At 37.5% G+C, this 72089-nt stretch overlaps 1 pseudogene; it reads left to right on the plus strand.

Annotated features, from left to right (window-relative positions):
- Positions 1-2765: 2765 nt before the first annotated feature.
- On the plus strand, positions 2766-35639 carry LOC128657171 (alpha-1,4-N-acetylglucosaminyltransferase-like; annotated as a pseudogene).
- The last annotated feature ends 36450 nt before the right edge of the window (positions 35640-72089 follow it).

Below are 72089 nucleotides of genomic sequence, written 5' to 3' on the forward strand. Positions count from 1 at the left end.
ATTTAATATAAATTTAGTTAGGGGTGTTAGGGTTAGATAGAGTTAATATAGTTAATATAAATACTATAGTAACTATATTAACTATATTAACCCTAATATAATTAGGGTTAATATAGTTAATATATATAATGTAATACCTATATTAACTATAATATACTTAGGGTTAATATAGATAATATAGCTGGCGGTGGGGTAGGTAGATTAAATTAGGGGTTAATCATTTTAATAGAGATGGCGGCGGTGTAAGGGGCTTACATAAGGGGTTAATAATTTTAATATAGATGGCGGCGGTGTTAGGGGCTCACTTTAGGGGGTTATAGATATAATATAGCTGGCGGCGGGGTATGGGAGTGACGGTTTAGGGGTTAATAACTTTATTAGGTTTAGGGGTTTATAGCTTTTTTATTGTTAGGATAGTGAGGGGGGGATAGCGGATAGAGGGTTAGACGTGTCGGGCTATGTTAGGGAGGCGTGTTAGACGTGTCGGGCTATGTTTAGGAGGCGTGTTAGACAGTGCGGGTGATTTAGACTTTAGTCAGGGTGTTATAGGCGCCGGCAGTTTCTAACGTGGCGCAAGTCACTGGCGACTCCAAAAATCTGTACTTACGCAGATTTCTGGACATCGCTGGTTTGTGAGACTTGCGCCACTTTAGCAAGTGACGGCGCCGCATATTGGATGGCTCGAGTTGCGAGCTGAAACTGCGGGCGACGTGGGTTCCCTCGCTTGCGCCGCAAAATGCGATCTATATCGGATCGCGCCCATGAAGTTTAGACTAAGTTCTATCGCAGTCTTTTTATCATGTATGTGTTGTTTATGCAAATTTACTGTATTTACTAGTCCTTTAATATTTGACTATCAAATAATTTACATTTATTTATTGATTGTTGGAATGTAGTTACAGAATGTAACATTTTAATTTTCAAATGCAACAGTCAAATATTGCATTCAGAAGCTGATTCCAATAAAGTTAAAGGGATAGGAAAGTGAAAATTAAACTTGCATGATTTCATATATAGCATGTCATTTTAAGACACTTTTAAATTCACTTCTTTTTTTAAATGTGCTTTGTTCTCTTGGTGTCCCTTGTTGAAAAAGAATACGCACATATCTTACACTAGCGAGAGCTAGCTGCTGATTGATGCCTGCACACATTTGTCTTTTGTGATTGGCTAAATAGATATGTTCATCTTGCTGCCAGTCGGGCAATGCTGTTCCTTCAGCAAAGGATAACAAGAGAATTAAGCAAATTTGATAACGGAAGTAAATTGGAAAGTTGTTTCAAATTGTATGTTCTATCCAAATCATGAAAGAATATGTTGGGTTTCCTGTCCCTTTAAGGTAATACATTTGCTTTATATGTAAAAGTTATTGTCTTGATGCTCTAAATATAAACATTAGAATGTTAATTAAGTGCTTGCGTGCTGTTTAGAACCAGCAACAAAGCGTCAGTAAAGATATGGATTGTTAAGTATATTTTGTTGTTTTGTCCACCTCTTGCATATAACCAACAACTATTGAACATTAACTATTTTGCTGTACAACATGTATGTTGAATTGATTTTGGGTGATTTTTAATTATGTGTTCATCAAATAATTGAGATCCCAGTGGAAAATTCTATGTAGTCTAAGTATAAAATAACCGTTTACCATTTTCGAAATAATAATGTTCAGATGCACAAATTATATGGACTCACAGGGTTCAGCAGCCTTGAACCACCCATCTCCCTCAATCTTTTGGTCACACAAGTGATTGTACCTTTTTGGGGGATTAAATGGTACAGACATGGACCCTTTGACAGTTGGAAACTGATTTGTACCTTATTACTGCTAAATGCTACATATTAGTTCCTCAAGGGTTAATTATGACCCATTGAGAGTACAAGCACAGCAGTTGTACCCTAAGAGTTCACAAACAGAACTCAACCATACCCCTTTTTCTGACAGGTCCCTTCACCAATGATTATAATGCGATGGGTATATTTTTCAGTTGGGACAATTTGTACAGTAAGGATGGATTGACCTCAATGACAGGGATGTAGGTTTGTTTGGAAGAGGATAGTAGCACATTTAGAGAATTTTTAAAACCAGGAGTGGTGAGGGTCATTCCAAATGTAATAGATCTGAAAGATTAGTCTGTTAATATGAGACATATGGAATGTCTCAAAGCTTGGATCATGAAAGGGAACACTTAGGGAATAATGCTTTAAAAAACTTGGAGGAAAGAGCACCAAGTAGCATCAGGAAACAAAATAAAATTAAATGTATGACAATAAATACAAGAAGCATGACTGTTAAAATGGGGAGCTGAATGCGCCCTATGCTACAAAAAAGATTGAAGTGCGGGGGAGAAAACAGGGATTACAGAAAACCAGTGACAGATTGGTGAACCCCATTCATAAGGAACAGAGTTTATCATTCAAATCAACACTGAGATGCATTTGATGACAATCAGTTGTTCATACACATAAAAAGGGTTAATGGAATACTAAACATCACTCATGATTTTGTTGATAAATAGCACTCCTTTCAATGTGTCCGCCTCTAAGAACAAATGTCGGTATCTGAAAATAACATTTGAAAATCTATTTAAACTTTCAAAAGCTTGTTTTAACTAAATAATCAATTCTTACACGGTTATATTTTACCCAGTCTTTAATTAAATTACATTGACCCTACTGTATTTATATGTTCATATACACACCTTAATGAAGTTATTTTGTTTATATTCCTGCAGATTGATCAAGACATATGGCTACCATGATAAATGCCACACATTTTTTTTGGTTTCTTATTGCTTATGATAGCCTTAGGCTACATATATAAAGTGACTTTTCATGAGAAGAATACTTCATTTGTGTATTTTACTTCAACTGAATGCAAAAACCTAAATACAAAAAAGTTCAATGACCCTTCTCAATCAAGGAAATAGCATTATATTTCTAGAGGACCCTCTGATACATTGAAGCTTCTCACTTAGTCGTATGTGCTATTGAGTCAGCAGCTCGTATGTACAGTGATCGTCCAGTGGCTCTCTTCATGAAAAGCTTGACTGATATAACATCAGATGATGAACAAAAAAGAGTACGAGCAAGTTTTCCTTCCCTCTCATCACTTGAAAATGTCACTTTTTTTCCTTTGAAAATGGAGGAAATATTTAATGGTACAACCTTTGCTCTCCTGGTATTTGAAGGTAAGATAGATAGAACTTGTATGTTATTAAATAATGTAAGGTGTTTAAACTTTAAAAGCATGAATATTCCGTAGTTAAACTCCCCAACCAAAAATATTTATACATTTATATTATTAACTGTGGTGGTGACAGAGTTTAATGTCAGTCTTGCTATAATTTAAATTTTTTCATTGGGAACTTAAATGGACAGTAAGTCAAAATGAAACTTTCATGATTCAGATAGATGAATGCTATGTTAAACAAATTCCCAGTTTACTTTTATCAATGTGCTTGTTTAATAAACTCTTTATTTTAACTTACAGTCGGCTAGATTTAGAGTTTTGTCGGTAACGACCCGCGTAGCTAACGCTGGCTTTCTTCTGGCCGCACCTTTAAAATAACTCTGGTATTGAGAGTCCACAGAATGGCTGCGTTAGGCTCCAAAAAAGGAGGTAGAGCACTATTTAACGCCACTGCAACTCTCGATACCAGAGTAGCTTACGGAAGCGGCCAGCCTCAAAAACGTGCTCGTGCACGATTCCCCCATAGGAAACAATGGGGCTGTTTGAGCTGAAAAAAAACTAACACCTGCAAAAAAGCCGCGTTCAGCTCCTAACGCAGCCCCATTGTTTGCCTATGGGGAAACACCTTCCTACGTCTGCACCTAACACTCCAACATGTACCCCGAGTCTAAACACCCCTAACCTTACACTTATTAACCCCTATTCTGCCGCCCCCGCTATCGCTGACCCCTGCATATTATTATTAATCCCTAATCTGCCGCCCACAACGTCGCCTCCACCTGCCTACACTTATAAACCCCTAATCTGCCGACCGGACCGCACCGCTATTATAATAAAGTTATTAACCCCCTAATCCCCCTCACTAACCCTATAATAAATAGTATTAACCCCTAATCTGCCCTCCCTAACATCGCCGACAACCTAACTTCAAACATTAACCCTAATCTGCCGACTGGGAGCCTCACCGCTATTCTAATAAATGTATTAACCCCTAAAGCTAAGTCTAACCCTAACACTAACACCCCCCCTAAGTTAAATATAATTTAAATCTAACGAAATTAATTAACTCTTATTAAATACATTATTCCTATTTAAAGCTAAATACTTACCTGTAAAATAAATATTAATCCTAATATAGCTACAATATAAATTATAATTTATATTGTAGCTATATAGGATTAATATTTATTTTACAGGTAACTTTGTATTTATTTTAACCAGGTACAATAGCTATTAAATAGTTAAGAACTATTTAATAGCTAAAAATAGTTTTAATAATTACAAATTACCTGTAAAATAAATCCTAACCTAAGTTACATTAAACCTAACACTACACTATCAATACATTAATTAAATACAATACCTACAAATAACTACAATGAAATAAACTAACTAAAGTACAAAAATAAAAAAGAACTAAGTTACAAAAAATAAAAAAATATTTACAAACATCAGAAAAATATTACAACAATTTTAAACTAATTACACCTACTCTAAGCCCCCTAATAAAATAACAAAGACCCCCCAAAATAAAAAAATGCCCTACCCTATTTCTAAATTACAAAAAGTTCAAAGCTCTTTTACTTTACCAGGCCCTGAACAGGGCCCTTTGCGGGGCATGCCCCAAAGAATTCAGCTCTTTTGCCTGTAAAAAAAAACATACACTACCCCCCCCAACATTACAACCCACCACCCACATACCCCTAATCTAACCCAAACCCCCCTTAAATAAACCTAACACTAAGCCCCTGAAGATCTTCCTACCTTATCTTCACCTCACCGGGTATCACCGATCGGTCCTGGCTCCACAATCTTCATCTATGCCCAAACGGGGGCTAGACATCCATCATCCGATGGCTGAAGAAGTCCCAGAAGAGGCTCCAAAGTCTTCATCCTATCCGGAAGAAGAGTAGATCCGGACCGGCAACCATCATCTTCCAAGCGGCATCTTCTATGTTCATCCGATGAGCAGGACCTGCTCCATCTTGAAGACCTCCACCACGGGACACATCTTCTTCGACGAAGACTTCCCGATGAATGCGGTTCCTTTAAGGGACGTCATCCAAGATAGCGTCCCTCGAATTCCGATTGGCTGATAGGATTCTATCAGCCAATCGGAATTAAGGTAGGAAAATTCTGATTGGCTGATGGAATCAGCCAATCAGAATCAAGTCAATCCGATTGGCTGATTCAATCAGCCAATCAGATTGAGCTTGCATTCTATTGGCTGTTCCGATCAGCCATAGAATGCCGAGCTCAATCTGATTGGCTGATTATATATAAATCCTAAAATAGCTATAATATAATTATAATTATATTTGTAGCTATATTAGGGTTTATTTTACAGGTAAGTATTTAGCTTTAAATAGAATAATTTATTTAATAAGAGTTAATTTATTTCGTTAGATTTAAATTATATTTAAGTTAGGGGGGTGTTTAGAGTTAGGATTAGACTTAGCTTTTAGGGGTTAATAATTTATTAGAATAGCGGTGAGCTCTGGTCAGCAGATTAGGGGTTAATTTTGAAGTTAGGTGTCGGCGGATGTTAAGGGAGGGCAGATTAGGGGTTAATACTATTTATTATAGGGTTAGTGAGGGGGATTAGGGGTTAATAACTTTATTATAATAGCGGTGCGGTCCGGTCGGCAGATTAGGGGTTAATAAGTGTAGGCAGGTGGGAGGCGACGTTGTGGGGGGCAGATTTAGGGGTTAATAAATATAATATAGGGGTCGGCGGTTGTTAGGGGCAGCAGATTAGGTGGTACATAGCTATAATGTAGCTGCGGGCGGCGTTGCGGACCGGCAGATTAGGGGTTAATAAGTGTAGGTAGCTGGCGGCGACGTTGTGGGGGGCAGATTAGGGGTTAATAAATATAATATAGGGGTCGGCGGTGTTAGGGGCAGCAGATTAGGGGACATAAGGATAACGTAGGTGGCGGTCGGCAGATTAGGGGTTAAAAAAATTTAATTGAGTGTCGGGGGGGGCCTCGGTTTAGGGTACCTAGGTAGTTTAATGGGTGTTAGTGTACTTTAGGGCACAGTAGTCAAGAGCTTATGAACCGGCCGTTTAGCCCAGAAAGCTCTTAACTACTGACTTTTTTCTGCGGGCTGGAGTTTGGTCGTTAGATTTCTAACGCTCACTTAGACACGACTCTAAATACCGGAGTTAGAAAGATCCATTGAAAAGATAGGATACGCAATTGACGTAAGGGATCTGCGGTATGGAAAACTCGCGGCTGAAAAGTGAGCGTTAGACCCTTTTTTGACTGACTCCAAATACCGGCGGTATTTAAACAGAAATAGAGCCTTGATATTTTTTTTATTTACCTATCAAACTAATATATATATATATTATTTAGTATTGATCTAAGCCCCATTTTGGTATATTTCATGTCATTGTTTTGCTGATAAATATGATCATATTACAAAATTATTAACATTTTCACAAACATTGGATTTCTCATTGAAATTATATATGTACCGCTTATGCAACCATGACACAATTAATGTAAAAGATTCTCTGGGATCCCCTTTGTCATAAACAGCAGATATGCATGGCATTGTCATGTTTTTTTTGCAATTAAAAGGCCACTAATTGCAGCTGCACAGCACATATCTGAAATTCTGGCAAAAAAAATACAACCTTGGAGTTCTTTCCTTACATTTGCTTCCTACCTCATTTAAAGTCATTTTTAGGGTACTCCGTCCCCAGATCTGGCAAATCTATTTGGGTGTACAAGCTCAGAACTGGCCTGTCTCTTTTGATTGCTCCTACTTCCCTTTCTAACTTGGACTCAATTACTTCCCTGAGTATCCCCTCTGAATACACTTCATTCCCACTGATAGAACCTATGAACAGGCTGTTTCAGTCATTTCCATTTCCATTTTAAGTGTTTGAATATCATGCAGTTTTGAAACTCTTTCCTCCTGTACTCTAATACAAGTTTCTAGAGAGACAATATAATCTCACTTGCCCACAATGTATGAAGTGGCTGCTGCAGTAATGAATATGACAAGCAATATACTGAATGAGATTTACACAAAATACACTGTACACAAATCACACACATACAGTCCCATCTGATACAACAATAACAAGTCACATATGTTAAAATTATAATTTTGATATTTCCCAATTAGCTGCTAAGGATCACTTGCTCTTGTGGGACATCACAAATAAGAAATAGATAGGTAGATTACGAGTTGTGCGTTAGTGTTTTTAATGCTGAAAAATGTGTCATTTCAGTGTGAAAACAGCAATGCAGCCATTACAAGTCTTGTCAGTATACTGTAGCTGTACCACAAGCCTTTTAGCCTGTAACGCAAAGTCCAGTCCCGCACTCGTAAAATTACGTTTTTTTCATGGAACTCCGGAGAGCAGCCATTACACGTTTTTCGGTGAGGCTAAAAAACTTGCATTACAGCCTATACCGAGAAGATCCGTAACGCCATCTGATAGCAGTAGTATGTGTTTTATGCAACAAAACTGTTACATAAAAACTCATAACTAAACTGTTACAAAGTACACTAACACCCATAAACTACCTATTAACCCCCTCAAACCGAGGCCCAACCTGCATCGCAAACACTATATTACATTTTTTAACCCCTAATCTGCCGCTCCCGACATTGCCTCCACTTATAAAAATGTATTAACCCCTATTCCACCCGCTCCCTGACATCGTCACAACTATAATAAAGTAATCACCTCTAACTGCTACCTCCCGCTCACAAACACTATTTAAATTATTATTAATCCCTAATCTGCCAACTGCCCACATTGCCCCCACTATACTAACGCTATTAACCCCTATTCGCTGCTTCCGACACCGCGCCACTATAATAAACCTATTAACCTCTAAACCGCAAGCTACCCACAACAAAATATACTAAATTAAAACTATTAATCCCTAAACCGAAAGCCCCCATCGCTATAACTAATTTAAGTTAGTAACCCCTAAACCTAATGTCCCCCTAACTTTAATTAAATTACAATTTCCCTATCTTAAATTAAATTAAAACCTTACCTCTCAAATTAAAAAAAATAGTTTTAACTAACAATTAAACTAATATAACTGTTTAACTAAAATTAAACTAGCTACCAATTAAAGAAAACTAAAATGCACATTAAAAAAATCCTAACACTACTATAAAAAATTACAAAGTATCTAATTACAAAAATAAAAAAATACAAAATTACAAAAAATAAACACTAAATTATGAAAAATAACAAATTAAATTTTCAAAAATAAAAAAGAATTACACCTAATCTAATAGCCCTATAAAAATAAAAAAGCCCACCCAAAATAAAAAAAAAAAAACCTAGCCTACAATAAACTACCAATAGCCCTTAAATGACTATTTGCCCCTAAGTTAAACAGTTCTTTTGGCTGATTTGAACTTTTCAAAATCAAATCAGCCAATAGGAATGCAAGGGACGCCATTTTGAAAAGGCTCCCTTGCTTTGAAGATTCAGTATACGGCTGTGACCGTAATGAAGAGGATGCTCCTTGCCGGATGTCTTCAGGATGGACCCGCTCCGCTCCACCAGGATGAAGATAGTAGATGCCACCGGAATAAAGATAGAAAATGCCGCTGAATGAAGATAGAAGATGCCTCTGGGATGAAGATGGAGCCGTCTGGATGAAGATGGAGCAGCTGGGATGAAGATACTTTAAGTGGGACTTCAGCAACTGTGAGTACTAATGAGGGGTTAGTATAAGGTTTTTTTTTAAGGTTTTTGGTGTTTTATTTTTTAGTTTAGGGTTTGGGCTTTCTTTTAAAAGAGCTAAATGCCCTTTTTCAGGGCAATGCAAAATAGCTAAATGCCCTTTTAAGGAAATGCCCATACAAATGCCGTTTTCAGGCAATGGGTAGATTATTATCTTTTAAATTGTTTTTTTATTTTGGAGTTTGGGGGGTGGGGGTTTGTTATGTTAGTGGGTCTTTGTATTTTTTTCAGGTAAAAGATCTGTTTAACTTAGGGCAATGCCCTGCAAAAGGCCCTTTTAAGGCTATTGGTAGTTTATTATAGATTAGGATTCTTTTATTTTGGGGTGTTTTTTTTTTTAAATGGGTATTAGAATAGGAATAATTGATATTATTTTGGATAATTTGGTTTGATCTTTGTGTAATGCGTTTTTTTTTCGTTTTTGGGTGGGTTTTTATTTTTAGAATAGTCATTTTTTAATGTTTAATTGGTAGCAAAAGAGCTGAATGCCCTTTTAAGGGCAATGCCCATACAAATGCCTTTTTCAGGGCAATGGGTAGATTAGGTTTTACTTTATTTTTATTTTGTGGGTTTGGAAGGTGGGGGTTTGTATACTGTTAGTGTGTTTTATTAGTTTTTATTTTGTAGAAAAAGAGCTGATATCTTTAGGGCAATGCCCTACAAAAGGCCCTTTTAAGGGCCCACAAAAGGCCATTTTAAGGGCCCTTGGTAGTTTATTATAGATTAGGGTTTTTTATTTTGGAAACAATTTCAATCTATAATATGACTGAATATAAAGGGTGCGCCAATATTATAAGTATAAAACGATATTTATACAAAGATGTGTTAAACACAAATATTTGTTCAAAGATGTGTTATATGATGAAATAGAAAATAGAAAATGATAAATAAAATATATATATATATATATATATATATATATAAAATAAAAAAATGAGTGAATGATTCATGACTCTAAATGAGAAAACAGGATAAAATAATTGTTTTAGTTAGTTTAAAGTCACCAATGTATTATCTATGTGGTACACATAAGAAATGCGAATCGAGGGTTTTTGCACATTCTTTGTCATACTTACGACTCAATATTTTTGTATGTTGATATGCCTAGTGAGATGACTTAGTCTTATGTATGAATTATTTATATATTTCCCATAGAATTGCGAGTATATCATCATTTATGTTTGTTGACACACGGTGGTGTGATTGGCTCACAGTGCTGGCCTTTGAGTCCTGTTTACCGAATTGGTACTATACGATTAAGCGTAGGCGCTTACGTATTTGGCAGTGATTGGATTGCGGTGCCGTTATAGTGACCCAGTAGGGTGTCAATGTTTGGTATGTGTATTATCATTTAGGCACCAGATAGGTTGCTGTATAGCTCATATGTTTGATATATGTTTGTGACATATGTATTCCTCAACACTCATGAATGATTATATACTTGCTGCCTCTGAATATAATATGTCTAGTGAGCATATTTCTGATATAGCTCAACGTATAAATCAAAAAAGTGTGTTACATAGTTTCTATAAGATTTTAAAGTTTATCACTAGTACTTCTGTGTACCGATACACTGTTGTGTGATTGGCTCACAGTGCTGGCCCTTAAATCCAATAGCACTTGCCACCTAGGCGGACGTCTGTCCCCCTGATTACCGGATTGGTAAAATACACTCTAATGTAGGCGCTGACATACTTGGCAGCGATTGAATCTCGGTGCCGGTATAGTGACCCAATAGGGTGTTAACTCTCATTATGGGCATTATTAGATTGTTGTATAGTTGTTTATATGTGTGTCCCATATATTTTTAATGGATTTGATAAATGTTGTGTAATTTTTCGATCAATATTATATGTACCATCACACACCCCTGTGTAATTGGATTACATTACTGGTATTTTTGTCCAATGATATCGTTTGGACTGGTGGGCATGTATCATTCTGATCTTCGGATTGGTAACATTTTCAAGTATATTTTCCAGCATGTTTGCTAACTACATAGGTAGTGATTGGATATTCGTACCAGTTAGTAACCCAATAGGGTTTGAAAATTGGTGGGTGTGTCAATACCCACACATATGATTGGTGACTTGTGGGTATAATTAGAGCAAGGTTTGGTATGAGCGAGAGTATTAGAATAGATATAATTTTTTTGTTTTGGATCATTTCACAGGTAAGTATGTATTTAGTTTTAAATAGGTATTATTTAGTTAATAATTGTAACTTTAATTTAGCTCTATTTCATTATGTTAAAGTTAGGGGGTGTTAGGGTTAGGATTACGGTTAGGGTTAGATTTAGGGGTTAATATAGTTTAATTTAGGTTGTTGCAATGTGGGGGGCTGCGGTTTAGGGGTTAATAAGTTTATTTAGTGGTAGTGATGTGGGAGGCCAGAGGTTTAGGGTTAATAACTTTAGCGGCAGCGATGTTGGGGAGCTGTGTAATAGGGGTTAATATATTTATTAATAAATTTATGTTGGGGTGCAGGGGAATAGCGGTTAATAACTTTAGTACAGTGGCGGCGATATTGGGAGCGGCAGATTAGGGGTTAAAAGATTTATTTTGGTGGCAGCGATATCGGGAGCGGCAGATTAGGGATTAATAACATTATCTAGGTGTCAGCGATGTCAGGGACAGTGAATTAGGGGTGTTTAGACGTGGGGTTTATGTAAGGATGTTAGGTTTAAACTTTTTTCCCCATAGACATCAATGGGGCTGCGTTACGGAGCTTTTCCGCAAATGCAGGTGTTTTTTTTCTAACCCGCTCTCCCCATTGATTTTTATGGGGAAAGCGTGCACGAGCACGTCAAAGCAACGCTTGTATTTTGTGCGATATGGAGCTCAACGCAACCATATCGCTCACACAAGATGGCTGTTTCAAACATGTAATGGCAGCGCTATGGAGAGTGAAATAACTTAATCTACCTGAGATATAATAGCAGTAGAAAAAAAACTAATTTTAATTTATGTGATGACTGACCACATCAAGCTGCAGAGGTTCAGTGTCCCTGCATCATGGAAGAGAAGTAAACATTGTAATCTAGAGTAATCAGCTGCATGTCTCTTACCCTCTCATCTCTGATTCCAACACTGTAGGGTAATGCTTCTCTGTAATTCTTCACCGGTAATAACTTAGTGCACAGAAAAGTTTCAAATCTTGCACCAGCCAAAGTCAATGCGGGATGATGTTTAATCAAAGCACGCTGGTGGAGACAGACATGTTTTAGTCATGTGACAAGAACACAGCGGATATTACAGTAGAAGTTTGGAAAATGAGCCCTGTATATCCCAAAACAATGATTCCCCGATGCTGTGAATTTCATGAACAATGCACACAGGTGAAGGGAATAGAGGAATAGGGTTTAAACAAAAGTTAAAATAAAATGTCCATCTTTATTGCACTAAGTTTAAAAACATCCAAAGGAAGAAAACAAACATAGGTACTACCACACTGAAGCTGCACTCTAGCACGTTTCCTGCTTTACAAACACTTCATCCCTGGGCAAGTAAGAAGCTCTCCTGACTGGCCTACATATAGGGAGAAGTACCCCAGGCTCACACCTAGGGTAGGTTGCTCCTCCCTTCAACCTGACCATCACTCCATCCAAAGTTTGATTTGACAGAGCATGACATTTTAAGCAACTTTCTAATTTACTCCTATTATCAATTTTTCTTCGTTTCTTGCTATCTTTATTTTAAAAGCAGGAATGTAAATCTTAGCAGCCAGCACATTTTATGTTCAGCACCATGGAAAGCGCTTACTTATTGGAGGCTTATATTTACCCATCAATAAGCAAGCATAACCCAGGTTCTCAACCAAAAATGGGCCAGCTTCTATGCATCACATTCCTGCTGTTTAAATAAAGGTAGCAAGAGAACAAAGAAAATTTGATAATAGGAGTAAATTAGAAAGTTGCTCAAAATTGCTTGCTCTATCTGAATCATGAAAGAAAAAAGGTGGGTTCAGTGTCCCTTTAAATGTGCAAGGCCAAGACCTCCTGCCACTAAAAGCACAAAGGTACTCCAACCCATTAAGAGGCCTCAACACTGTTGGATGCACAAACCAGCAACTAGCGTCAAGGGAAGGCCAAAACTTAAAATGCACAGACTTATGCAGGCTAGTTCGTCTTACCCTACCACAGCTGTGACTTCTGCAGAAATCCTAAGGAAGCTCTCTCACTCAACCTGCCAAAAACTAGAAGGGGAGGGTGGGCAATTGCAATAGTGAAAGAGGTCTGGAATCTTCCTGCAGCCCTTTTTAGCCTAGCAGGTTTAGCCTGACCCCTTCACTTCAACAATGTTGCCAGCAACCCCTCACACAGACATTTTCATTCCCATCCCTGCTGATCCTTAACCCTTAAAGGGACATGAAACCCAAAATATTTCTTTCATGATTCAGATAGAGAATACAATTTTAAACAACTTTCCAATTTACTTCTATTATTTGATGTGCTTCCTTCTCTTGTTATCCTTTGCTGAAAGGTTTATCTAAGCCAACCCAGGAGCAGCAGAGAACCTAGGTTCTAGCTGTTGATTGGTGCTGCATATATATTGATTGTGTTTGGCTCACCCTTGTTTCAGTTAGATACCAGTTGTGCATTGCCTTCAAAATTCAAAAAAATAAATTGCTTAATAGAAGTAAATTAGAAAGTTGTTTAAAATTGTATTCTCTATCTGAATCATGAAAGAAAAAAATGTTGGTTTCATGTCCCTTTAAGGTTGCTACAAGCCAATGAAGGGCTCTCCACTAACAAACTCTTCACTTAAGAGGCTTATTGAGGCCTACTTATCAAGCCGTCAACTATGCTGCATTCGCCGGCACCAATACGCTCGCTGACATTGCCTAACATCGCGGCCGCTGACCTGAATAGGCTCTCCATATTTATATAAAAAGCTGTCAAAAGCCGCGCACCAAGTAGGGGCGATAGCAGCAGACTGTTGTTAACTAGCAGTCATCGATCTCGCTACTATTCGGCTTTTTTACAGCTTTATTTACACCCTGTCACTAAACACCGCCACTATAATAAAATGTTTAACCCCTATCCCGCTACTCCCGGACCCCGCCAAACTAAATAAAGTTATTAACCCCTATCCCACTGCTCCCGGACCCCGCCGCAACAAAATAAAGTTATTAACCCCTGTCCCTCCGCTCCCAGAGCCCACCGCAACTAAATAAATGTATTAACCCCTATCCCGCTGCTCCTGACACCGCCGCAACTCTAATAAACTTATTAACCCCTATTCCACCGCTCCAGGCCCCACCGCAACTAACTAAATGTGTTAACCCCTAAACCTTTGGCCTACCACATCATAGCACTTACTAAACCTATTAACCCCTAAACCGCCAGCCCCCCACATCGCCATAAACTAAATGAACTATTCTATTAACCTAAACCTAACAACACGCTAACTTTAAATATTTACCTCATCCCTATCTTATAATAAATTAAAACTTACCTTTAGGTTTAAATTAAACTATATTAAACTACTAATTAACCTTCCCTAACTATTAGACTAAAATTACATTAAACTATATAAAACTATTAATTAATCTACCCTAACTATTATACTAAAAACACAATAAACTATATTAAACCAATAATTAATCTACCCTAACTGTTATACTAAAATTACATTAAACTACAAATTAAATTAACGATAGTATATATTTAAACACCTAACCCTACTCAAATAATTTAAATCTACATTTAAAATTTACAAAGTTACAAACAATAACAACTAAGTTACAAAAAATAACAAACACTAAGTTACAAAAAAATAAACACTAAGTTAAACAAAATAAAAAATAAATGATCAAATATTTAAACTAATTACACCTAATCTAAGAGCCCTATGAAAATAAAAAGCCCCCCCCCCAAAAAAACCCCTAGCCTACAATAAACTACCAATGGCCCTTAAAAGGGCCTTTTGCGGGGCATTGCCCCAAAGAAATCAGCTCTTTTACCTGTAAATAAAAAAATACAAACAACCCCCAAATAAAAACCTAATCTAAAAAACCTAAGCTCCCCATTGCCCTGAAAAGGGCATTCGTATGGGCATTGCCCTTAAAAGGGCATTTAGCTCTTTTTCCTTGCCCAAAGTCCCTAATCTAAAATTAAAACCCACCCAATAACCCCTTAAAAAAGCCTAACACTAACCCCCGAAGATCCACTTACAGTATAGAAGATGCCGTCTGGGTGAAGACTTCTGCCCAGTTGGATGAAGACGTCGGCCCGCTTGGATGTAGACTTCTGCCGCTTCGATGAGGACTTCTGCCACTTCATTGAGGATGGATGTCAGCTCTTCAGAAACTGTAAGTGGATCTTCGGGGGGTTAGTGTTAGGCTTTTTTAAGGGTTTATTGGGTGGGTTTTAATTTTAGATTAGGGTTTGGGCTTTTGAAAAAGAGCTATATGCCCTTTTAAGGGCAATGCCCATACAAATGCCCTTTTCAGGGCAATGGGGAGCTTAGGTTTTTTAGATTAGGTTTTTATTTGGGGGGTTTGGTTGTGTGGGTGGTGGGTTTTACTGTTGGGGGGGTATTTGTATTTTTTTATTTACAGGTAAAAGAACTGATTTATTTGGGGCAATGCCCCACAAAAGGCCGTTTTAAGGGCCATTGGTAGTTTTTTGTAGGCTAGGGTTTTTTTTTTATTTTGGGGGGGCTTTTTTATTTTCATAGGGCTCTTAGATTAGGTGTAATTATTTTAAATATTTGATAATTTATTTTTTATTTTATATAACTTAGTGTTTATTTTTTTGTAACTTAGTGTTTGTTATTTTTTGTAACTTAGTTGTTAGTTTTTTGTAACTTTGTAATTTTTAAATGTAGATTTAAATTATTTGAGTAGGGTTAGGTTTTTAAATATGTAATTTAGTTAATTTAATTTGTAGTTTAATGTAATTTCAGTATAATAGTTAGGGTAGATTAATTATTAGTTTAATATAGTTTAATCTATTTTTAGTATAACAGTTAGGGTAGATCAATTATTAGTTTAATATAGTTTATAGAATTTGTAGGATAATAGTTAGGGTAGGTTAATTAATAGTTTAATATAGTTTAATGTAATTGTAGGATAATAGTTAGGGTAGGTTAATTATTAGTTTAATATAGTTTAATTTAAATCTAAAGGTAAGTTTTAATTTATTATAAGATAGGGATGAGTTAATATTTAATATAAAGTTAGCGGGTTGTTAGATTTAGGAGTTAATAGGTTAATTTAGTTTATGGCGATGGGGGGGCTGGCGGTTTAGAGGTTAATAGGTTTACTAAGTGCTAGTGATGTGGGATGCCAGGGGTTTAGGGGTTAACACATTTATTTATTTTCGGTGAGCTCTGGGAGCAGCGGAATACGGGTTAATAACATAATGTAGGTGGCGGCGATGTCGGGGGCGGCAGATTAGGGGTTAATAAGTATAATGTAGGTGGCGGCGGTGTAGGGAGCGGCGGAATAGGGTTAATAACATTATGTATGTGGCGGCGGTGTCGGGGCGGCAGATTAGGGGTTAATAAGTATTATGTAGGTGGTGGTGGTATAGGGGGCGGCAGATTAGGGGTGTTAGACTCTGGGCTGATGTTAGAGTGTTAGGTGTAAACATAACTACTAGCAAAAGTAGTCAGATAGTGCCAAATTTGCATTTGGAACATCTGTAATGACGTAAGCATCGATCTGTGTCGCACTGAGACCGGCGGATCGTATGTTACGTCACAGATTTCAACTTTTGCTGGTCTGTAGGGTTTGATAACTAAGGGGAATCAGGCTCTCCACAATTACGCTGCAGAATTCCAGCGTATTTGCAGTTGACAGCTTGATAACTAGGCCTCAGAATGTTAGATTTATAAAGTTAAATGGGACACACACAGGTATAAATAATAACGCACACACAATGATGAAGGTAGGAGATAAAATGTATATTTCCCTTTATGCTCAAACTCTTCACTTACACAGAGAAACTCATTTGGAGCAGATAAACAGATTGCAGAAAGCATTCCTGAGCCAAACAGATTGTAGCAAGATTCCCTGAGCTTTAAGGCTTTATGCATGTTTGTGCATTCTGTAAATTGTCCCTGTAAGACTTTTGTGTGTACTTGTGTGTTTATGTTATTGTTTGCTTGGTCTTTTCAGAATGTGTGTGCTGTTTGTGATTGTGCTTGCTGTGGTCTTTCCCTTTTTTGGGTTGTTCTTTAGGGATGTATGCTTTGTGTGAGTGTGACTGTTACTTTAAGATTGTGTGCATGGTGTGAGATATTCCTTTAAAGCTGAGTGCTCTGTGTGCACATTAACCATTAAGACTGTGTACTTGTGGTGTAAGTTGTCACTTTTGGCTGTGTGCATTATTTTTGTGTCTAACCTTTTTTTAGAATGTTTAAGTGGGAGGTGAGCTGTCCCTTTAAGGCTTTAAGAGTGATATGTGACTTGTCCCTTTAATGTCTGTGTTTTTCTCTGCATGTGACGTGAGCTATCCTCAATGCTGTGTGCATTGTATACGTTTGTTTGAACTGTAAATCTATCGGTTTAAGCTTATGTTTGACTCGCTGTGCATGTGATATTATAAATCCTTTTATGTTGGTGATATCTGTGTGTCTGTCTCTATTAGACTATGGGGTCTATTTATCAAGCTCCGAACAGAGTTTGGTGCTCCGTGTTTCTGGCGAGCCTTCAGGCTCGCCAGAAACACAAGTTATGAAGCAGCAGTCTAAAAACCGCTGCTCCATGACCTGCCCACCTGCTCTGAGGCGGCGGACAGAAATCAACCCGATTGAATATGATCGGGTTGATTGACCCCCTGCTAGTGGATGATTGGCCGTGAATCTGCAGGGGACGGTATTTCACCAGCAGTTCACAAGAACTACTTGTGCAATGATAAATGCTGACAGCGTATGCTGTCGGCATTTATTGATGGGCGGCGGACATGGTTCGCTATAGCAGATCATGTCAATCCGCACAAGGATAAATGGACCCCTATGTATGGATAGTGTGAGCTGTCCATTTAAGTCTGTGTGCATTATGTGTATGTCTTTCTCTTCCAGACTGTGTGAATTTAGGGTGAACTTACCCTTTAAGACTTAATGCACGTTATTCATACTCTGCTTTATTACGAGTTTTGCGGTATGGCTATACCGCTGAAAAATTGACCACTGCGCGTGGAATGGCCAGTAACGCATGTTACAAGTTGCGGCAGTATAGCTATACCACAAGAATTTTAATCCACACACTTCCGGCGTCACTCACTTGCAGGAAGAGGAGGAATCAGCAGACATGAAAAACTCCCAAGCTCAAAAGGTATCTGCTATTGCTGTTCTGTGACCCCGGATTGCGATTATGAGCTAAGGCTCTATTTTGTTTTTAATACCTTGTCACCAATAAAGCTGTTTTTACCTTTTGAGCTTGTGAGTTTTTCATGTCTGATGATTCCTCCTCTTCCTGCAAGTGAGTGACGCCCGGAAGTGTGTGGTGATTGGATCCTGAGTCTGCGCCTGAGACGTAGGTGCTATTGCTGGGCTCCTGACAGTGAGGAGACAAGACGGAGAAGCTGAGCTGAGCCAACGCTGAAGACACGGTGAAGAGACCCCGGACCGGTAAGCACCACTTTTGTTGTATATACTTAGAATCATACGTCTGTGGAGTGGCTGCAAGACTACATATGGGGTACTATTGATGTGTCATTAGTCCGTGGAGCTGTATTAGCGTAAGGATAGTGCGTGGCTCATGTTCACACTCATTTATCGTAAGCAGCAGCTTATTCATTTAAGGGGTATTTACTACTATTACAAAGACCCGTTTATTGTTGAACATATATATGGACTTACCAAACTGCATTTTGCACATAAGCTTATTTTGGTGACAAGAGACTTACTACCTTTGTAATTGGGCTATAACATATACACCGGACATGACTGAACACACACAAGGATTTGTGTTTAAGGACCTGGAGGCATCGTTAAAGGGCTATGACCAAGAGGTGGATGACATATTGTCAGAAAATGAGAGCACTTTAGATGACTTGTTTTTCCAGATGGATGAATTGAGGAGAAAAGACATTAAACTAGACTTAGACATAAAGACTTTCCTAATGTGCAAAAAACAAAAAAGGATCCCAAGAGGATTAAGAATAAGGAAATTTCCATCATTCCTTGTAACAGATATGGACTTTATCAAAAAATGGAACCAAATTTTAGACACATGTTCATTTGCCTTGATAGATCTGCTGGTGGAATATAAAAAACAGCAGAGGAGAGAGTCCATTGACCATATCAAGACAGTACAAAGAGACTTACAAATGTTTCAAACAGATAAAGAGTTTATTACTTATGATAAGAAAATATGTCAAAATTTACTAAAGATCTTTGGGCTTTTAAAAAGCAAAAACTATCAAGGGATAAAAGAGATTATGAATGTGATAAAGTCTATAGATGGCAAAGTGCAGGGAGGGGTCAACGTCATATGTTTCGAAGACATAAGATGGATGTACAGCCAAAAAAAGGCAACAAAAAAGTACAGTTTGCAGAAACAGAATATGACGTTGACACCTCCGAGCACGATTCTAATGATGAGGTGGTACATTTGGAGGGCATGTCAGTACTAGATAATCCATTAGAAGTCAGTGAAAATTAGTCAAAAAACGAATTGCGCATGGGGACAAAACCCAAAAGAAAAAAACAAGAAGGGGCAGTAGGGGGAGACATAGGCAGAAGGGAGGCATGGTGGGGAGGTATCAAACACGCAATCAAATAAAGAAGTATGCATAAAGAATGTTAAAAAACTTTCTAAATACGACCTAACAGCCACAGAGGTAGAGGTACTGGGTTTAGGTTTAGGATTTGCCCCTACAACCCACTTTGACCTGTTCGGCACCGTCCATGATGTAAATAACTTTGTGAGAAAGCTAACCTTTAAGAATCACTTCTCAAAGCCCCAGGACGGTGCCGAACAGGTCAATAGGGATGAGGCACAGGCACACCAAATTGATAATAGAAATCAACTTCCCTTTGAAGAACAATGTCTTTTATTAGACCTTACTACAATGTTAATTTAAACCAAGTATGAAAAAAAGTGCTTTCTACCCGGTAAACAGTAGAAGCAAAAGTATAGAGGTTTTCCAGCGGACAGTAGAAAACAAATTAAAAATACTCTCAGAAAAGGTAACAAAAGAAAAAACTACCAGGGATGTATACAAATTAAACTTAACACATAAACAACACATGACACTAAAGGGTTGGGGAAAATACCAACATTGTAATAAAGGAATCAGTTAAATGACAATGACGTGTATGCCAAACTTACCTTTAACCCAACACAAAAATTTAAAACTCAACTAGCTGACATCCTCACACTAGGACAAGCAGGGGCCTTTAAGGAATCCCAGCTAGACACTCTCCTACCTGCCAACCCATATACACCCATTTTTTACTTTGTCCCTAAACTGCATAAGGACAGCAAAAACCCACCCGGTCGTCCCATCATATCGGGAGTAGGGTCATTACTTGAACCCCTGTCCAAATTAGTAGACACATTTCTCCAACCACTGGTTGTAGAACTAATGAGTTATATTCGTGACTCCACACAAGTATTAAATCAAATGAAAGCATTAAAATGGAAGGACACATATCGCTTCATCACTATAGATATTACATCCCTATACACATCCATCCCACACCACCAGGGGTTAGCAGCAGTGACATATTTCTAGAACAATTTTTCAAATTATGCAGAAGATGTTAAATTTTTTACTTACTGCAATTGAATTTTTACTTACACACAATTTTTTTATGTTCGGGGGGGTGTTATCTCCAGAGGCGTGGACGGCCATGGGGGCTAAGTTTGCCCCGTCCTATGCCAACCTCTTTATGGGTTGGTGGGAGGTCGCCCACGTCTATGGAGATGACAACCCCCTTAAAGAACATATAGTGTATTATGGAAGATACATAGATGACCTGCTGGTGGTGTGGGATGGCGATGAAGAAACAGTTAATATGTACATAAATACCATCAACACCAACGATAAAAATTTAAAATTCACCTATGTACAAAGTGACAAAAATACAGTATTCTTAGATCTGGCCCTCCAAGTAGATACAACTACAAAGACTGTCAGTACTACCCTCTATAGGAAGCCCACAGGGGGAATACAATTTTGAATTATAAGTCAAGCCATCCATGGCATGTCAAAAGAGCTATCCCCAAAGGACAATACATTAGAACCAAAAGGGTTTGTTCTGACACCAAAATATACGAGGAACAATGTGAGGTACTAGAGGAGAGACTACTCAGTAGGGGGTACCCGGAGAGCCTATTAAAAGACACAAAGAGAGAAGTGGATTCAATACCACGAGATAGTTTATTAAAATACAAGAAACAAAGTGTCCAACAAAGGCCAAAAGGGGAGAATAAAATTGTGTTTAGTACCCCGTACAGTCTAGAATATAGAAGAATATGTGACATCATAAGAGAAAGTCTTCCCATTTTGACCACTGACTATAATTTAGAAAACATCACACAAAATTGCAAATTTGTTGCAAGGAAAAATAAGACCATTGGCAACATTGTGGCACCCTCAGATTTACCAATAGAGAAGAGTAGAACATGGTTACCCCATAGGGTAGGGTTCTACAAATGTAAAGCACAGTGTTGTAAAACATGTAATCATGTAATAGAGGGTACTACCTTTACCTCAACAACAACTAGATGCACATATGACATCAGGTTTAGATTAAATTGCAAGTCTATTCATGTCATCTAAATCCTCACCTGTAGGGAGTGCCAGATTCAATATGTAGGCAAAACAAAACGCCACCTGAAGGACAGGGCCCTAGAACATATCCGGGATATCGAGGACCCTGACACGGACACACCTGTATCCAGACATTTTAAATCAACACATGCAGGGGATGCCTCACTTTTGTCTATCCAGGCTATTGATCATGTCCCTCCACACAAAAGAGGAGGTGACAGAATTTACAAACTTGACTATAAGGAGGCACAATGGATCTTTCTGTTGAATACTAGATCACCTCTGGGTATTAACAAAGAGAGTGATGTGAATCTGTTTATTTAAAATGTATCTAAAACCACTTAGGCACATATGTATCAATAAAAAAATGTGCATCCTAAAATCATCTAGAAAGAATTCAATAATTATATATATACAACAAAGGAATCACATAGGCATATAAATACACATAACTGGCTTGCTATATGTAACATTTTAAATAAGGCTTAACACTATATGTCATCTCTGCTTCTGTTGGTTATTATTATTAAAATGTAGAGTAAGCTTAGTCTATCACCAATAAATAATTACTATATGCCCATTTAAAATATCAGTAAACTGTTCAGGTCAGGTGTATGTATTAGACTGTCAAGGAGTAAAAATATATATAATCACATTAGGGCAAGAAGGGGTTAACTTCATTGTTTTTAATTTTCTCACTAATTAACTAATTGGCGAATGTCTTGTGCTTTTAAAACAGGTCACAGAACTAGCAAAAATCAGCAGTGATCAAGTGTGGAGGAACCACACGAAACATGTCTGCTATTGCTGTTCTGTGACCCCGGATTGCGATTATGAGCTAAAGCTCTATTTTGTTTTTAATACCTTGTCACCAATAAAGCTGTTTTTACCTTTTGAGCTTGGGAGTTTTTCATGTCTGCTGATTCCTCCACTTCCTGCAAGTGAGTGACGCCCTGAAGTGTGTGGTGATTGGATCCTGAGTCTGCGCCTGAGACGTAGGCACTATTGCTGGGCTCCTGACAGTGAGGAGACAAGACGGAGAAGCTGATCTAAGCCAACGCTGAAGACACGCCGCTCGAGAACACAGTGAAGAGACCCCGGACCGGTAAGCGCCACTTTTGTTGTATATACCCACAAGAATTTTAGCCTGTAATGCAACATCCATTCTGCATTAAAAAAAAATTTGTTTGAGTGCAGGATTTTCCATAGCGCCATATTACAGGTTGTGCGGTCTGGCTAAAATGCTTGCGTTACTGCCTATACAGACACAATCCATTTTGCCATCTGAGAGCAGTAGTTATGGACTTTGTGTAACAAATTTTTTTTAAAAAACTCATATCTAAAATGTTACAAAGTACACTAACACCCATAAACTACCCATAAACTACCCTCCTGCATCACAAACAGTATATTAAACTTATTAACCACTAAACTGCCGCCCACCCACATTGCGATTTTTAATTAAACCTATTAACCCCTAATCCGCGCCCCCATCGCCAACACTAAATAAACCTATTAGGCCCCTAAACCACCGGCCTCCACATTGCCAACACTATAATAAAGTATTAACACCTAAACCTCTAGCCCCCCACATCGTAACTACTAAACTAAACCTAATAACCCCTTCACCACAGGCGCCCACATAACAAAACACTAAATTAAACTATTAACCCCTAAACCTAACACCTCCCTAACTTTAAATTAAAATTACAATATAACTATCTTTAAATAAATAAACTTACCCGTGAAATAAAAAAAAAAAACTATGATTAAACAATAAATTAAACTAACATTACTATTTTAACTAAATAAAATAAATGAGAAATAAAAAAAACTAGCATTACAAATTTAAAAAAAACCCATAACACTACGAAAAACATAAAAAAACCTGATTACAAAAAAACACTAAAATTACAGAAAATATTTTTTTTAAGATCACCTTAAATAATAAACGAAATTATCAAAAATAATAAATATTATATCTAATCTAATAGCCCTATAAAAATAAAAAGCCCCCCCAAAATAAAAACTGCCCCTACCTATAATAAACTACCAATAGCCCTTATTGCCCTAAGTTAAAAAGCTCTTTACCTGTAAAAAAATACAAAGTCCAGCCGACAGTAAAACCCACCACCCAACCAAACCTCCAAAATAAAAAACCTAACTCTAAAAAAAACCTAAGCTACCTATTGCCCCTAAAACTCTAATCTAAAAAATAAAGACCCCAAAAAATAAAAATAAACCTAACACTAACCCCAGAAAATCTACTCACGGTTTCTGAAGTCCGGTCATTCATCCTCATCCAGGCGGCGAGATGTCATCATCCAGGCGGGTAAACCTTCGTCCATTTTGGGGACGTCTTCTATCTTCATCCCGGTGGCACGGAGCGTAGCTATCCTGGACAGTGATAACATCCTTCAAGGAGTGTCCTCTTCATACAATCACTGCGTACACTGAAGTTGAATGCAAGGTACCCGTTTCAAAATGGCATACCTTGCATTCATATTGGCTGATTTGATTATTCAAATTCAAATCAGCCAATAGGATGAGAGCTTCTGAAATCCTTTTGGCTGTTTATGAGACTGAGGAGGGGCCTCTGAGGGTAAAATCTCAGATTCGAAGAGTTTAATTCCTTCATCTGATGCTGAAGTAGTATCCTTCAGATTTTAGCTTGAACACCTTTGTGTATTGTTAAAGGAGGTTTTGGCTACTTTGGACGACTCCGACCCACCTGTCGCTGTCAACCCTAAAAATCAAGTAAACGGAATAAATACTTTGATGTTCGTTCCTCTGTGGAAGTGTTTCCTATTCCAGACCGTGCAACAGAAATTATTGCGCAGGAATGGGAAAAGCCAGGGATATTGTTTCCCCCCGTCTCCTGTTTTAAAAAAATGTTTCCTGTCGCTGACTCCATTAAAGATTCATGCCATACGGTACAGAAAGTAGAAGGGGGCATTTCTACTCTATCTAAGAGAACAACTATTCCTATAGAGGATAGCTGTTCTATCAAGGACCCTAAGGACAAAAAGATGGAAGCTTATTTTAGGAAGATGTATGTTCATCAGGGTCTCCAATGGCAACCTGCAGTTTGTATTTCTACTGTGTCTAGTGCGGCATCTTACTGGTACAATGCCTTGTCTGAATCTCTTCAAGTAGAGACTCCTTTGGAGGAGATCCAAAATAGGATTAAGGCTCTCAAGCCAGTTAACTCCTTTATTTCTGATGCTACCATGCAAGTTATTAAACTGGGAGCCAAGATATTGCAGGGCGTTGTGACTAAAATCATGGTCAGTGTATGTTACATCTAAATTCAAGCTTCTAGCACTTTCTTACAAGGGTAAGACCTTGTTTGGACCTGGTCTAGCAGAAATAATCTCTGACATTACTGGTGGGAAAGGGTCTTTTCTACCACAAGAAAAGAAGAAAGACCTAAAGGATGCCAAAGTAATTTTCGTTCCTTTCGTAACTTCAAAGGAAAGCCTTCCTCTCCCTCTTCCAAACAGGAACAATCAAAATCTTCTTAAAAGCCCAATCATTATTGGAACAAGGGGAAGCAATCTAAGAAAGCCACAGCTGAGTCTTAGCATGAAGGGTTTGCCCCGGTCTGGGCCGGATCAAGTGGGGGGCAGACTTTCTCTGTTTTAGCAAGAATGGGTACAAGATGTCCCAGATCCTTGAGCTGTGGACACATAATCTCTGGGTTACAAGATAGAATTCAAAACTTTTTCTCCCAGGGGCAGGGTTCTCATCTCCAGATTATCTGCAAACCAGATAAAAAGAGAGGCATTCTTGAATTATGTTTGGGACCTTTCTTCCCTGGGGGTGATAGTTCCAGTTCCAGTTCCTGTAAGAGAGCAGGGCCTGGGATTCTACTCAAATCTGTTTGTGGTTCCCAAAAAAGAAGGTACTTTGCACCCTATTCTAGACCTAAAGTATCTAAACAGGTTTCTCAGGGTACTATCCTTCAAAATGGAGACCATTCAGTGCATTCTTCCTTTGGTACAAGAGGGTAATTTCATGACTTCCATAGACCTGAAGGATGCATATCTTCATGTTCCCATTCACAGGGATCATCACAGGTTCCTGAGATTTGCCTTTCTAGACAAACATTTTCAGTTTGTGGCTCTTCCTTTTGGCCTTGCCACGGCTCCCAGAATTTTTTCAAAGGTTCTGGGGGCTCTCTTGGCAGTAATAAGGTCTCAGGAAATTGCAGTGGTGCCATACCTGGACGACATATTGGTTCAGGTGCCATCTTTTCAAAAAGCAAACTCTCATACAGAGACCTTGTTGTCTTTTCTACGTTCCTACGAATAGAAAGTGAATCTGGAAAATAGTTCCCTTGTTCCAGCTACAAGGGTGGTTTTCTAAGGGACCATAATAGATTCTCTAGCTATGAAATTTTTATAACGGAGGTCAGAAAATCCAAAATTATCTCCTCTTGCCTCTCTCTGCAATCTACTGTTCGGCCATCAGTGGCTCAATTTATGGAGGAAATTGGTCTGATTCACTTCCATGGACATCATTCCGTTTGCTCGATTCCATTTGAGAGCTCTGCAACCATTCGGATCTGTCTCAGAGAATATATCTAGATCAGTCAACAAGAGACTCTCTCCGTGGTGGCTCTCTCAGGAGCATCTGTCTCAGGGCACCTGCTTCTGGATACCTTCCTGGGTGATTGTAACCATGGATGCAATCCTGCTGGGTTGGGGAGCAGTCTGGAACTCGTTAAAGCCACAGGGACTATGGATTCAGGATGAGTCTGCTCTCCCCATAAATATATTGGACTTGAGAGCGATTTATAATCCTCTGCTGGCTTGACCTTAATTGTCCTTAGCCCAGTTTATCAGGTTCCAGTTGGACAATATCACCTCAGTGGCTTACATCAACCCCCAGGGAGGAACTCAGAATTCATTAGCCATAAAGGAGGTGGCTCGTATTATTCAGTGGGCGGAAGCTCACAATTGCTGTCTCTCTGCCATCCACATTTCATGTGTGGACAACTGGGAAGAGGATTTCTTGAGCAGACAGACATTTCACCCCGGGTAGTGGGCTCTCCATCCAGAGGTGTTCTCCAGGTTTTTTTAAATGTGTAATGTTATTTTTTTTTTATTTTTCATTTATTTTATTTAGTTAAAATAGTAATGCTAGTTTAATTTATAGTTTAATCATAATTTTATTTTTTATTTCACAGGTAAGTTTATAATTATTTAAAGATAGTTGTATTGTAATTTAAATTTGAAGCTAGGGGGGTGTAAGGTTTAGGGGTTAATAGTTTTATTTAGTGTTTTGCGATGGGGGGCCAGCGGTTTAGGGGTTGATAGGTTTAGTTAATTAGTTATGATGTGGGGGGCCAGCGGTTTAGGAGTTATTTTTTAAATGGTGTTGGCGATGTCTGGGGCAGCAGTTTAGGGTTTAATAGTTTTATTAAGTGTCCGCGATCAGCGGATTAGGGGTTAATAGGTTTATTTAGTGTCGCCAATGTCGGGGGCTGCGGATTAGGGGTTAATAGGTTTATTTAGTGCCAGCGATGTTGGGGAGCGGCAGATTAGGGGTGTTTAGACTTGGGGTTTATGTTAGGGTGTTAGGTTTAAACGTAACTTTCTTTTTCCCCATAGACATCAATGGGGTTGTGTCTCCATTCTGTGATCGTAGGTGTTATTTTTTTTCCACTTTCTCTCTATTGATGTCTATGGGGAAAAGTGTGCATGAGCATGTAAACTCAGCCCTTGGCTTTTGTGCAGTATGGAGCTTAACTCACCATACCGCACAGCACAAGAAGGCTTTTCAATAACTCGTAATGGCAGCACTATGGAAAGTGCAATAACGCCAATTTTTTGGCGTTATTTTCGCACCATATTTAGCGCAAAACTCATAATCTAAGTGACTGTGAATTGTCTCTATAAAACTTTTTTAAAGTTGTATTACTTGTATTAGTGTGGTTGTCCTTTTAAGGCTGTGTGCGTGTTGGGCGTGCTTTCCCTTTAAGGCTCAAACATTCTTTTTTCAGTCTTTCTGTGCTGTTTTTGCTTGATGTGACCTGTCCCTTTTTGGGTGAGCTTTACCTGAGTTCACTGTGTGTATCTATACCATTATCCTGTGTACTTGTGGTGTGTATATGCATTGGCTGTGTGCATTGTGTCTATCCCATGAGAATGTTTGTGTGATGCCAGCTGTGTTTGTATCTAAGGGGATAGAAAAGCCAATATTGAAATGTGCGTGTTCATTTCAACAATTGTGCTTCCATTAGCAAAAATGATTGTAGTAAATATTATTACTGTTTTTCAGAGACATACACACATATCCTGTGAGAGCCTATGCATTTGTATTAAAACAGCACAACTTCTTAGAGAGTCAGCAGTGGCTTACATGACACAAATGAAGAATTCATCTGCACAATAATCACTGCTGCCAGCTCTCTGAGCTTCAATACTGGTGCACGGTCCACACAGCATATGTGCATTTGTCACTGAAAAAAACAGTTAATAATTTTCACTAGAAGCATTTTTGCTAATGGAAGAATATTACAAACATTATTCTATTTAAAATTGAAATGCGTGCATGCAAATTTCAGTTTTGACCTTTTAATCCTTTTAAGACTGTGTAATTGTGGTGTGTCGTCCCTTTTAAAGGGAATGCGCATTTGGTTGTGTGCATTGTTTTGTGCCTATCCTTTCAGAATGTTTGAGTGTGAGGTGATAAGAGCTGTCTCTTTAAGGCTTTATGCATCTGCATTGAGTTGTCCCATTAATGTCTCTGTGTGCTTCCTGTGCATGTGGCATTAGCTTTTGTCCTTCATTTTAATGCTGTATAAATTGTGCGTGTTTGTTTGAACTGTGATCTGTGCCTTTAAGCTTATGTTTGAATGTGTGTGTGGAGTGATATGTCTCTTTAAGGGCCCAATGATAAAAGAATCACCAGGTCTGCCAAGAAATGCTCATATTAGTTTTGCTAGTGCAACAAATCTCACACCGTGTGTATGTTATAAATAACCCGATCGAATTAAAATCTTCTTAAAAGCCCAATCAGTATTGGAACAAGGGGAAGCAATCTAAGAAACCCACAGCTGAGTCTTAGTCAGCATGAAGGGTTTGCCCCCGGTCCGGATCAAATGGGGGGCAGACTTTCTCTGTTTTAACAAGAATGGGTACAAGATGTCCCAGATCCTTGAGCTGTGGACATATAATCTCTGGGTTACAAGATAGAATTCAAAACTTTTTCTCCCAGGGGCAGGGTTCTCATCTCCAGATTATCTGCAAACCAGATAAAAAGAGAGGCATTCTTGAATTATGTTTGGGACCTTTCTTCCCTGGGGGTGATAGTTCCAGTTCCTGTAAGAGAGCAGGGCCTGGGATTCTACTCAAATCTGTTTGTGGTTCCCAAAAAAGAAGGTACTTTGCACCCTATTCTAGACCTAAAGTATCTAAACAGGTTTCTCAGGGTACTATCCTTCAAAATGGAGACCATTCAGTCCATTCTTCCTTTGGTACAAGAGGGTCATTTCATGACTACCATAGACCTGAAGGATGCGTATCTTCATGTTCCCATTCACAGGGATCATCACAGGTTCCTGAGATTTGCCTTTCTAGACAAACATTTTCAGTTTGTGGCTCTTCCTTTTGGCCTTGCCACAGCTCCCAGAATTTTCTCAAAGGTTCTGGGGGCTCTCTTGGCAGTAATAAGGTCTCAGGAAATTGCATTGGTGCCATACCTGGACGACATATTGGTTCAGGTGCCATCTTTTCAAAAAGCAAACTCTCATACAGAGACCTTGTTGTCTTTTCTACGTTCCTACGAATAGAAAGTGAATCTGGAAAATAGTTCCCTTGTTCCAGCTACAAGGGTGGTTTTCTTAGGGACCATAATAGATTCTCTAGCTATGACAATTTTTATAACGGAGGTCAGAAAATCCAAAATAATCTCCTCTTGCTTCTCTCTGCAATCTACTGTTCGGCCATCAGTGGCTCAATTTATGGAGGAAATTGGTCTGATTCACTTCCATGGACATCATTCCCTTTGCTCGATTCCATTTGAGAGCTCTGCAACCATTCGGATCTGTCTCAGAGAATATATCTAGATCAGTCAACAAGAGACTCTCTCCCGTGGTGGCTCTCTCAGGAGCATCTGTCTCAGGGCACCTGCTTCCGGATACCTTCCTGGGTGATTGTAACCATGGATGCAAGCCTGCTGGGTTGGGGAGCAGTCTGGAACTCGTTAAAGCCACAGGGACTATGGACTCAGGATGTGTCTGCTCTCCCCATAAATATATTGGACTTGAGAGCAATTTATAATGCTCTGCTGGCTTGGCCTTAATTGTCCTTAGCCCAGTTTATCAGGTTCCAGTTGGACAATATCACCTCAGTGACTTACATCAACCCCCAGGGAGGAACTCAGAATTCATTAGCCATAAAGGAGGTGGCTCGTATTATTCAGTGGGCGGAAGCTCACAATTGCTGTCTCTCTGCCATCCACATTTCATGTGTGGACAACTGGGAAGAGGATTTCTTGAGCAGACAGACATTTCACCCCGGGTAGTGGGCTCTCCATCCAGAGGTGTTCTCCAGGTTTTTTTTAAATGTGTAATGTTATTTTTTTTTTATTTTTCGTTTATTTTATTTAGTTAAAATAGTAATGCTAGTTTAATTTATAGTTTAATCATATTTATTTTTTTATTTCACAGGTAAGTTTATAATTATTTAAAGATAGTTATATTGTAATTTAAATTTGAAGCTAGGGGGGTGTAAGGTTTAGGGGTTAATAGTTTTATTTAGTGTTTTGCGATTGGGGGGCCAGCGGTTTAGGGGTTGATAGGTTTAGTTAATTAGTTATGATGTGGGGGGCCAGCGGTTTAGGAGTTATTTTTTAAATAGTGTTGGCGATGTCTGGGGCAGCAGTTTAGGGTTTGCAGTTTAGGGTTTAATAGGTTTATTAAGTGTCCGCGATCAGCGCATTAGGGGTTAATAGGTTTATTTAGTGTCGCCGATGTTGGGGAGCGGCAGATTAGGGGTGTTTAGACTTGGGGTTTATGTTAGGGTGTTAGGTTTAAACGTAACTTTCTTTTTCCCCATAGACATCAATGGGGTTGCGTTACAGCGATCTCCATTCTGCGATCGTAGGTGTTATTTTTTTTCCACTTTCTCTCTATTGATGTCTATGGGGAAAAGTGTGCATGAGCATGTAAATTCAGCCCTTGGCTTTTGTGCAGTATGGAGCTTAACTCACCATACCGCACAGCACAAGAAGGCTTTTCAGTAACTCGTAATGGCAGCACTATGGAAAGTGCAATAACGCCAATTTTTTGGCGTTATTTTCGCACCATATTTAGCGCAAAACTCATAATCTAAGTGACTGTGAATTGTCTCTATAAAACTTTTTTAAAGTTGTATTCCTTGTTTTAGTGTGGTTGTCCTTTTAATGCTGTGTGCGTGTTGGGCGTGCTTTCCCTTTAAGGCTCAAACATTCTTATTTCAGTCTTTCTGTGCTGTTTTTGCTTGATGTGACCTGTCCCTTTTTGGGTGAGCTTTACCTGAGTGCACTGTGTGTATCTATACCATTATCCTGTGTACTTGTGGTGTGTGTATGCATTGGCTGTGTGCATTGTGTCTATCCCATGAGAATGTTTGTGTGATGCCAGCTGTGTTTGTATCTAAGGGGATAGAAAAGCCAACATTGAAATGTGCGTGTTCATTTCAATTTCATATAGAAACATTTTTGTATTGTGCTTCCATTAGCAAAAATGATTGTAGTAAATATTATTACTGTTTTTCAGAGACATACACACATATCCTGTGAGAGCCTATGCATTTGTATTAAAACAGCACAACTTCTTAGAAAGTCAGCAGTGGCTTACATGACACAAATGAAGAATTCACCTGCACAATAATCACCGCTGCCAGCTCTCTGAGCTTCAATACTGGTGCACGGTCCACACAGCATATGTGCATATGTCACTGAAAAAAACAGTTAATAATTTTCACTAGAAGCATTTTTGCTAATGGAAGAATATTACAAACATTATTCTATTTAAAATTGAAATGCGCGCATGCAAATTTCAGTTTTGACCTTTTAATCCTTTTAAGACTGTGTACTTGTGGTGTGTCGTCCCTTTTAAAGGGAATGTGCATTTGGTTGTGTGCATTGTTTTGTGCCTATCACCTTCAGAATGTTTGAGTGTGAGGTGATAAGAGCTGTCTCTTTAAGGCTTTATGCATGTGCATTGAGTTGTCCCATTAATGTCTCTGTGTGCTTCCTGTGCATGTGGCATTAGCTTTTGTCCTTCATTTTAATGCTGTATAAATTGTGTGTGTTTGTTTGAACTGTGATCTGTGCATTTAAGCTTATGTTTGAATGTGTGTGTGGAGTGATATGTCTCTTTAAGGGCCCAATGATAAAAGAATCACCAGGTCTGCCAAGAAATGCTCATATTAGTTTTGCTAGTGCAACAAATCTCACACCGTGTGCATGTTATAAATAACCCGATCGGATGATTGTCTGGAGTTGTCGGGTTCCTTGTTCAGAGAGGAGAACAAGCTAACATGCAGTGCTGGTTTAGGGTCCCAGGAAGGGGGAGACCTTGACATGATCCTGGGCTTGATCCTTTGGTGTCAAATGTAACTGACTGACTTCCCCCAGTTTTTCTTTTAAATATTACTGAGTATCTGCTAGTGAGTGCCAGGCTTTCTGTGTGTTGTGTTTTTAATGTTTGTAATGCTTCCCTGCGGGCCTGTCACCCAGGCTGTTCAGGGGTTAACTGCCTGTGTTGCTGGGAACTGTGCAGCTGTCTGTCAGTGTTCAGGGCTGTGGAGTTAACAGTTGCTTAGGATGTGTACCCAGTCCAGTCTGTGAGTGTGGTCCATTCCTGTGTTTTGTATTTACATAGGAGAGATTACAAAAGCCTGTGTCAACCTGGGAGGTTCCCAGTTGGTTTGTTTGAAAGTATGCATTTTGTGGGTGCTGTTTTAGGGTCCCAGGAAGGGGAAGACCCTGACGTGGTCCTGGGCTGGATCCTTTGGCGTCAAATGTAACTGACTTACCCCAGTTTTGCTTTTAAACATTACTGAGTATCTGCTGGCGAGTACCAGGTTTTCTGTGTTTTGTGTATATATATATATATATATATATATATATATTTATATAAATATATTTAAATATATATATATATATATATATATATATACAAACACTATATATATATATATACAAACACTATATATACAGTATATATATATATATATATATATATATATATATTTAATGTTAAATAGTAAATTATATCTTAGATTACAAGTGGAGTACAAAAATATTAGTGCTACTACTTAGTAGTGCTAACACCGCACAAGCTATATCAAAAGCGCCTCTACTCTTGCACTCATATTACAAGTTGAAAGTAAAAAGTTTTCAGTTGTGCAAAAGTCCCCAGACATGCTAACATCTGGAGGTCTGATAGCTCATCTGTGCAAAGCAAACAAACCCCTATATTATCATACCTAATGGCCACATACCCCAACAAAAACACCCCAAACACCCCAATCTAAACCTTAAATTGCCACAGCCAACAATGCAAACAAACTCTCCTATGCTATTAATTCCCTATCTACAACATTGCTCAAAGCAAACAAACTCCATACCACAATTCCACAAACAACATAACCTCTGAAAAAACTTTACATTATCAAACTAGAACCCCTAAAATCAGAGAAACTCCAAAAGATAAACCTACCTCAACAAAAAGACACTCTAAAAAAGTATACTAAACAATAGACAACCCCTGAAAAAGAAAAGAAAAAAAAAACACTAAAAACAAAAAACAAAACTAAAGTTCCCTACATTATGCTAAAAATCAAAAGATCTCTTAAAAAAGAAAGACCCTTAAAATTTTCTACACTAAAAAACTTAATTCTTCCTATAGCAAGAAGACCTCCTCAAACAAACTACAATAAAAAAAAAAATAAAGGCCCCATAAGAACAAAAATCCTTCTAAAAAAATGACAAAAGAAGGAGAATCCTCTAAAAATGAAAGACTGTCTAAAAAAGAAAATGTTGGGGGTTCCATGGATTGGCCAATTTTGTTGACAGAGTTCTTTACATACTGGATGGGGTGTTATTATTCAATTTAGATGTATTTCTAGGGTGTTAGGAATCACTGTATGGTTTGATTATGAAAGTGGCTCCATTTATTGCATTGGTATAGTTCATAAATGTGTCCCTTGGTTGCTAGGGGTTACTGAGGAATATAGGAGGTTCCCTTTGATTCTAGGTACAGTAGGCCTAGATTGTGATGCTGTGTGTCTATTCTAGGGACGGTTGTGCTAGGAGTATTATGTTGGGAGTAGTTAGGTGCTAGAGATGTTAGAGCAGTTGGCGTTAAATAGAGGATTTCCTTCTTTATTAGGTTTGGTTTTACTAGATGGCATGTAGAAGAGTTATCTTGCATGCTAGGAACATATGAGCAACTGAATGGTTCTTGTAGGAGGTTCCCCTTGTTTCCTATGGATGGTTACATTGGGAGAGTAATGTGTGCCTCATAATCATGTATTTGGGTCACTGAGATACTAGGGGTTAATGTTGGGGCAGAATTTAAGTGTTGGAAGGCCCATAAGGCAGAGTTTTATTGTTGTGAGTGTAATTTAGGAGGAGCGTCACAGATAGGGGTAACATTGCAATGGGGGCATAGCGATACATTTGATACATGTATAACATAGTTACCAATGCATTTATATTTTAGTAGCTACCGTCTGTTTTTACCCTACAGGATTCAATAAAATCAAGAAAAATTCAATTAGCAAGGCATTGCAATTTATGTAATATAATGCATTCGCAAACATGGGAATAGGAAACTTAAAATTACATTATTTTTGTGTGCCCATTGTAATGTAGCCCCTAGTGATGTGTATCTCAGCAAGTACTCACTAATGAATTAAACAAATTATATATGAATTCCATTAAAAAGTAAATCTATTAAAAGTGATCAGAACAGGGGGCCAGCTCTGTAGTACACATTTTAGCTCACTGCAAGCACACTATGGGGGATATTTATCAAGCTTCGTATGGAGCTAGTGGGCCCGTGTTTCTGGCGAGTCTTCAGACTCACTAGAAACAGCAGTTGCTGCTCCATAACCCTGTCTGCCTGCTCTTGTGAGCTGCTGGTGCAATGCTGAATACGGAGAGCGTATTGCTCTCCGCATCCAGCGAGGTCTTGCGGACCTAATCCGCACTGTCGGATCAGGTTTGCAAGACCTTTTATACATAGGCCCCTATATCTAAGAGTAACATTACCATACTAGTAATTGTAATAATTTAGAATCAATTCCAAAGACTGAAAGATTTTTAAGTAAAATAATAAATATGTTTATTTAGTTTTATTTCTCTTATTCTTTATCTTAATTTGTAGGTTGATCCTAAATCGGAACGCTATTGGACTCATGTCAGCGCAGATGGTTGCAGATTGGCTCTAATTTGGAAATATGGCGGCATGTATATGGACACAGATATTATCTCAATTCAACCAGTCCCAGCTACAAATTTTCTGGCAGCTGAGTCCTCCACTTACTCCAGTAATGGAGCTCTTGGCTTTACTTCACATCATGAATTCATCTGGAAATGCATGGAAGACTTTGTCCGTAACTATAAGGGAGATGTTTGGGGACAGCAAGGACCTTTATTATTAACAAGAATTCTGGCACAATATTGTTCTCAGCATAATTTTAAGGCTTTTGAAGATCTAATGTGTGGAAACATCACTTTCTTGAATCCTGTACGATTTTACAAATTACAACCGGCAGTTTGGAGGATGTTCTTTCAAGTCTGGAAAGTACTTCCAGATTTTAATGATTCATATGGTTCACATTTTTGGAACTTCATGAATCACGTAAATGTAAAAAATTTTGTGATTCCTGGTAGCAACACGTTAGCAGAATATCTTTACAAACAATATTGTCCAAACACTTATGAAAGTCTTAAAGGTTCATAAAGTTAATATTATACTTGAAAAGAAGCAGTAAACACCATGATTTTTTAAATATAAAATATTTAATTATGTGTGATAAAACAATTTGGCAAAATATACCTTTATTACTTATAATGCCTCCTTTTCTTGTAATTGATCTCTAAAAATGGCAAATTTTATAACTTGAAATACACTTTCCCAAATTGGCTTTAACAGATAATAGCTGCAAAATAATTAAATTTATACCAACTTAATGACCTTGGCTAGCCTTGTTGTCTGCAGACTCAAGCCCAGATTGGCTCCTTCAAATAAGGCTGGGTAAAGTTTGGTTATTGAAAACAATGGCTGTATTCAAGATGTTTGAAAAATGTTTTATTCTATAGAAAATATCGGCTAGATTTGGAGTTTTGTCGGTAAAGCCGTGCGTTGCTAACAAGCCTTTTTTTTCCAGTGCACCCTTAAAGGACCGGTCAACACTGTACATTTGCATAATCATCAAATGCATGATAAGAAGACAATGCAATAGCACTTAGTCTGAACTTCAAATGAGTAGTAGATTTTTGTTAAATAAATTGCAAAGTTATGTCTATTTCCACTCCCCCTGTATCATGTGACAGCCATCAGCCAATCACAAATGCATATACGTATATGCTGTGAATTCTTGCACATGCTCAGTAGGAGTTGGTGACTCAAAAAGTGTAAATATAAAAAAAACTGTGCACATTTTGTTAATGGAAGTAAATTGGAAAGTTGTTTAAAATTGCTGCTCTATCTGACTCATGAAGTTTAATTTTGACTTGAGTGTCCCTTTAAGACAACGCTGGTATTTAGAGTTGTCTGAATGGCTGCGTTAGCCTCAGAAAAGTGAGCGTTGAGCCAAATTTAGTTCCACTTCAACCCTCAATACCAGCAATGTTTACGGTAGCGGGAAGCTGGAAAAACGTGCTTGTGCATGATATCCCCATAGGAAACAATGGGGCTGAGCTGGCTGAAAAAAAACCTAACACCTTCAAAAAAGCAGCGTTCAGCTCCTAACGCAGCCCCATTGTTTCCTATGGGGAAACACTTTCTAAGTCTACACCTAACACCCTAACATGAACCCCGAATCTAAACTCCTCTAACCTTACACTTATTAACCCCTAATCTGCCGCCCCGACATCCTTGCCACCTGCATTATATTATTAACCCCTAATCTGCCGCTCTGGACACCGCCGCCACCTGCATTATCCCTATGAACCCCTAATCTGCTTACCCCAACATCGCCGACACCTATATTATATTTATTAACCCCTAATCATCCGCCCCAATATCGCCGCCACCTACCTACACTTATTAACCCCTAATCTGCTGACCGGACATGGTCGCCACTATAACAAATGTATTAACCCCTAAACCGCCACACTCCTTGCCTCGCAAATACTATAATAAATTTGATTAACCCCTAATCTGCCCTCCCTAACATTGCCGCCACCTACCTACAATTATTAACCCCTAATCTCGAGCCCCCAATGTCGCCGCTACTATAATAAAGTCATTAACCCCTAAACCTAAGTCTAACCCTAACACCCCCCTAACATAAATATAATTTAAATAAAACAAAATAAATTTACTATAATTAAATAAATTATTCCTATTTAAAACTAAATACTTACCTATAAAATAAACCCTACTATAGCTACAATATAACTAATAGTTACATTGTATCTATTTTAGGAATTATATTTATTTTACAGGCAACTTTGTATTTATTTTAACTAGGTACAATAGCTATTAAATAGTTAATAACTATTTAATAGCTACCTAGTTAAAATAATTACAAAATTACCTGTAAAATAAATCCTAACCTAAGTTACAAATACATCTAACACTACACTATCAATAAATTAATTAAACAAATTAACTACAATTATCTAAACTAAAATACAATTAAATAAACTAAACTATAGTACAACCCCCCCACTAAATTACAAAAAATAAAAAAATATTACAAGAATTTTAATCTAATTACACCTAATCTAAGCCCCCTAATAAAATAAAAAGCCCCCCAAAATAATAAAATTCCCTACCCTATACTAAATTACAAAAGTAATCAGCTCTTTTACCAGCCCTTAAAATGGCTTTTTGCGTGGCATTGCCCCAAAGTAATCAGCTCTTTTACCTGTAAAAAAAATACAAGACCCCCCCAACATTACAACCCACCACCCACACACCACTACTCTAAAACCCACCCGATCCCCCCTTAAAAAAACCTAACACTAACCCCCTGAAGATCACCCTACCTTGAGCTGTCTTCACCCAGCCGAGCACAAGTGGTCCTCCAGAGGGTCCGAAGTCTTCATCCGATTGGGGCAAAAGAGGTCCTCAAGTCAGCAGAAGGCTTCATCCAGGCGGCATCTTCTATCTTTATCCATCCGGTTCGAAGCGGGTCCATCTTCAAGACATCCGACGCGGAGCATCCTCTTCTGACAACAGCCAACGACTGAATGAAGGTTCCTTTAAATGACGTCATCCAAGATAGCGTCCCTCGAATTCCGATTGGCTCATAGGATTCTATCAGCCAATCAGAATTAAGGTAGGAAAAATCAGATTGGTTGATTTAATCAGCCAATCGGATTGAAGTTCAATCCGATTGGCTGATTGGATCAGCCAATAGAATTGACCTCACATTTTATTGGCTGATCCAATCAGCCAATCGGATTGAACTTCAATCCGATTGGCTGATTAAATCAACCAATCAAATTTTTCTTCAGCCAATCGGAATTAGAGGGACGTCATTTAAAGGAACCTTCATTCAGTTGTTGGCCGTCGTCAGAAGAGGATGCTCCGCGTCGGATGTCTTGAAGATGGACCCGCTCCGCTCCGGATGGATGAAGATAGAAGATGCCGCCTGGATGAAGCCTTCTGCCATCTGGAGGACCTCTTCTGCCCCAATCGGATGAAGACTTCGGACCCTCTGGAAGACCACTTGTGCTCGGCTGGGTGAAGACGGCTCAAGGTAGGGTGATCTTCAGGGGGTTAGTGTTAGGTTTTATAAGGGGGAATCGGGTGGGTTATAGAGTAGGGGTGTGTGGATGGTGGGTTGTAATGTTGGGGGGGTCTTGTATTTTTTTTATAGGTAAAAGAGCTGATTACTTTTGGGCAATGCCCTGCAAAAAGCCCTTTTAAGGGCTGGTAAAAGAGCTAATTACTTTTGTAATTTTGTATAGGGTAGGGAATTTTATTATTTTGGGGGGCTTTTTTATTTTATTAGGGGGCTTAGATTAAGTGTAATTAGATTAAAATTCTTGTAATATTTTTTTTTTATTTTTTGTAATTTAGTGTTTTTTTTGTACTATAGTTTAGTTTATTTAATTGTATTTTAGTTTAGATAATTATAGTTAATTTATTTAATTAATTTATTGATAGTGTAGTGTTAGGTGTATTTGTAACTTAGGTTAGGATTTATTTTACAGGTAATTTTGTAATTATTTTAACTAGGTAGCTATTAAATAGTTATTAACTATTTAATAGCTATTGTACCTAGTTAAAATAAATAAAAAGTTGCCTGTAAAATAAAAATAAATCCTAAAATAGCTACAATGTAATTATTAGTTATATTGTAGCTATATTAAGGTTTATTTTATAGGTAAGTATTTAGTTTTAAATAGAAATAATTTAGTTAATGATAGTAAATTTATTTCATTTTATTTAAATTATATTTAAGTTAGGGGGTGTTAGGGTTAGACTTAGGTTTAGGGGTTAATAACTTTATTATAGTAGTGGCGACGTTGTGGGCTGGAGATTAGGGGTTAATAAGTGTAGATTAGTGGCTGCGACGTTGGGGGGGCAGATTAGGGGTTAATAAATATAATGTAGGTGTCGGCGATGTTAGGGGCAGCAGATTAGGGGTTCATAGGTATAATGTAGGTGGCGGCGATGTCCGGTCGGCAGATTAGGGGTTAAATAATTTTATTATCGTGTTTGTGATGTGGGGGGGCCTTGGTTTAGGGGTTAATAGGTAGTTTATGGGTGTTAGTTTACTTTGTAGCATGGTAGCTTTATGTTCTGGCGTTAGCCCATAAAATTCTTAACTACTGACTTTTTTAGGCGGTAGGAGTCTTGGCGGTAGAGGCTGTACCGCTCACTTCTTCCAAGACTCGTAATACCAGCGTTAGGCAAATCCCATTAAAAAGATAGGATACACAATTGACGTAAGGGTATTTACGCTAGCCAAAAGTCACAGAAGAAAAGTGAGCGGTACACCTGTACCTGCCAAACTCTAAATACCAGCGGGCGTTAAAAAGCAGCGTTAGCACCCCTTAATGCTGCTTTTTAAGGCTAACACAGAACTCTAAATCTAGGTGTATATTTGCAAGGTGGTTACTGCATCTTTAATGGTTGGGGTAGCACATGCAGTTTTCAGAGCATTTTAACTTTACTTTTGTTATCAAATTTACTTTGATCTCTTGGTATCCTTGGTTGAAAAGTGTTCAGATATAGACAATGCAGCAACAATGCAAAAATGAAATAGTTGTATGATCTTGCTTGCCTATATGTATTTATGGGGGCAAACAAATATAGGTATGTGGTGATTTGAAAAAATCAATGGTGTATTGGAGTAAACAATGGATGTCTAGTAGTCACCATACCAGAGTGGTTGTCATAAGGGGTTAATCACACAGCGGTAGCTCATTAACAATTATGACCATATGTGCAGAACAGCACACAGCTATTGGATACTCTTAATCACTGTTTGGCTTCCAAATGCTTTATATATATGATGTGATATTCATTTGTTTGTATTCTCTGCCTGATGAATGGTGCCAGAAGCACTGAGAAATGTGTTGCAGACTGTTTTTGTATCTTTCAGTTTTTTATGCAATAAATTGCCCCTTTATGCATAGGAGTGTATGCTTTTAAGGTTTTGTAAATTATTATTTGAGACCACAAATATCCATCAAGATTGACCACTTTCTACATTTGGAGGTCCTGTGCCTGATTGCTGGAGTGAGCCATCCAGCTTGTATGACTTGCACTGCTTTATAGTGCAATCCCTTTGTAAGTATCATTTTGTGGAGGGGAATATTGGATTCTATCAAGATTCTGTTTGATTTTCTACACCATGGGAGCGCCTTTTTCCTTTTTTTCATTTTTAGCACTGCAGCAACAATGCACTACTAGGATCTAGTTGTCATTGGATTACCATACGTGCTCAAATAGTTCTCATTAGTGCATTTCTGCTCTAGAACAGACTTTAGCTATGTGTTTAATTCCTGTTCATATATTAAATACATACATAGGGGATGATTCCAATTTATCCAATATAGACTCCCGATAACTTGCTTTCATCTGAAAACTTATCAGGATCAAAACTGGGACTCAAACTGAAACTGGCATATACAATCAACCTTTCACACCTCTTAAAGGGATATGAAACCCAAATTGTTATTTCATGCTTCAGATAGATCATACAATTTTAAACAACTTTCCAATTTACTTCTATCATTTAATTTGCTTCCTTCTCTTGTTATCCTTTGCTGAAAGGTTTATCTAGACAAGCTCATAAGCAGCAGAGAACCTAGATTCTAGCTGTTGATTGGTGGCTGCATATCTATATTGATTGTGATTTGCTCACCAATGTGTTCGGTAAGAAACCATTAGTACATTGCTGCTCCTTCAACAAATGATACAAAGAGAATGAAACAAATATTCTCTATCTGAATCATGAAAGAAAAAAAAATGGGTTTCATCTCCCTTTAAGGTTTCATTACAGTTCTTTTGATTTATAACTGCTTTGAGCAGTGTACAAAGGAAATTAACCTATTGTAATCTGAATCCATGATCACTGGTAAACAATCTTTTCTTTCATGTAATTGGCAAGAGTCCATGAGCTAGTGACGTATGGGATATACATTCCTACCAGGAGGGGCAAAGTTTCCCAAACCTCAAAATGCCTATAAATACACCCCCACCACACCCACAATTCAGTTTTACAAACTTTGCCTCCTATGGAAGTGGTGAAGTAAGTTTGTGCTAGATTTCTACGTTGATATGCGCTTCTCAGCAGGTTGAAGCCCGGTTCCTCTCAGAGTGCAGTGAATGACAGAGGGATGTGAAGTGAGTATTACCTATTGAAGACAATGGTCATCCTAACGGGGATCTATTTCATAGGTTCTCTGTTATCGGTCATAGAGATTCATCTTCTACCTCCCTTTTCAGATCGACGATATACTCTTATATACCATTACCTCTGCTGATTCTCATTTCAGTACTGGTTTGGCTATCTACTTTATGTAGATGAGTGTCTTTTGGTAAGTATGTTTTCTTTTATTTAAGACACTCTCAGCTATGGTTTGGCACTTTATATGTAAAGTTCTAAATATATGTTTTGTACTTATATTTGGCATGATTCAGGTTAATCAGTATATTTCCTTTTCGCAGACTGTCAGTTTCATTTTGGGAAATGCATATAAATTTTTTTTTTTTTTACCTGAAATCTTCAAATTGACTCTCTTTTTTAAATTGCGGGTTGTTAGGCAAAATGCTATAATTTATTGCGTCATTCTTTGCGCAAGACTTTTTTGCCGCGAGAATTACGTTTGTTGACGTAATTCTGTTTCTGGTTTCCAGAGGCTTATTTTGTTTGCATTTTTTCCCATTCCTCAAACTGTCATATAAGGAAATTGATATTTTGCTTTATATGTTGTTTTTTTTCTCTTACATTTGCAAGATATTTCAAAATAGTTCCTGTTTCAGAAAACACTGTTGGATTCCTGTTGACTGATATCAGTCCTACCAAAGCTAAGTTAATTTATTTTAATGTTATGAATTTTTATCTTTAGCTATGGTTTGTAAGTAATAAGTTATCATGATAAACTTTTACATGCAGAAAAAATGTCCATCAGTATTAATGCATTGTCTATTGCTATTCTTTTTTACATTTAATGTACAAGATATACCTGGGAATTTATAAGAACATTTTTCTGATTCTATTCTGAAGGCTTTGTCTGCCATCTCACCTTCTAATAAAATGTAAAGGTCTTTTTTAAACTTTCAATTTTCAAATGACCGACAACATACTGAATTATCCTTCTCTGATGATGATTTATCTTATTCAGAATATCCTTCATCAGATATTGACACTAGCAAATCTACTTTTTTACTTTTAAATTGAGTACATTTGTTCTTTGTTGAAAAGGTGTTGATTATTATATAACTCTCGGCAGGGCCCTCTACCCACTTGACCCCTACAAAAGCTATCCTGTACACCGACTATGTTTACAGCGCTGCGGAATCTGTTGGCACTCTACAAATACCTGATAATAATAATAATTATTATTATTATTATTTTGGATATTGAGGAGACTAGTCCTCTTGATTTTAAGGCTAGCTAACATTTAAATTCTGCGTATTAACCTCCTGTGGTTACTTCAGATTTTTTTTTCCAGTTCCTAATTCTGGGGAATGGAATAGGCCTGGTACTTCTTTTATTCCTTCTTTAAGGTTTTAAAATTGTATCCTTTGCCAGCAGTTAGTTTGGAGTTTTGGGAAAAGATCCCCAAAGTTAATGGGGCTATCTCTACTCTTGTTAAACATACTACTATTCCTATGGAAAATAGTATTTATTTTAAAGATCCTTTAGATGGGAAACTTGTATCTTTTCTAAGGAAAATTAATTTATTTTCAGGTCCTTTTCTTAGGCCTGCAATTTCTTTAGCTGATGTTGCAGCTGTTTCATCTTTTTTGGTTGGAAAATTTAGCGCAACAAGTATTGGTTTATGATTTGTTTAGCATTGTTAAATTGATTCAACATGCTAATAATTTCATTTGTGATGCCATTTTTTGATATTATCAAAATTGAGGTTAAATCTATGTCTTTAGCTATTTTAGCTAGAAAAACTTTGTGACTTAAATCTTGGAATGCTGATTTGATTTCTAAAATCCAGATTTCTATTTTTCTATCTTTCCAAGGTAATAAATTATTTGGTTCACAGTTGGATTCAATACTTTCAACTGTTACTCTGGGGAAGGGAGTTTTTTTGCTTCAAGATTAAGTTCTAAGCTTATATCAGTTTTTGTTCTTAATGAGGAACAGAAACCTAATTCTTCCCCAAGTAATATGTTTCTAATTGGAAGCTTTCTTCAAAATGGAATGAATTCAAGCCATTTAAGAGATCAAAGCCAGCCCCCAAATTCGCATGAAGGTGCAGCCCTTATTCCAGCTTAGCTGGTAGGGGGGGGGGCAGGTTAAGATTTTTCTAAAGTTGTTTGGTTCAATTCGGTCCAAACTTCTTAGATTGGGGTACAGAATAGGATTCAGAGTAAGACCGCCTGTGAGAAGTCTTTTTCTCTCTCACATATTCTAGCTATTCCATTAAAGGCTCAGACTTCCTGAAGTGTGTTTCAGATCTGGAGTTATCTGGGGTATTCATACCAGTTCCGTTTCAGGAACGGGGTCTTGGGTTTTGTTCAGAACTATTCATTGTCCCAAAGAAAGAAAAACTTTTGAATTGTCATGTTAGAGTACCATCTTTCAGAATGGTGATTATAAGGTCTATTCTGCCTTTTTTTCAGCAAGGGCAATAATAATACAATAGACTTACAGGATTCATATCTTCATATTCTGTTTTCATTCAGATTATTTTCATTTTCTGAGATTCTCTTTTTTAGACAAGCATTACCAATTTGTTGCTTTTCCCTCTGGCCTAGCAACAGCTCTAAGAATCTTTTCAAAGGTTCTCAGTGTTTTCTTATTTGGACGACATCATGGTACTTGCTCAGTCTTTTCGTTCTGCAGAATCTCATACGATTCAACTTCTGTTGATTCATCAAACACATGGTTGGAGGATCATTTTATCAAAAGCTCCTTGATTCCTCAGACAAGGGTCAACTTTTTTAGGTTTCCAGATAGATTGTGTCAATGTCTTTGTCTCTAACAGACAAGAGACAATATATATGGGGTTCAGCTTGTCGGAACCTTCAGTCTCTATTATTTCCTTCAGTAGCTATATGTATGGAAGTTTTAGGTCTCATGACTGCAGCATTGGATTCGATTCCCTTTGCTCATTTTCATATGAAAACTTTCCAGTTTTTAATGCTGAATTAATGATGCAGGGATTATTCTAGGATATCACATTTAATATCCTTGAATCCCAATATTCAACTATCTCTGACTTGGTGTTTAGATCACCATCGTATAGTTCTATGGGTTTCTTCGGTTCATCCAACCTGGACCATGATCGCAACAGATGCAAGTCTTTTAGGTTGGGAAGCTGTCTGGGGATCTCTGACTGCACAAGGGGTTTGGAAATCTCAAGAGGCGAGATTACCATTCAATATTTTGGAACTCCGTGCGATCTTCAGTTTTGGCTTCTATTTGAAAACAGAGGCGTTTATTGGTTTTCAGACAGACAATGTCACAACTGTGGCGTATGTCAATCATCAGGATGGGACTCTCAGTCCTCAGGCTATGAAAGAAGTATCTTGGATACTTGCTTGGGCAAAATCCAGCTCCTGTCTAATTTCTGCAGTCCATATCCCAGTTATAGACAATTGGGAAGTGGATTATCTCTGTCATCAAGCTCTACATCAGGGAGAATGGTCTCTTCACCCAGATGTGTTTTTTTCAAATTGTTCAGATGTGGGGGCTTCCAGAAATAGATCTGATGGCATCTCATCTAAACAAGAAACTTCCCAGGTACCTATCCAGGTCCAGGGATCCTCAGGCGGAAGCAGTGTATGCATTGACACTTCCTTGGAGTTATCAACCTGCCTATATTTTTCCGCCTCTAGTTCTTCTTCCAAGAGTGATTTTCAAAATCATCATGGAGCAATCGTTTGTGCTGCTGGTGGCTCCAGCATGGCCGCTCAGGTTTTGGTATGTGGATCTTGTTCGGATGTCCAGTTGCCAACCTTGGCCACTTCCATTAAGGCCAGACCTTATATCTCAAGGTTCGTTTTTCCATTAGGACCTCAAATCATTAAATTTGATGGTATAGAAATTGAACGCTTAGTCATAGAGGTTTCTCTGGCTCAGTGATTATTACTATGTTGCAGGCTCGTAAATCTGTCTAGAAAGATTTTTTATCGAGTTTGGAAGACTTACATTTCATGGTGCTCTTCTCATAAATTCTCTTGGCATTCTTTTAGAATTCCTAGAATTTTACAGTTTCTTCAGGATGGTTTAGATAAGGGTTTGTCTGCAAGTTCTTTGAAAGGACAAATCTCTGCTCTTTCTGTTCTGTTCTACAGAAAAATGGCTAAACTTCCTGATATTCATTGTTTTGTACAGGCTTTGGTTCGTATCAAGCCTGTCATTAAATCAATTTCTCCTCCTTGGAGTCTTAATTTGGTTTTGAAGGCTTTACAGGCTCCTCCGTTTGAGCCTATGCATTCTCTGGACATTAAATTACTTTCTTGGAAAGTGTTGTTCCTTTTGGTCATCTCTTCTGCTAGAAGAGTTTCTGATTTATCTGCTCTTTCTTGTGAGTTTCCTTTTCTGATTTTTCATCAGGATAAGGCGGTCTTTGCGGACTTCGCTTTAATTTTTACCTAAAGTTGTGAACTCCAACAACATTAGTAGAGAAATTGTTGTCGCTTCTTTGTGTCCTAATCCTAAGAATTTTCTGGAGAGATCCTTACATTCTTTGGATGTGGTAAGAGCTTCAAAATATTATGTTGAAGCTACTAAAGACTTCAGAAAGACTTTTAGTCTATTTATTATCTTTTCTGGTTCTAGGAAAGGTCAGAAGGCTTCTGCCATTTCTTTGGCGTCTTGGTTAAAGCTTTTGATTCATCATGCTTATTTAGAGGGTAAATCCCCACCTCAGAGGATTACGGCTCATTCTACTAGGTCAGTTTCACTTCCTGGGTTTTTAAGAATGAAGCTTCTGTTGATCAGATTTGCAAAGCAGCAGCTTGGTCTTCTTTGCTTATTTTTACTATACTCTACCATTTTGATGTTTTCTCGTCTTCAGAAGCAGTTTTTGGTAGAAAAATACTTCAGACAGCTGCTTCAGTTTGATTCTTCTGCTTATAATTTCAGTTTTTTTCATTATAAGATTAAAACTTTTGATTTGGGTTGTGGATTAATTTTTCAGCGGAATTGGCTGTCTTTATTTTTATCCCTCCCTCTCTAGTGACTCTTGCGTGGAGTTCCACATCTTGGTTATTTGCTATCCCATACGTCACTAGCTCATGGAATCTTGCCAATTACATGAAAGAAATCATAATTTATGTAAGAATTTACCTGATGAATTAATTTCTTTCATATTGGCAAGAGTCCATGAGACCCACCCTTTTTATGGTGGTTATGATGTTTTGTATAAAGCACAATTATTCCAATTCCTTGTTGATGCTTTCGCTCCTTTCTTATCACCCTTCTTTGCTATTCGTTAAACTGAATTGTGGGTGTGGTGGGGGGTGTATTTATAGGCATTTGAGGTTTGGGAAACTTTGCCCCTCCTGGTAGGAATGTATATCCCATACGTCACCAGCTCATGGACTTTTGCCAGTATGAAAGAAATTAATTTATCAGGTAAATTCTTACATAAATAATGTTATTGTATATAGACGTGATTGGTATACTGTGCCTGTTTGCTCAATGATTATGTTGAAACTTAGGGTCAAATTACGAGTTGAGTGCAAACGTTTGCGAAAGAGAGATAAAGGGTTTATCGCGAGTGTTTGTGTGTGCCTGGCTTACCTCTGGTATTATGAATTAAAAGTAAACTTGGTCACTTGAGCGCAATCGTGATTTTCACTTGAATGATTATCGTGAATTCAGAGCTCCGGTTAACTGTTTTTCGAAACAAAAACGTGTTAGAAAAAAACATAAAAAATACACTGCAAAGTACAGTTACACTCATAATAATACTATCTAAAAATTATTCACAAAAAATATTGCACATAAAAATCATAGAGGGCTCAAAGTTATGAGATCTCAGAAAGAAAAGGCAGGCAAAGGGCTTTAACATAGAGATACATACATATACTGTACATGTCTAAAGATGGATATGTATGTGTGTGTATATATATATATATATATATATATATATATATATATATGTTTATACAGTATGTGTGTACAAATGGATTTATGTATTTACAGACATATTTACACTATTAAACACATAAATACATATTTACACATATATAGAGATATATAGAAGTGCATTAGAGCCCTTTTCAGTTAAAGGGTTAGGAAAGTCAAAATTAAACTTGCATGATTCACATAGAGCATGTAATTTTGAGACACTTTTAAATTCACTTCTATTTTCAATTGTGCTTCGTTCTCTTGGTATCCCTTGTTAAAAAAATGAATACGAACATATCATACACTAGTGGGAGCTACTGCTAATTGGTGTCTGCACACATTTGTCTCTTGTGATTGGCTAAATAGATATTTTCAGCTTCCTGTCAGTGGTGCAATGCTGTCCCTTCAGCAATGGATAACAAGAGAATGAAGAAAATTTGATAATAGAAGTAAATTGGAAAGTTGTTTAAAATTGTATGTTCTATCTGAATAATGAAAGAACATTTTGGCATTTACTATCCCTTTAAGTTGATAAAAATGTGAAAGCATATTTATGCAATATTCATATTTAATAAAGTGTTATGCTGTGTATTTACTGTAATTATTTCACAATCCAATGTCTGCACATAGCAAAATATGTTTTAAGTATTTATAAATAAATATTCCTATATATATTTCTATATATTTATACCTTTATACAATCATGTATAAATAGATATAGAAATATATTGTTGGAAAATACCATCAGATATATGTAGAAATATTTATTTATGAATAAATAGAACATATTCTTGTATGCATAATGGAATGTGAATTATTCATATTTTTATGTCCAGTTAGCGCACATGAGAATATGTGATCAGGTTTGCGCAAGAGTGGGGTGTTCATCTATGGGGGAATACGTGAACATGCACGTGATATTCTAAGTTCGGCTTTTTGTGTTTGTGGGATTAGCGCGCAATCAAAAACAGTTTACTTTTAATTTATAATATGAGGGCAACCTGACTAGCACATAAAGCTTACATTTAATGCTTGCAAGGAAGCGTTAAATAGCACTCCACTTGTAATCTGGCCCTTAACCCCTTAACGACCGAGGGCGTGCAGGGTACGTCCTCTAAAAAAAGTAAGTTAACGACCAAGGACATACCCTGCACGTCTTCGGTCTGGAAAGCAGCTGGAAGCGATCCTGATCACTTCCAACTGCTTTCCGGTTATTGCAGGATGCCTCGATATCGAGGCATCCTGCAATAACAATTTTTACCCCTCTGGTGCAGAGAGAGACATATTGGAGAAACAAAGTGTTAGTTTCCAGCAGACATATTAGACCTCTCACCACTTCAAACAATAAAATACCCGCTGAAATAAATAATGGCTAGGGCTTTTCCTCCTCTTTGCCAAAAGTTATGATTTAAGAACTGTGTAGTTACTATAGAACTGGTTTGATAACCCAGGGTCCTGGGGGGGTATATAGGCGGCAGTCTAGAGAGGCCTCTCAGTCTCGCGGCTAGCTGCAGTGCAGTCAGCTGAGGAACATAGGTAGTTTGTGTTGTGTAATGTGTCTCTAGACTCTTCTCGGATAGCACAGGAGATTGTGGCTATGATTCCAAAAAAGAAAATTGAATTATAGTTGAAAAATAACTCCAAAATAACCTTGTAAGACCAGGAGCTCCACAAAAACACGTCCTACCGCAACAGCTATAGGCTCTGCCCCCCCATCTTTTTTTTTTTTTTTAAATCTTTTTTTTAACATATTTACATATGCTGATGTGTAGGATTCCCCCCTTAGCCCCCAACCTCCCTGATCCCCCCCAAAACAGCTCTCTAACCCTCCCCCTCTGCCTTATTGGGGACCATCTTGGGTACTGTCAGCTGTCAGCTTTGAATAATAGAATTTATTATTCAAAGGTATAACCTTTTGTTAGATAATTTTTTAATTTCCCTTGGTTCACTGGATATCCTATTAGGTATTCTCAACATCAAATAGTACTATAATATGGGTTTTATGTGTCTTTAGGTCTGGCTGTTGCATCCTACTATACAAATGATACTATTATTTAAGCTTAAATGTAATCTGTGAGGCATTTGCTTATTTATGTGCCTTTATATAATGTTAACACATGAGTGTAGTAATCTTGCAATAATAAGGGCCAAGAGTGACCTATATAAAAGATGGGGGAAGAAAGTAATGAGGGAAGAAACCTTTCAGGTACACTCTTAGTTTTGTCTTAGTTTTGTCAAATATGATGTTAATATTTGAAATTTTCTTTTTTTTGCAAATGTTATGTATGTTTAAAGCCTTATATATTTGTCACACACTCTCTTTTGTTGCCCATATTTATAAGTGATTATGGCTTGTCCAATGCAGTAACCTACATACTCATATAGGAACTAGCACTCTCATAGAATAGCAAATATATGGAGGAGTTCTAAATATTGTGATTACCACCATATTACCCCTTATCCTCCCTCTCTCACTGAAGAGCTAGCTAGCTATAGATCCATTACCAATGTGTTATATATGTGCCCATACTTTTTTTTTATTTTTTTATTTCTTAGTTATAGAGTAAATAATAATACGCGCATCTAGCGGTCTAGTACAGCGGTCGCCAACCAGTGGTCCATGGACCACTGGTGGTCCACGAGAAGATGTTGGTGGTCCTTGACACCATCAAGCAGGGATTAATCTCCTCTGATGGTGTCACCCCTGTCGCGCCGCAACTCCCTACAGTGCCTGACTGGACATCAGTGAAAACCGATGGAGGAGTTAAGTTACAATCTCCCTACGCACATTGCGTAGTACTGCGCAACTTGCGTAGCTACAGTAGATTGTATTTTTAACTCCTCCCGCCCAGTGCGCTGCTCAGAGAAAGATGCTTTCATTCTAAAGCCAGCAGAGGTTGGTATAGTCTTGGCTTGAAATAGTGGAATCATTTATTTTCTTCCCTTTACCTGTCTCTTTGTAGTAGTTTTCATAATTCCTTCAGATGGACTTACATCACTGTTTGTCTTCCTCCCCTCCATTTTCCTTTTTTTTATTAAATATCAATTATTTTTCATTCTAATAATTTACCCACGCACAAAGCCATTCCACCTGAATTCCAGTAATTGCCATCCAGCAGATCAGCCATATCCCACCAGTATTATAGTAATTGCCAGTAACATCAGTCGTGGTTAGCTCACATCCATATTGAGAGCTTTCTGATACTGATTGAGAGCTATCTGATACTGAAACTTAATTTATTACTCCAATGTCTGTCCATGATCTTAAGTAGTTTTGAATAATTCCTAACTGGGGAGGTAACTTGGAAGTCTTGTGGTCCTTTTAAACATAATTCTTTTCCCCCTACTTTCTGCCTCTCTGTTGTTTCCAGCTCAAAAGTTGGCACTCACCCTTAATTCCAAAAAATAATTCTTAAAAATGTGTAAATATATATGTGTAAATATATACATAATGTAAACTTAGCTATGGTTATACTAGTTATGGTATGCGTGTGTATATATGTATATATTTATATATATATATATATATATATATATATATATATATATATACATACATTACAGAGGTTTGTACCTTAAAAAAAATAAAAAAAATCATGTTAGTGGTCCACGGGATTCAAAATTGTGAGTTTTGTGGTCCCTGAGGTACGAAAGGTTGGCGACCCCTGGTCTAGTAGGTCCAATATCTGTAAATTCTATTTCATGATACTCTCTGAAAACCTATAAGAAGTTCTGTTTTTTTTTTCTTCTTCTTTCTTCTTCTCTAAAATAGAAAATGAGGTTAGACATAGGAGATCCAAAAGTGGTCTCCTTTGTTCAAGATGCCCCCCTATAAGTTTGCTTTATGGTTGTGAGGATCAAAAGTGTCCTCATGTGTCATTTAGGGGGGTGGTGCATTATTTGGCATACTGGTTGCACAATATTTCCTTTGAATTTGACTCTGTATTATGTGTTGCATATTTTGTGCCATTTTTGTACCTTATTGTTTTTCGATATTTGTATGCCTTGATTTGAACTTCAATAAAAAAAAAAAAAAAAAAAAAGATACCTTTTAATTTAGTACTGGCAGACTTTCTGCCAGTACTTAAGATGGCGGGGACAATTGTGGGGTGGGGGAGGAAAGAGAGCTGATTGGGAGGGATCAGGGGGTGTGATGTGTCAGGTGGGAAGCTGATCTCTACACTAAAGCTAAAATTAACCCTGCAAGCTCCCTACAAGCTACCTAATTAACCCCTTCACTGCTGGGCATAATTCACGTGTTGTGCGCAGTGGCATTTAGCGGCCTTCTAATTACCAAAAAGCAACACCAAAGCCATATATGTCTGCTATTTCTGAATAAAACGGATCCCAGAGAAGCATTTACAACCATTTGTGTCATAATTGCACAAGCTGTTTGTAAATAATTCCAGTGAGAAACCTAAAGTTTGTGAAAAAGTTGACTATTTTTTTTAAAATTTGATCGCATTTGGCGGTGAAATGGTGGCATTAAATATACCAAAATGGGCCTAGATCAATACTTGAGGTTGTCTACTACACTACACTAAAGCTAAAATTAACCCTACAAGCTCCCTAATTAACCCCTGCACTGCTGAGCATAATACACGTGTGGTGCACAGCGGCATTTAGCAGCCTTCTAATTACCAAAAAGCAACGCCAAAGCCATATATGTCTGCTATTTCTGAACAAAGGGGATCCCAGAGAAGCATTTACAACCATGTGTGCCATAATTGCACAAAATGTTTGTAAATGATTTCAGTGAGAAACCTAAAATTTGGAAACATTTAACGTTTTTTTTTATTTGATAGCATTTGGCGGTGAAATGGTGGCATAAAATATACCAAAATGGGCCTAGATCAATACTTTGGGTTATCTACTACACTACACTAAAGCTAAAATTACTCCAACAAGCTCCCTACATGCTCCCTAATTAATCCCTTCACTGCTGGGCATAATACACATGTGGTGCACAGTGGCATTTAGCGGCCTTCTAATTACCAAAAAGCAACGCCAAAGCCATATATGTCTGCTATTTCTGAACAAAGGGGATCCCAGAGAAAAATTTGCAACCATTTATGCCATAATTCCACAAGCTGTTTGTAAATAATTTCAGTGAGAAACCTAAAGTTTGTGAAAAAAATTGTGAAAAAGTGAACAATTTTTTATATTTGATCGCATTTGGTGGTGAAATGGTGGCATGAAATATACCAAAATGGGCCTAGATCAATACTTTGGGATGTCTTCTAAAAAAATATATATACATGTCAATGGATATTCAGGGATTCCTGACAGATATCAGTGTTCCAATGTAACTAGCACTAATTTTGAAAAAAAGTGGTTTGGAAATAGCAAAGTGCTACTTGTATTTATGGCCCTATAACTTGCAAAAAAAGCAAAGAACATGTAAACATTGGGTTTTTTGAAACTCAGGACAATATTTAGAAACTATTTAGCATGGGTGTTTTTTGGTGGTTGTAGATATGTAACAGATTTTGGGGGTCAAAGTTAGAAAAAGTGTATTTTTTTCAATTTTTTCTTCATATTTTATAATTTTTTTTATAGTAAATGATAAGATATGATGAAAATAATGGTATCTTTAGAAAGTCCATTTAATGGCGAGAAAAACAGTATATAATATGTGTGGGTACAGTAAACGAGTAAGAGGAAAATTACAGCTAAACACAAACACCGCACAAATGTAAAAATAACCCTGGTCCCAAACGGACAGAAAATGGAAAAGTGCTGTGGTCATTAAGGGGTTAAAGGGACAGTCAAGTCCAAAAAAAACTTTCATGATTTAAATAAGGAATGTAATTTTGAACATCTTTCCAATTTACTTTTATCACCAATTTTGCTTTGTTCTCTTGGAATTCTTAGTTGAAAGCTAAACCTAGGAGGTTCATAAGCAAATTTCTTAGATCTTGAAGACGGCCTCTTATCTGAATGCATTTTCACCACTAGAGGGCATTAGTTCAAGTGTTTCATATAGATAACATTGAGCTCATGCACGTTAAGTTACTCTGGAGATAGCACTGATTGGCTAAAATGCAAGTCTGTCAAAATAACTGAAATAAGGGGGCAGTTTGCAGAGTCATAGATAAGGTAATCACAGAGGTAAAAAGTATTTCTATAACATTGTTGGTTATGCAAAACTGGGGAAATGGGTAATAAAGGTATTGTCTTTCTTTTTAAACAACAACAATTCTGGTGTTGACTGTCCCTTTAATATTTTACAAGTATTGTTTTGTGTTCTTTTTTCCTTCAATATTTGCAATTATTTATTGAAAAAAACCCACACTGTTTTATTGATTTGGTGAGGTATATTCCTGAAATCAATAAACTATCACCTAGATTACGAGTCTTGTGTTAGCCTTAAAAAGAAGGGTTGAGAGGTCCCAACGCTGCTTTTTAACACCCACTGGTATTAAGAGTCTTGAAGGCACAGGTGTACCGCTCACTTTTTTGGCCAGACTCGAAAATACCGCAAATCCACTTACGTCAATTGCGTATCCTATTTTTTCAATGGGTTTTGCCTAACACCGGTATTACGAGTCTTCCAAAAGTGAGCAGTACACCCTCTCCTGTCAAGACTGGTATTATTATTATTATCAGGTATTTGTAGAGCGCCAACAGATTCCGCAGCGCTGGTACCACATTTAAAAGTCAGTAGTTAAGAGTTTTATGGCTAACGCTGTAGCATTAAACTCTTAACTTGTTAAAAAGTACACTAACACCCATAAACTACCTATTAACCCCTAAACCGAGGCCCCTCACATCGCAAACACTAAAAATAAAATTTTAACCGCTAATCTGACAAACCGGACATCGCTGCCACTATAAAAATAAATATTAACCCCTAAACCGCCGCACTCCCGCATCGCAAACACTAGTTAAAATTTATTAACCCCTAATCTGCCATCCCTAACATCGCCGACACCTACCTACATTTATTAACCCCTAATCTGCCGCCCCCAACGTCACCACAACTATATTAAATGTATTAACCCCTAAATCTAGTCTAACCCTGACTCTAACACCCCCTAACTTATATATAATTTAAATACATCTCAATAAAATTACTACAATTAACTAAATTATTTCTATTTAAAACTAAATATTTACCTATAAAATAAACCCTAAGCTAGCTACAATATAACTAATATTTACATTGTATCTAGCTTAGGGTTAATTTTTATTTTACAGGCAACTTTGTATTTATTTTACCTAGGTAGAATAGTTATTAAATAGTTATTAACTATTTAATAGCTACCTAGTAAAAATAAAGTCAAATTTACCTGTAAAATAAAACCTAACCTAAGTTACAATTACACCTAACACTACACTACAATTCAATTAATTCCCTAAATTAAATACAATTAAATACAATTTAAAAATATTATCTAAAGTATGAAAAAAACAAACACTAAATTACAGAAAATAATAAAATAATTAAGTTTTTTAAACTAATTACACCTAATTTAATCCCCCTAATAAAATAAAAAAGCCCCCCAAAATAATAAAAAGCCCTACCCTATACTAAATTACAAATAGCCCTTAAAAGGGCCTTTTGCGGAGCATTGCCCCAAAATAATCAGCTCTTTTACCTGTAAAAAAGTACTATACCCCCCAACATTAAAACCCACCACCCACACACCCAACCCTACTCTAAAACCCACCCAATACCCCATTAATAAAACCTAACACTAACCCCTTGAAGATCACCCTACCTTGAGAAGTCTTCACCCAACTGGGCCGAAGTCCTCAATGAAGACGGGCGAAGTGGTCCTCCAGACGGGCAGAAGTCTTCATCCAAGCCGGTAAGAAGTGGTCCTCCAGACAGGCAGAAGTCTTCATCCAGAATTCTATCAGCCAATCGGTATTAAGGTAGAAAAAATCCTATTGGCTGATGCAATCAGCCAATAGGATTAAAGTTCAATCCGATTGGCTGATCCAATCAGTCAATAGGATTGAGCTGACATTCTATTGGCTGATTGGATCAGCCAATAGAATGCGAGCTCAATCCTATTGGTTGATTGCATCAGCCAATAGGATTTTTTCTACCTTAATTCCGATTGGTTGATAGAATTCTATCAGCCAATCGGAAATTGAAGGGACGCCATCTTGGATGACATCACTTAAAGGAACTGCCATTTAGTAAGAAGACATTGAAAGAAGAGGATGCTCCACGTCGGATGTCTTGAAGATGGACCTGCTCTGCGCCGGATGGATGAAGGTAGAAGATGCCGTCTGGATGAAGACTTCTGCCCATCTGTAGGACCTCTTCTTCCCGGCTTGGATGAAGACTTCTGCCCGTCTGGAGGACAACTTCGACCGGCTTTGTTGAGAACTTCGGCCCAGTTGGGTGAAGACTTCTCAAGGTAGGGTGATCTTCAAGGGGTTAGTGTTAGGTTTTATTAAGGGGTATTGGGTGGGTTTTAGAGTAGGGTTGGGTGTGTGGGTGGTGGGTTTTAATTTTGGGGTGGTATTGTACTTTTTTTTACAGGTAAAAGAGCTAATTACTTTGGGGCAATGCCCCGCAAAAGGCCCTTTTAAGGGCTATTTGTAATTCAGTATAGGGTAGGGCTTTTTTATTTTATTAGGGGGATTCAATTAGCTGCTATTAGTTTAATAAACTTGTAATTATTTTATTATTTTCTTTAATTTAGTTTTTTTTTTCGTACTTTAGATATTTGTATTTAATTGTATTTAATTGTATTTAGGGAATTAATTTAATTATAGTGTAGTATTAGGTGTAATTGTAACTTAGGTTAGGTTTTATTTTACAGGTAAATTTGACTTTATTTTAACTAGGTAGCTATTAAATAGTTAATAACTATTTAATAACTATTCTACCTAGTTATAATAAATACAAAGTTTCCTGTTAAATAAAAATAAATCCTAAGCTAGCTACAATGTAACTATTAGTTATATTGTAGCTATCTTAGGGTTTAGTTTATAGGTAAGTATTTTGTTTTAAATAGGAATAATTTAGTTAATTGTAGTTATTTTATTTAGATTTATTTAAATTATATTTAAGTTAGGGGGGTTATTGTTAGGGTTAGACTTAGGTTTAGGGGTTAAGAACTTTAATATAGTGGCGGCGACGTTGGGGGCGGCAGATTATGGGTTAATAAGTGTAGGTAGGTGGTGGCGACATTGGGGCCGGCAGATTAGGGGTTAATAAATATAATGTAGGTGTCGGCGATGTTGGGGCAGCAGATTAGGGGTTAATTAATATAATGTAGGTGGCGGCGGTGTCCGGAGCGGCATATTAGGGGTTAATAATATAATGTAGGTGTCGGCGATGTCGGGGGCAGTGGATTAGGGGTTAATAAGTGTAAGATTAGGGGTGTTTAGACGCGGGGTTCGTGTTAGGTGTAAACATATTTTTTATTTCCCCATAGGAATCAATGGGGCTGCGTTAGGAGCTTTACGCTGCTTTTTTGCAGGTGTTTTTTTTAGCTGGCTCTCATCCATTGATTTATATGGGAAAATCGTGCACGAGCACGTTTTGCCAGCTCACCGCTACCGTAAGCAGCGCTGGTATTGAGGTGAGATGTGGAGCAAAATTTTCATAGTGCTGGTATTACAGGTTGTGCGGTCTGGCTAAAATGCTTGCGTTACAGCCTATACTGACACGATCCATACTGCTATCTAAGAGCAGTAGTTATGGATTTTGCAAAACAAAAATGTTTCACAAAACTCATAACTAAACTGTTACAAAGTACACTAACACCTATAAACTACATATTAACCCTTAAACCACCACCCTCCCGCATCGCAAACACTATATTAAACTTATTAACCCCTAATCTGTCGCCCACCTTGCGACTATTAAATAAACCTATTAACCCCACTTACATGGCCAACACTATTTAAATATATTAACCCCTAAACCACCGCTCCCCGACATTGCCAACACTATAATAAAGTTATTAACCCCTAAACCTCCAGCCTCCCACATTGCTGACACTAAATAAACCTATTAACCCCTAAATTTCCAGACCCCACATCGCCACCACTAATATAAACCTATTAACCCCTAAACCGCCTGCCCACCACATCGCCATCGGCAACACTATAATAAACTATAAACCCCTAAACCTCCAGCCCCTCACATAGTAACTACTAAACTAAACCTAACAATCCCTAGACCGCTGGCCCCCCCACATCGCAAAACACTAAAATAAACTATTAAACCCTAAACCTAACACCCCCCTAATTGAAATTAAAATTACAACATAACTATCTTTAAAAAAATTAAAACTTATCTGTGAAATAAAAATAAACCTAACATTAAACTATAAATTAACCTCACACAACTATTCTAATAAAATAAAAAAATACTACCAATTAAAAACCTAAATTACAAATTTAAAAAAACCTAACACTACGAAAAAAATCAAAAAAATCTAAAATTTACAAAAACTAATACACTAAATTATGAAAATTAAAAATACTAAAGAAGTCTAGTCAAAATTAAACTTTCATGATTCAGATAGGGTATGCAATTTTAAACAACTTTCCAATTTACTTTTATCATTAAATTTGCTTTGTTCCCTTGGTGGAATTTTTGAAAAGCTAAACCTAGGTAGGCTCAAACTGATTTATAAACCTTTGAAAACCGCCTCTTAGTTCAGAGCATTTTGAAAGTTTATCACAGTTAGACAATACTAGTTCATGTGTGTCATATAGATAGTATTGTGCTCACTCCCGTGGAGTTATATAGGAGTCTGCACTGATTGGCTTAACAGCATGTGTGTCAAAAGCACTAAGATAAGGGGGCAGTCTGCAAAGGCTTAGATACAAGGCAATCACTGAGGTAAAACATATATTCATATAACAGTGTTGGTTATGCAAAACTGGGGAATTGGTAATAAAGGAATTTTCTATCTTTTTAAAATATCAAAAATAAAATCAATTACACCTAATCTAATAGACCTATAAAAATAACCCCCCCAAATAAAAACACCCCCTAACCTACAATAAACTACCAATAGCCCTAAGTTAAACAGCTCTTTTACCTGTAAAAAAATACAAAGTCCCCCAACAGTAAAGCCCACCACCCAACCAACCACCCAAATAAAAAAAAAACCTATGGGCATTGCCCTTAAAAGGTAATTCAGCTCCTTTTCACTGCCCTTAAAGTCTTCTATCTTCATCCTAGCAGCGTTAAGCATAGCTATCCTAGAAGCTGTTCCCATACTGCGCGAAGCATCCTCTTCATACGGTCAGCCAATAGGAATGCAAGGTACACCATTTTGAAACGGCTACCTTGCATTCAACTTCAGTGTACGGCGGTGATCGTATGAAGAGGACGCTCCGCGCAGGATGTATTTGGATTCCAGGATAGCTCTACTCCGCCAGGATGAAGATAGAAGATATCCCCAAGATGGATGAATGTGTCGCCGCCTGTATGAAGACTTCTCGCCACCTGGATGGATATGGATGTCTGGACTTCAGGAACCGTGAGTAGATATGTTTTTCTTTTATTAGAATAGTTATGTTAGGTTCATTTATAGTTTAATGTTAGGTTTATTTTTATTTCACAAGTAAGTTTTTATTTATTTTAAGATAGTTATATTGTAATTTTAATTTAAAGATAGGGGAGTGTTAGGTTTAGGGGTTAATAGTTTAAATTGGTGTTTTGCGATGTGGGGGGCCGGCAGTTTAGGGGTTAATAGGTTTATTTAGTGGTGGCAATTTTGGAGGCCGGAGGTTAAGGGGTTAATAACGTTATTATAGTGGAGGCAATGTGGGAGGCCGGAGGTTTATGGGTTAATAACTTTATTATAGTGGCGGTGATATCGGGGAGCAGCAGAATAGGCGTTAATAACTTTATTATAGTGTTGGCAATGTCGGGGAGTGGCGGAATAGGAGTTAATAAAGTTTATTAGTGTCGGCAATGTCGGGAGCTGCAGATTAGGGATTAATAACTTTATTTAGGTGTCGGGGCGGCAGAATAGAGGTTTTGGGCTCTATTTAACAAGCTCCGTATGGAGCTTGATGGCCCCTGTTTCTGGTGAGTCTTCAGACTCGCCAGAAACAGCAGTTATGAAGCAGCGGTAACAAAGACCGCTGCTCCATAACCTGTCCGCCTGCTCTGAGCAGGCGGACAGACATCGCCGCAATTCAACCCGATCGAGTACGATCGGGTTGATTGACACCCCCCTGCTGGCGGCCCATTGGCTGCGAGTCTGCAGGGGGCGGCGTTGCACCCGCAGCTCTTGTAAGCTGCTGGTGCAATGCTGAATATGGCGAGCGTATTGCTCGCCGTATTCAGCGAGGTCTGGCGGACCTGATCCGCACTGTTGGATCAGGTCCGCCAGACCTTGATAAATATGCCCCTTTAAGACTTGGGGTTTATGTTAGGGGTTAATAAACCTATTAACTCCTAATCTGCCGCCCACCTACATGGCCAACATTATTTAAATATATTAACCTCTAAACTGCCGCTCCCCGACATCACCAACACTATAATAAAGTTATTAACCCCTAAACCTCCAGACCCCACATCGCGGCCACTATATAAACCTATTAACCCCTAAACCGCCGGCCCAACACATCGCCAACGCTATAATAAACTATAAACCCCTAAACCTCCAACCCCTCACATAGTAACTACTAAACTAAACCTATTAATCCCTAGACCGCTGGCCCCCCCACATCGCAAAACACTAAAATAAACTATGAACCCCTAAACCTAACACCCCCCTAACTTTAAATTAAAATTACAACATAACTATCTTTAAAAAAATTAAAACTTATCTGTGAAATAAAAATAAACCTAACATTAAACTATAAATTAACCTAACATAACTACTCGAATAAAATAAAAAAATACTACCAATTAAAAACCTAAATTACAAATTTAAAAAAACCTAACACTACGAAAAAAAAATAAAAAAAATCTAAAATTACAAAAACTAATAAACACTAAATTACAAAAAATAAAAACACCTAAAGAGACAGTCTAGTCAAAATTAAACTTTCATGATTCAGATAGGGTATGCAATTTTAAACAACTTTCCTATTGACTTTTATAATTAAATTTGCTTTGTTCCTTTGGTGGTATTTTTGAAAAGCTAAACCTAGGTAGGCTCAAACTGATTTATAAACCTTTGAAAACCGCCTTTTAGTTCAGAGCATTTTGAAAGTTTTTCACAGTTAGACAGTACTAGTTCATGTGTGTCATATAGATAGCATTGTGCTCACTCCCGTGGAGTTATTTAGGAGTCTGCACTGATTGCACTGAGATAAGGGGGCAGTCTGCAGAGGCTTAGATACAAGGCAATCACTGAGGTAAAACATATATTAATAACAGTGTTAGTTATGCAAAACTGGGGAATTGGTAATAAAGGAATTTTCTATCTTTTAAACAATAAAAATAATAAACGAAAATATAAAAAATAAAAACAATTACACCTAATCTAATAGCCCTATAAACATAAAAAGCCCCCCAAATAAAAACATCCCCTTACCTACAATAAACTACCAATAGCCCCTAAAAGGGCCTTTTGTAGGGCATCGCCCTAAGTTAAACAGCTCTTTTACCTGTAAAAAAATACAAAGTCCAGCCAACAGTAAAACCTATGGGCATTGTCCTTAAAAGGGCATTCAGCTCTTTTCCAAGTGCCCATCCCTAATCTAAAAAAAAAAAGCTAACATTAACCCAAGGAATATCTACTCATGGTTCCTGAAGTCCAGACATCCATCTTCATCCAGGCGGTGAGAAGTCTTCATTCAGTCGATGACACCTTCATCCATCTCAGAGACTTCTTCTATCTTCATCCTAGCGGCACTGAGCGTATCTATCCTGGAAGCTGATCCCATCCTGAGCGAAGCATCCTCTTCATGCGGTCACAGCCGTACACTAAAGTTGAAGGCAAGATAGCCGTTTAAAAATTGCATATCTTGCATTCCTATTGGCTGATTTGATTCTTCAAATTCAAATCAGCCAATAGGATGAGAGCTTCTGAAATCTTATTGGCTGTTCAAAACTACAAAAAGGATGAGAGCTACTGAAATCCTTTTGGCTGTTCAAATCAGACAATAGAATTTCAGTAGATCTCATCCTATTGGCTGATTTGAATTTGAAGAATCAAATCAGCCAATAGGAATGCAAGGTACACCATTTTGAAACGGCTACCTTGCATTCAACTTCAGTGTACGGCAGTGGTCATATGAAGAGGACGCTCAGCGCAGGATGTATTTGGCTTCCAGGATAGATCCACACCGCCGGGAAGAAGATAGAAGATGTCCCCAAGATGGATAAAGGTGTCGCTGCCTGGATGAAGACTTCTCGCCGCCTGGATGGATATGGATGTCTGACTTCTGGAACCGTGATTCTGGGTTTAGTGTTTTTTTTATTTTATTAGAATAGTTATGTTAGGTTCATTTATAGTTATTTATAGTTAGGTTTATTTTTATTTCACAAGTAAGTTTTTATTTATTTAAAGATAGTTATATTATAATTTTAATTTAAAGTTAGGGGAGTGTTAGGTTTATGGTTTAATTTATTGTTTTGCAATGTGGGGGGCCGGCGGTTTAGGGGTTAATAGGTTTATTTAGTGGTGGCGATATTGGAAGCCAGAGGTTTAGGGGTTAATAACTTTATTATAGTGGAAGCAATGTGGGAGGCCGGAGGTTTAGGAGTTAATAACTTTATTATAGTGGCGGTGATGTCGGGGAACAGCAGAATCGGGGTTAATAACTTTATTATAGTGTTGGCGATATCGGGGAGTGGTGGAATAGGGGTTAATAATGTTTATTAGTGTTGGCAATGTCGGGAGCGGCAGATTAGGGATTAATAACTTTATTTAGGTGTTGGCGATGTCGGGAGTGGTGGAATAGAGGTTTTAAGACTTGGGGTTCATGTTAGCGTGTTAGGTTTAAACATAACTTTTTTTCCCATAGACATCAATGGAATTGCGTTATGAAAATTTTTCATTCCGCACTTCAGGTGTTTTTTCTAACTCTCTCTCCCCATTGATGTCTATGAGGGAAAGTGTGCACGGGCACGTCAAAGCAGCCCTTGGATTTTATGTGGTATGGAGCTTAACGCCACCATATCGCACGCACAAGGAGGTTTTTCAGTAACTCATAATGGCAGCGCTATAGTGAAATAACGCAACTTGTTTGGTATTAGTTTCGCACCCTGTGTAGCGCAAAACTCATAATCTAGGTGAGAAAAAATTACAGAACCTATAGCTTTACCAGAATATAGTCATCTGCTTCCAGTAGGGTTGCCACATTAGCCATGTTTTCCTAAACACTTATGAGTTATACATGCTGCAGGGTGTGCAGACAGGAACATGAATAGTGCTGTTCAGTGTCACTATTTGTGTGTTTTCCAGGGTAGAAATACATGTATAGCATGTGCAGCATGTATAACCCATAAGTGTCCAGGAAAGCATTGCTGAGGTGTCAACACTAGCTTCCAGGGAAAAAGAATAATAATTGGTCAGACACCCTGTTCCCATGTAGAATGACAAAATTATATTGTTGAAATCAAAGTTATATACACTTAACTCTGATATTAGATATCTTTGACCAAACAGCCTTCCAGAGTGGGCCAGGGTAATACCCACCCCCTTCTTTATGACATCATAAAACTCTGAATCCTTGGCTGGGATTATAGAGAAACTTAAAACTTTTGTTGTTATGTATATTCAGTACATACACACATATAAGCAAACCCCTTGTGACATCATGAGGAGTAGTATAATACCAAATATGTGATAAGAGCATGTTCCATGATATACTAGTGTCACCTCTGATTTACCCAAGCCTGTGGGTTGATGGGGTCACTGTTTTCAGTCAGTATCTTTTCAACCTTTGGAACAAAAAATCACCGTAATGCAAAGGCTTAATTACCCCCCTCCCCGCCCCTGTAACCAGCTTCAGATAGTAAAAAAGTGAACAATCAGAAATATACCAAAGCGCCACCCTGGCGGAGGCTGGGTCTGAATAGGACTATGCATAGAGTGCCACAAATAACAATGATAAAATAAAATTATAATTTATTTGACAAATATTTAAAAACAGTACATATATAACATGGATCCATGCAATTAACAATGCTAATACAACATAATCATAAAATCATGTAAAATGGTAATAAAAAAACTAGCAAGTTTTAAATGCTATAAAGACAAATTATCCTGGTGAATGCAGTGTCAGTGTGTGACAAAAAATGAGTGATCACAAAGGTGGAGAAATGAAAGCTCACAACATATACTTCAATTATGTGCTTAACAAATGAGTCACAGGCAGACTGCAAATGATCCAAATGGTTAATTTCAATTGATTGTCAGATATCTAGACATGTGATCAATGTTTAAGTTCTTGACAATTCAAACGAGCGAAAAATAGACAATACACGGTTGTGTTCCAAGCTTAGTGTTTATATAAAATGTGTCAATATTAAAGTGATCCGGGTGCACAAAAAAGGTATATGCAAAATATATGTGAAAGCTTGGCGCACTGTAGAGTCTCTAAAAAACAAAAGTTAAAAAACAAAAAACACAACAAAAAGGATGTGAAAAAATACGGTGAAAAAATGTGTCTTTAAATAAAAAAGTGTCTTTAACAAAAAAGAGGCAAAGTCCAAAATGAGGTGGATCTAACTTAAAATTAGTCAAAAAGTACTTAGGTGTCCCAACTTCAGAGGTGTGTGTCAATAACGGCTCCCATATTCAGTATATAAGTGTTGTGTGATCTTCTTTGAACGAGAAGATAGTTTCAACCGTTGGTTCTGAATAATCCTTCTGTCAAAGGAAAATGTTTATAATAGTGTAGATTGTTTTCCAAAAATATAGATATCAGAATTATCCTTACCAGTCAACGCGTTTCAGTCTTACAGTGACCTTTATCAAGACTGGTTTTTAATTGTAAAGAGTGGTCTTTTATACCCTACTAGTTGTTAGCAGCTGTATCGTAATACCGGAAGTGTTTGCTTAGTAGTTCCGTTTTTTTAAAAAAGTGAATTCTATTAAAAACATAAATTGTTCTAAAATAGTGTTTTGAATATGAAGTAGAAAATCCTTATTTCACTTTAAATGGATTAATTTAAATAGATCAATTTGTTTATACATTATCGGCTAGATTACGAGTTTGGCATTAGCCTTAAAAAGCAGCGTTAAGGGGTCCTAACGCTGTTTTTTAACACCCGCTGGTATTACGAGTTTGGCAGGTACAGGTGTATCGCTCACTTTTCTTCAGCGACTTTTCCATACCGCAAATCCCCTTACGTCAATTGCGTATCCTATCTTTTTAATGGGATTTTCCTAACGCTGGTATTACAAGTCTTGGAATAAGTGAGCGGTACAGCCTCTGCATCCAAGACTCCTACCGCTATAAAAGTCAGTAGTTAAGAGTTTTATGGGCTAACGCCGGAACATAAAGCTCTTAACTAAAGTGCTAAAAAGTACACTAACACCCATAAACTACCTATTAACTCCTAAACCGAGGCCCCCCAACATCACAAACACTATAATAAAATTATTTAACCTCTAATCTGTCTACCGGACATCGCCGCCACCTACATTATACCTATGAACCCCTAATCTACTGCCCCTAACATCGCCAACACCTACATTATAGTTATTAACCCCTAATCTGCTGCCCCCAACGTCGCCGCCACCTAACTACAATTATTAACCCCTAATCTGCCAACCGGACATCGTCGCCAATATAATAAATGTATTAACCCCTAAACTGCAGCACTCCCGCCTCGCAAACACTATAAAATTTGTTATTAACCCCTAATCTGCCGTCCCTAACATTGCCGCCACCTACCTACAATTATTAACCCCTAATCTGCCGCCCCCAACGTCGCTGCTACTATATTAAATGTATTAACCCCTAAACCTAAGTCTAACCCTAACCCTAACACCCCCCTAACTTAAATCTATTTTTAATAAATCTAAATAAAATTACTATAATTAAATAAATTATTCCTATTTAAAACTAAATGCTTACCTATAAAATAAACCCTAATACAGCTACAATATAACTAATAGTTACATTGTAGCTAGCTTAGGGTTTATATTTCTTTTACAGGCAAGTTTGTGTTTATTTTAACTAGGCACAATAGTTATTAAATAGTTATTAACTATTTAATAACTACCTAGCTAAAATAAATACAAAAGTAGCTGTAAAATAAACCCTAACCTAAGTTACAATTACACCTAACACTACTCTATAATTAAATTAATTACCTAAACTACCTACAATTAAATTCAATTAAATTAAATAAACTAAATTACGGAAAAAAAAACACTAAATTACAGAAAATAAAAAAGAAATTACAATATTTTAAACTAATTACACCTAATTTACTCCCCCTAATAAAATAAAAAAGTACCCCAAAATAATAAAATTCCCAACCCTACACTAAATTGCAAATAGCCCTTAAAAGGGCCTTTTGCGGGGCATTGCCCCAAAGTAATCAGCTCTTTTACCAGCCCTTAAAAGGGCTTTTTGCGGGGCATTGCCCCAAAGTAATCAGCTCTTTTACCTGTAAAAAAAAGAAATACAATACTCCCCCCAACATTACAACCCACCACCCACACACCCCTACTCTAAAACCCACCCGATCCCCCCTTAAAAAAACCTAACACTACCCCATTGAAGATCACCCTACCTTGAGCCGGTTTCACCCAGCCGGGCACCAGTGGTCATACGATGGGGCAGAAGAGGACATCCGGACCGGCAGAAGTCTTCATCTTATCCGGGCAGAAGAGGACATCCGGACCGGCAGACATCTTCATCCAAGCGGCATCTTCTATCTTCATCCATCCGATGAGGAACGGCTCCATCTTGAAGACCTCCGGCGTGGAACATCCTTCTAGGCCGACGACTACCCGACGAATGGCTGGTCCTTTAAATTACGTCATCCAAGATGGCGTCCCTCGAATTCCGATTGGCTAATAGGATTCTATCAGCCAATCAGAATTAAGGTAGGAAAAATCCGATTGCTTGATTTAATCAGCCAATCGGATTGAAGTTCAATCAGATTGGCTGATTGGATCAGCCAATAGAATGAGAGGTCAATTCTATTGGCTGATCCAATCAGCCAATCGGATTGAACTTCAATCCGATTGGCTGATTAAATCAACCAATCAGATTCTTCCTACCTTAATTCTGATTGGCTGATATAATCCTATCAGCCAATCGGAATTCGAGGGACGCCATCTTGGATGACGTCATTTAAAGGACCAGCCATTCGTCGGGTAGTCGTCGGCCTAGAAGGATGTTCCGCACAGGAGGTCTTCAAGATGGAGCCGTTCCTCGTCGGATGGATGAAGATAGAAGATGCCGCTTGGATGAAGATGTCTGCCGGTCCCGATGTCCTCTTCTGCCCGGATAGGATGAAGACTTCTGCTGGTCCGGATGTCCTCTTCTGCCCCATCGGATGACCACTGGTGCCCGGCTGGGTGAAAATGGCTCAAGGTAGGGTGATCTTCAATGGGGTAGTGTTAGTTTTTTTTAAGGGGGGATCGGGTGGGTTTTAGATTAGGGGTGTGTGGGTGGTGGGTTGTAATGTTGGGGGGTATTGTATTTCTTTTTTTTACAGGTAAAAGAGCTTATTACTTTGGGGCAATGACCCGCAAAAAGCCCTTTTAAGGGCTGGTAAAAGAGCTGATTACTTTGGGGCAATGCCCCACAAAAGGCCCTTTTAAGGGCTATTTGTAATTTAGTATAGGGTAGGGAATTGTATTATTTTGGGGGGCTTTATATTTTATTAGGTGGATTAGATTAGGTGTAATTAGTTTAAAATATTGTAATTTCTTTTTTATTTTCTGTAATTTAGTGGGGGTTTTTTCCGTAATTTAGTTTATTTAATTTAATTGAATTTAATTGTAGGTAGTTTAAGTAATTAATTTAATTATAGAGTAGTGTTAGGTGTAATTGTAACTTAGGTTAGGGTTTATTTTACAGGTACTTTTGTATTTATTTTAGCTAGGTAGTTATTAAATAGTTAATAACTATTTAATAACTATTGTACCTAGTTAAAATAAATGCAAAGTTGACTGTAAAATAAAAATAAATCCTAAAATAGCTACAATGTAACTATTAGTTATATTGTAGCTAGCTTAGGGTTTATTTTATAGGTAAGGGACAGCAGATTAGGGGTTCATAGGTATAATGTAGGTGGCGGCGGTGTCCGGAGCGGCAGATTAGGGGTTAATAATTATAATGTAGGTGTCGGCAATGTCGGGGCGGCAGATTAGGGGGTAATAAGTGTAAGGTTAGGGGTGTTTAGACTCGGGGTTCATGTTAGGGTGTTAGGTGTAGACTTAGAAAGTATTTTCCCATAGGAAACAATGGGGCTGCGTTAGGAGCTGAATGCTGCTTTTTTGCAGGTGTTAGGTTTTTTTTCACCCAGCTCAGCCTCATTGTTTCCTATGGGAAAATCGTGCACGAGCATGTTTTATCCAGCTTACCGCTACCGTAAGCAACGCTGGTATTACAGTGAGAAGTTGTGCTAAATTTTATCAACGCTCACTTTTCTGAGGCTAACGCAGCCATTCAGACAACTTGTAATACCAGCGTTGTTTAAAGTGAGCGCTGGAAAAAAAAAAGGCTCGTTAGCAACGCAAGTTTTTACTGACAAAACTTGTAATCTAGCAGTGTGTGAACTGATCCAGCCTTTCATGTTATAAAGTCATCGAGATTTTTAGCTTTTGTATAAACTTATTTCGAACATATATCTTGCAAAGCTTATTACACTTTGCAAGATATATGTTCGAAATAAGTTTAAAATATATACCACAATCCCCATTTGGCTACTAAAAGGGAAAACAAAACTAAGAACACATTAAGAAGATTATACAAAAGGTAAAAATCTTGATGACTTTATAACATGAAAGGCTGGATCAGTTCACATAATGTATAAACAAATTGATCTATTTAAATTAATCTGTTTAAAGTGAAATAAGGATTTTCTACTTCATATTCAAAACACTATTTTAGAACAATTTATGTTTTTAATAGAATTCACATTTTTTTAAAAATGGAACTACTAAGCAAACACGTCTGGTATTACGATACAGCTGCTAACAACTAGTAGGGTATAAAAGACCACTCTTTACAATTAAAAACCAGTCTTGATAAAGGTCACTGTAAGACTGAAACGCGTTGATTGGTAAGGATAATTCTGATATCTATATTTTTGGAAAACAATCTACACTATTATACACTTTTTCCTTTGACAGAAGGATTATTCAGAACCAACGGTTGAAACTATCTTCTCGTTCAAAGAAGATCACACAACACTTATATACTGAATATGGGAGCCGCTATTGACACACACCACTGAAGTTGGGACACCTAAGTACTTTTTGACTAATTTTAAGTTAGATCCACCTCATTTTGGACTTTGCCTCTTTTTTGTTATTTGTGGCACTCTATACATAGTCCTATTCAGACCCAGCCTCCGCCAAGGTGGCGCTTTGGTATATTTCTGATTGTTCACTTATTTACTAGTTGACAACTAGGTGTCAACACATCAAAGCCAGAGGTCTGTTTTCAGCAGGCGCTTAGTGTATCTCCTTATTGATCAGATAGTAAAAAAGACTGTGTTCCCATAAATCTGATTCTTTTAGAGATTTCTAATACAGGGTTGTAAATAGCAGAGAGGAAAAACAAAGGAAAATTTAACATGTGACATACCCCTAACATACTAAAACAATGAGGCCTTCATGGCACACTTGTATCTCCCCTTTGAAATATAATATAATTATGTATCTGCTTGAAAATATCAAAATAATTATAAACAGCTACCTAGACCAGTTACTGTATGTATTTGTTTGTCCTCTGAAATTACAAAAATGAGACCATAAACAAGAATTGTTGTTCCTGGCCGTAACAAATTGGCAGAATGTCTGTACCTATAAATATTGTTCAGGTACATATCAGAGTTATAACACCAAAAAGTTATCTATTTACCGGTTTAATATAAAGGGCTAAATTACGTGTGAAACGCTATTTATGACTCCCAATCGCAGACTAAATCTGTTAGATGTCAGCTTTTTGTGTGTGTCTGGTAGCACACATATTTGAAGTTGAAAGCAAAAGATTTTTGCATGAACGCTAACCCAATGCACGCAAATAGCTGAACTTGAAATATCGGGAACGTGCGTTAATTTATTCCCCTTGGATTTCAATGGACCGCGAAAAGTGTACAAAATCACCCAACAAGTCATACAAACCCGATTGTGTTTTCTCAAGTGCACTAAAATAGTAAACAAAAAATAATATTTACACAATACTGAATAATATGTAAAAGTCCCATATTCTTCTTAAGGCAGCTCCTTCACCACACAGGGGGTTAATTCTTCAGTCCGTGATATTGAATAAATGTATTGATTTATTTTATAATCTTTTTAATAAATGTATTCAACATCACCAACTGTTGTTCTCTTCATGGGTGATTCACAGGAATGTGGGTTAGAGATTAGCCATCTGGTAGGCTATAAATGTCGGCGACTGCTTTTATTGCACGTTAAAAACAGGTGCCGTGTTTTTGTGAGTATCATTTTTGTTTATTCATAAGAATTTATGAGAGAGACCTTTGAGTTACTATTTGTTTCTTCACAGACAACAGAGTTTTACTGGTGATTAGTCAACTGGAAGACTGTTAGAGCTTCTAGCACGTTCCATCTGCACTGCTTTGAAGTGCAAATTGTTTGTGAGTAATAGTAATAAAAATACTTGTGTTGTGTGTCCTTTAGTATCGTGCAATATTGCACAATAGAAGTGTTTGTTTTTTCTTTGCTTTATTTTCTACTTTATTAAATATGAATATTGCATAAATATGATTTTTAATTTTGTTCTGCTTCTTGAGTGCAAAGGGCTCCAATGCAGTTATATATATATATGTATTTATGTGGAAAAAGAGTCACACTACAAAAAATCTGTACATAATAGCACTCAACCACGCATAATCATTAAAATAGAAAACAATCCTCATGTAAGGAAAAAAGGACAAGAAGGTTGTTTAAAAATTAACTTTTAATAAGTGTAGTTAAAAAAAGAATTACTCATAATAATCTGCATTACAGCCTGTTTGAGATAGCTTCATAAGGACTACTTTTAGCCTCATATTCAGGACTAACTCTATGAACACTTGAGTATTTTCAGTCACAAGTGGATACGTGAAGTGTATAACGCAGCCACTACGTATAGACCCTACAGTACTCTTTGCTGTTTATCTTTATGATGTATGAGTACATTTTATTTTTCAATAAAGCTTTTAAAAAAAAAAAAAAGAATTACTCATATTAAAACGCAAATCTAACATATGCAGTTTTTATTAGAATATCAATATCAGTCTGAACAGATATGAATTGGCAAATACTGCCCGTAAATAATGTGACATTCACAATGGTAGTATTAGAGGATCCCTGGTGGATTAGGGGTAGTCATGTGAGAGACCTAAGATGTCAACAGCTAATGTATCATTAAATGTATAACTAGCACAGGGATATACTATGATGCTAAGGCACTCAGTATGGTGAAGCTAGTAGAGTATCACCTGTGTAGAGAAATAAGTAGTACTAAAGTATCCAATACAATGTAACAATATGTATATACAAATGTAATAAATAACACTTGAATAAATAGCGGCGTTATGCTAGTGTTACTGAGACATTGCCCACTTATAATTTGGCATATACTAATTATTAAAAATACTGTAGGGAAATAGATTGTATGACTGAAGTAAGGTAAAATGACAGCTGGTAAGTGGATTGTATCAGCTTCTGAACCACAATGATATAAATAGTGATTTAATATTTATGGTGAAAATAAACACAGTATAATCTGAGCATTGCAAGGAAATATAGTAGCAACTTATGTAATGAACATATTAGAGTCTATGGACAACATTCAAACTTTCACAACTGAGGGAGTAATTACACCTTATGGTCTAAAAGTATGAGCGGTACATTACTTACTCTGCAAAGTAAGCAGGGATATTGATATTTGAGTATGCCCTTTTTAGCGTTAATGCTATTCATTATTTATATTCATGAAAACTGGGTGCCACAGCTTGCTTAACATAGTAAGCGGCAAGTGTCTCAGTGATACTAGCATTATACTGCTCATACTTTTAGACCATAAGATGTAATTAATCTATTACTTACTCAGTTGTGAAAGCTTGAATGTTGTCCATAGACTCTAATACTTTCATTACATAAGTTGCTACTATGGCCTCTATTTATCAAGCCGTCGACTTTCTTGCATTCGACGGCACCAATACGCTCTCGTAAGATCGCCTAACATCGCTGCCGCATACCTGAATACGTTCTCCAAAGTTACCAAAAAAGCTGTCAAAAAGCCGCGCACCAAGTACAGGGCGATGAGCAGCAGACTGTTGTTAACTAACAGTCATCGATCTCACTGCTCTTCGGCTTTTTTTCAGCTTTCTTGGTACCCTGTCACTAAACACCCACACTATACTATACAGTTTACCCC

This window comes from Bombina bombina, chromosome 4, assembly GCF_027579735.1.
Source record: "Bombina bombina isolate aBomBom1 chromosome 4, aBomBom1.pri, whole genome shotgun sequence".
In the NCBI taxonomy this organism is placed as follows: domain Eukaryota; kingdom Metazoa; phylum Chordata; class Amphibia; order Anura; family Bombinatoridae; genus Bombina; species Bombina bombina.